Source organism: Mytilus californianus, unplaced genomic scaffold (assembly GCF_021869535.1).
Source record: "Mytilus californianus isolate M0D057914Y unplaced genomic scaffold, xbMytCali1.0.p SCAF_5, whole genome shotgun sequence".
NCBI lineage: Eukaryota > Metazoa > Mollusca > Bivalvia > Mytilida > Mytilidae > Mytilus > Mytilus californianus.
In genome coordinates this window covers 86,110,511-86,175,117 of record NW_026262701.1, presented here as the reverse complement: position 1 = coordinate 86,175,117, position 64,607 = coordinate 86,110,511, and the positions used below count along the sequence as shown (strand labels likewise).

Here is a 64,607-nt window from a genome sequence, read left to right as displayed (position 1 = left end):
AGTTCCTATACAGGCAACACTATCAGATTTATAAATAGAAAAACTTGTATATCAACGCCGAAACCTGAATATTATAAAAATTATTGTAGTCCCCTAGGTCATGAAGCAAGTTCTCGATTTGCACTTTGTACACAGGGTGAGGTTTAGGTTGTTTATCAAATTCTTGATTAGCTATTTTGTCCAAGGAACAATGTGTGACTTGCACATCAAAACTTGGTAAAACATTTAAGTCAGATGAAAGATTTTTCCCTGATTATGATAATAAAATTATTTAACTTGTGGTCTTTGTCTTGCGGCATGATCTATCAAGCGTAAGAAGCATTATTTTTTTTTCTCATTTTAATTGTACATGAAAATGATGTTAGGAAGAATGAGAGCAACACCAGAGTTCGATGTTTATATCCAAAGACGAACGAGGATAAATCTTTTGCAAAAAGAAATACCTAAAAGCAACAAAAACAAACTTACAACGAGCATTATCAACCAAATTGCTGCTAAAGGAGACAACCCAAAACATGAGAAAAATAGCTGTGAAATAAGTATTGGCAGTGTTAAAATCAATTTGAAAGTTTTTTTTTCAAGAAACCGTCTTGATGAGTAACACAATTATTGTATTGGAAGGTGACTTTAATAAAATGTTTTTGTATAATTGTCACTTGTTCTTTCGTTGTATTTTTTCATATGAAAAAACAAATTGTGTGAATTGATTGATCTTTTTTCAGTTCGTGACGTCATTCTATTGTTGTACCCGTTCTTTATTTCAGTGATAGGACTATCATTTACCTTTAAGAATCAATTATGCTACCCTGAACTGTCCAATATTTGTTAAGAAAGAGATGGGTTATTCTTAAAAATATTGGACAGTTAAAGGTAACATAATGGTTTCTTATAGCTAAATTATATATCACTGAAATAAAGAACGGGTACAACAATAGAATGACGTCACAACAATGTTTTGAATTTAATGTCTTCTATATGTTTACTTGCTTGATTCTTATAAAAGTCTTATAACAATTCATTAAAATTCCTAATTACAGTCAGCTAATGTTCTCATTCATGTATACACAACATCACTTTTTATTCATAAGGAGATAACATTTCTGACATCTAAAATCACTTTATTAGGTACTGAACATTTAAAATACAAAAATTCTATAATTCAAGCATTACTTGCATTCTGAGCAGATTTTTATACTTATGCCTAAACTTATCACTGTTCTCATCAGTTACTTACATCATTTTCTGTGACTATCTTTTTTTATCTTTTCCTGTTACTGAATTCTTCCTTTTTATTGAAAATAAAAGTAGAAATAATGTCATTACATTGTTCACATCAGATTGTCTAAAGACAACATGTCATTTATGAAATATACTGAGTAAGACTTAGTGTGGTTCAATCTTTAGTTTTTTGTGTAGTGTTTTGATGACTGTTGTAGTTTCCTGTGTAGTGTTTTGAGGACTGTTATAGTTTCATGTGTAGTGTTTTGAGGACTGTTGTAGTTTTCGGTGTTGTGTTTTGAGGACTGTTGTAGTTTCCTGTGTAGTGTTTTGAGGACTGTTGTAGTTTCATGTGTAGTGTTTTGAGGAGTGTTGTAGTTTCCTGTGTAGTGTTTTGAGGACTGTTGTAGTTTCATATGTAGTATTTTGAGGACTGTTGTAGTATTCTGTATAGTATTTTAAGGACTGTTGTGGTTTCATGTGTAGTGTTTTGAGGACTGTTGTAGTTTCTTGTGAAGTGTTTTGTGGACTGTTGTAGTTTTCTGTGTAATTTTTTGTAGACAGTTGTAGTTTTCTGTGTAGTTTTTTGTGGACTGTTGTAGTTTCCTGTGTAGTGTTTTGAGGACTGTTGTAGTTTTCTGTCTAGTGTTTTGAGGACTGTCGTAGTTTCCTGTGTGGTGTTTTGATGACTGTTTGAGTTTTCTGTGTAGTTTTTTGAGGACTGTTGTAGTTTTCTGTGAAGTGTTTTGATGACTGTTGTAGTTTTCTGTGTAGTGTTTTGAGGACTGTTGTAGTTTTCTGTGTAGTGTTTTGAGGACTGTTGTAGTTTTCTGTGAAGTGTTTTGATGACTGTTGTAGTTTTCTGGGTAGTGTTTTGAGGACTGTTGTAGTTTTCTGTGTAGTGTTTTGAGGACTGTTGTAGTTTTCTGTGTAGTATTTTAAGGACTGTTGTGGTTTCATGTGTAGTGTTTTGAGGACTGTTGTAGTTTCTTGTGAAGTGTTTTGTGGACTGTTGTAGTTTTCTGTGTAATTTTTTGTAGACAGTTGTAGTTTTCTGTGTAGTTTTTTGTGGACTGTTGTAGTTTCCTGTGTAGTGTTTTGAGGACTGTTGTAGTTTTCTGTCTAGTGTTTTGAGGACTGTCGTAGTTTCCTGTGTGGTGTTTTGATGACTGTTTGAGTTTTCTGTGTAGTTTTTTGAGGACTGTTGTAGTTTTCTGTGAAGTGTTTTGATGACTGTTGTAGTTTTCTGTGTAGTGTTTTGAGGACTGTTGTAGTTTTCTGTGTAGTGTTTTGAGGACTGTTGTAGTTTTCTGTGTAGTATTTTGAGGACTGTTGTAGTTTTCTGTGTAATTTTTTGAGGACTGTTGTAGTTTTCTGTGTAGTATTTTGAGGACTGATGTAGTTTCCTGTGTAGCATTTTGAGGACATTTGCAGTTTTCTGTGTAGTGTTTTGTGGACTGCTGTAGTTTTCGGTGTAGTGTTTTGATGACTGTTGTAGTTTTCTGTGTAGTATTATGAGGACTGTTGTAGTTTTCTGTGAAATGTTTTGTGGACTGTTGTAGTTTTCTGTGTAGTTTTTTGTGGACTGTTGTAGTTTTCTATGTAGTTTTTTGTGGACTGTTGCAGTTTCCTGTGTAGTGTTTTGAGGACTGTTGTAGTTTTCTGTGTAGTGTTTTAAGGATTGTTGTAGTTTTCTGTGTAGTGTTTTATGAACTGTTGTAGTTTTCTGTGAAGTGTTTTGTCAACGGTTGTAGTTTTCTGTGAAGTGTTTTGTGAACGGTTGTAGTTTTCTGTGTAGTGTTTTGTGGACTGCTGTAGTTTTCTATGTAGTGTGTTGATGACTGTTGTAGTTTTATGTGTAGTGTTTTAAGGATTGTTGTAGTTTTCTGTGTAGTGTTTTGTGAACTGTTGTAGTTTTCTGTGTAGTATTTTGAGGACTGTTGTAGTTTTCTGTGTAGTTTTTTGAGGACTGTTGTAGTTTTCTGTGTAGTATTTTGAGGATTGTTGTAGTTATCTGTGTAATGTTTTGTGAACGGTTGTAGTTTTCTGTGAAGTGTTTTGTGAACGGTTGTAGTTTTCTGTGTAGTGTTTTGAGGACTGTTGTAGTTTTCTGTGTAGTGTTTTGTGGACTGCTGTAGTTTTCTGTGTAGTGTTTTGTGAACTGTTTGAGTTTTCTGTGAAGTGTTTTGTGAACAGTTGTAGTTTTCTGTGTATTGTTGTGTGAACTGTTGTAGTTTTCTGTGAAGTGTTTTGTGAACGGTTGTAGTTTTCTGTGAAGTGTTTTGTGAACGGTTGTAGTTTTCTGTGTAGTATTTTGAAGACTTTTGTAGTTTCCTGTGTAGCGTTTTGAGGACTGTTGTAGTTTCTTGTGTAGTGTTTTGAGGACTGTTGTAGTTTTCTGTGTAGTGTTTTGTGGACTGCTGTAGTTTTCTGTGTAGTGTTTTGTGAACTGTTTGAGTTTTCTGTGAAGTGTTTTGTGAACAGTTGTAGTTTTCTGTGTATTGTTTTGTGAACTGTTGTAGTTTTCTGTGTAGTTTTTTGTGGACTGTTGCAGTTTCCAGTGTAGTGTTTTGAGGACTGTTGTAGTTTTCTGTGTAGTGTTTTGAGGACTGTTGTAGTTTCTTGTGTAATGTTTTGAGGACTGTTGTAGTTTTCTGTGTAGTGTTTTGAGAACTGTTGTAGTTTTCTGTTTAGTGTTATTAAGGATTGTTGTAGTTTTCTGTGTAGTGTTTTGTGAACTGTGAGTTTTCTGTGAAGTGTTTTGTGAACGGTTGTAGTTTTCTGTGTAGTGTTTTGTGGACTGCTGTAGTTTTCTATGTAGTGTGTTGATGACTGTTGTAGTTTTCTGTGTAGTGTTTTGTGTAGTATTTTGAGGACTGTTGTAGTTTTCTGTGTAGTTTTTTGAGGACTGTTGTAGTTTTCTGTGTAGTGTTTTGTGAACTGTTGTAGTTTTCTGTGTAGTTTTCTGTGTAGTATTTTGAGGACTGTTGTAGTTTTCTGTGTAGTTTTTTGAGGACTGTTGTAGTTTTCTGTGTAGTATTTTGAGGATTGTTGTAGTTTTCTGTGTAGTGTTTTGTGAACGGTTGTAGTTTTCTGTGAAGTGTTTTGTGAACGGTTGTAGTTTTCTGTGTAGTATTTTGTGAACTGTTGTTGTTTTCTGTGAAGTGTTTTGTGAACGGTTGTAGTTTTCTGTGTAGTGTTTTGTGAACGGTTGTAGTTTTCTGTGAAGTGTTTTGTGAACGGTTGTAGTTTTCTGTGTAGTGTTTTGTGAAGTGTTGTGGTTTTCTGTGAAGTGTTTTGTGAACGGTTGTAGTTTTCTGTGTAGTGTTTTGTTTATGATAGATATTATTTTGTTCACTCACTGTAGCATACAAATCATACCAAAAAAAACTTTGTATTTTTTGAAAATTGTAGGCAAATTTTATACAAATTATGTATATGAAATTATAAATTAAGGCTGAATAGATGCCATGTCTTTCAGCTACATGATGACAATGTCAATGTATAAACATGAGGCATCATAGTTAGTCCAAACTCTCCATGGATGGCTGCAAGACCAGATCGTTAGGTGTATCATCCATCTAGGGTATCATAGTTTTGGCCTGTTGGAAATCAAATGCCCAGTGAAACCATTATTTGTTATAGGTATCAACACTGTGCATAAGTATTTTGATTACTAGTTGAGGCAATCTAGACTTGAAAAATGTAATGGACCACATATGATCAGTGAGGCATAAAAATATACTGGGCTCTCCGCTAACATGCTGAGGAAATAAGGGTAAAACTCTAGGCAATTAATTATTTTTGACTGGTTTATACATGGGAAATAGTGATTCTTTAAAATGTGCTTGTTTACAAATAACAAAAAAAATGGTTGGAAGTTTTAGCATATAGAAAAGTATTTTTTTAACAGGCCAGATTTTAATTTTTAATTTTGATTTTGATTTTTATCAACGCCATCCTTTACCTAATGGACCTCTAAATAAAGTAAGCATATTAGCAACAGTCCACAGTTGATTGATTGTGCCCATCATACTAAGGGGAATTATTTTGTCGAAGAGGTAGTACTCCTTTACCCTACGGATATGTCTTTTAATATGTATTCTTAGCTTCGCTATGGTTTATGTCTCTTCCACTTCTTGTTTAGTGAATTGAACATGGCTCATAAGAAAAGGAGGAGTTTTTCTGTGATGAACTTAAATTGTAAAAGTTAGCCACAAATGAATGTAGGAATTTGATTTTTCTGAACTTTTACCGAAATTAGATGTGTATACATTAGATTTTTGATTAAAAAAATCTAGGCCATCAAACTTGTTTACCAGATATATGAGATTAAAATAGTTTAAAATAATATACTGTATATAAAGGGGGGTTTGCTGAAATATATATTAAAAACGTGTGTATAATGTAATAAACTTAAACACTTTTTTTATATTATATATCGGTAAAAATGATACATTTTCTTAAATCGTATTTATTTCACTAAAAACATCAATCAATATCTGACTGAATTTTGATGTGCACATCTGTCTTCAATTGCAACACATCCGAATTTCAAATATGAAAGTCGGAATTCGAAATCATTTAGAATTGACGATAGACGTATAATGTGGCAATTATAAGTCCTTGTTCTCGTACTTCTTCGAGAGATATTTTTCATTTATTTAATGACTTAAAATAAACCGACAAACAACAAAAAAACAAAACAAAAAAACAAAAAAACAGACATCCATATTTTCTTGTTTCAGCATTGTATGTTCGAAGCTGATTCAGAACAAAATATGTCGTTTGGTATAACACTACTTATCTCGTTGTATGAATTGGAATATTCTTGCATGTTCTCCAAGTTGAAACAAGCACTCTATTTGTTAGCTAAATAATTTGAATGTAATTCAGCATTATTTCATTGATAAAAATAGTAAAAAGTTGAATAACTAAAATACCGAACTCTAAGGATATTATTGGATAGTTATATTATTAGTGTTATGTTCTCTTATATCATTCTTTTCTCAAATTGTGTATATATCATGTATTGTCCTAGCATATCTTGTATGCTCTTGCAAAACAAATATTAATTTATTCAATTACATGTTTACACACGATCTCCAACAATGGGCAAAAACCATTAATTGTTTTATTTCTTATGTCTGCAAATTAATAATACTATGTTTTGATGATTTAACTGATCTTGTAAATGGATTTTAGCTTTTATAGATTTCTCAACACTTAAATGCGATTTAATGCTCTGTTCTTCTACATCCCGTCATTGTGTTACTGTATTGTGTTATGGTTTTTTTTTGTATTCTTGTCTTTCATGTTTACTAATGTGCCTTGTCTATTTGCCTTTTTGTGTTTCTTTGTAACATATGACGTGGCTCTGTACTTATACATCAGTCATTGTTTTTTTGTGCTATGGTAATTTTTGTATTCTTGTCTTTCATTTCTGCTAGTTTGCTTTGTCCACATGCTTGTTTGTGTTTCTTAGTAACATATTTGATTGTTTTTATAGTGACAATTTTGACTGCTGTATCCCTATTTTTTACATTGTTACCTATTTCGTTGTTTGTTTTGTTCCCACATCCTTGTCAATATAACGGAATTTTATGCGACTTTCATGCAAGTGAGAGGTTTGGATAGCTATAAAACTGGGATTCATACACCAATTTCTACATAATAAAATGCCTGTACCAATTCAGGAATATGACAGTTGTTATCCATTTGTTTGATGTGTTTGAACTTTTGAGTTTGCCATTTGATTACGGACTTTCCACTTTGAATATTCCTCGGAGTTAAGTATTTTTGTTAGTTTACTTTTTATGTGCGTTACATGTTATCAGAATTCAGATCTGAGATTTGCGTATGATCAATTGACAATACTCCATTTAGCTTTTCTTCGATAATTATAATTATCAAGTGAACGAAGACGTTTCTATTTCTAGTTTTAAATCTGTTTAATATAACAATAAAATCTTCAAAAATTCCTCGTAACAGAAAGCAAATCAGAGCATTTGTCCTTGTGAGTTGATTGAGACGTACTTTTAGAAATTTAAAGAAATTGATCTGTATTAACAATTATTGGCAACGAGAAGGGTAAATTATGAGTTCCAGTTTTAAGTTGTGCGCATTTATATATAACTTAAATTATGTTTATCAAACTAAATAAATAATATAATGCAAATATCGTTTTGTATAAGAATAAACCAAGCCATTTTGTATAGAAAAATACTAATCCTTGTAAAAAGCTTTCATTTAATTTCACAAAATGAAACTGACGAGTTACATGTATAGATACAAAATCATAGAATAAAAAAGAGACTACAGTAGACCCGTAAAATCTACGATCTTGAAAATAATAAGTCCCACAAAACTTAGATTAACACCGGTTTCTTAGTAAGTACAAAACAAAAAACGAAAGACAAGCATGATATACAGCAACAAACGGCAACCACTTAATTAAAGGCTTCTCACTTGGTACAGGCACATACAGTTGCGGGGTTAAATATGTTTGGTGGCGCCGAACTCTTTCCCTAAGTTGGGACAGTGGTTTAAAAGGGTAAGGTGCATCATTTCGATATTTAGCATTGCTAGAGCAAAAGCCAGTAACAATTGAATCTAATGTATTCAAGACTACAATATCAATCTTTTTATACCATACAATTTGTAAGTATTTCTCTATTTAACATTTCAGACATCCAATTTTTCATTGTTTCGTATGACAGACGTCCGGTAATAATTGTATGTTTTTCGAAAAAAAAGTTTTAGATAAACTGTTTTGAGTAATGAAACTGCAAGAAAGAATTCGAATAGATAAAATTACTACATGTACTTACAGCACTTCCAGCAGTAAGTGTGAAACTAAATATAATCGGGGATAAAAATGCTGCTCCAATTATACTACACACCATAAAACCGATTTTCTGAATTAAAAAAAACATGCTATAAGAAATGAATATCACGTATTCACTCTATATTCTTTACTCCAGTTTTAATGGGATTCATCGTTTTCCGTTGGCCATGATTCCGACAGTTATTCGAATAAAAGTTTTTGATTGTTTCTTTGAGTTTATTTTTCGAACAAATGTGTTCTCCTTCATAGAAATATCACTTTTTTGAAATACAATTAACGATTAAAATGTGCGACAAGCATCAAAATATACACAAAACGAATAACCGCATTTATCTTTTTCAACAATCACGATGACACGCCGTACACTGTACATCATGATTAGTGAAAATGTGACAAATATTCATAACTTGATGCGATCTCAACAAGTCTTAAAATCTTCTGGCTAACTAAAATGTACTTTTTATCTTCATTTTCTGTGACTAGGACTGCCTTGTTTGGAGTTTTTTAATGAAATAAATTTCTTACGTTTAAACATAATTCTATTATCTTTACCTTGCATTTAAAACTCGATTCTGTATTCTTTGGCATGCACAGAGGTAGGCATCCAGTCATGACAAACTATAATAATTAGTAATTTAAAAAAAAACATCAATTATGACATATATCACCGTGTTATAAATCAAATATTACATGTTTATCATTCACTGCTTTTGAACGATGATGTGATCTTGTTCTATAATTCAGTAACAACGACACGTCATTTTGTATGTTATTGCATACCATAGTTTTAATATAGTTAGTCAAATATCATTACTCTGAAACAAGTAATCTTGTCTTTTGAATCGACACGTCCTTGGATTTAGTATAAACTATTTAGTCAGTTCTAACGGATTTCTTTCTTTAACGGTCTAGACTCGGGTCGATTTTTGATCTAATTATAGTCACTCATTTTCCTATTGATATAAGTCATACACGTACAAATATCTGCATTCGGTTTGATTTAGAGTTTCACCTATTGTATGGATACCAACCTTTTAAAATTTTGTCGTTTCTCTTTTTTATTTAAAGGGATGTACATATTTTGTTTTATTCATTTTGAAAATATCTTATTTATAAATATCAAACAGAAAAGGAAAAAGTATTATGTTTAATTTTTTTATGACTATAGTTTATCTTTTTGTCTGCTCTTCTTTTCTGCTTTCCATAGAAAAAAATATGTATGAAAGTTTGCCATATATCACCATATTCTAAGTTTTTATTGAGGACTTTTCTGGAAGTGCAATTTCTCATCTGAAAGAATTATTCCAATTGGAACTAAACATGAAGCATCAACAACTTTATGGTCCATATACTTTTTTTTACTTGAAATATGTTCAATAGGTTATTGAACAACGGATACACAACTGAAAAAGCAAAAAAAAGGACAAGAAAAACAATCCATGAACCCCCTGTAGATCGGGAATGTATTCAGAAATTTAAGATTTTCAACATGTGTTTGCCAGATTTTCTCCAGGATCATCATACAAGTACAAGAACAATTGCAGTCTTCCAGCAGAATCATCGAACCAATGGTAGAATACAAATCAAATTATAGTGCATTCGGGTAAATACACCAAATGCGTATTTTACTAAAGAGAAAATTCACAAAGGGGGATTCACTAAACTTGATAAAATCAAAAAATTGACTTTACCAATCAACGGAACTAATGGAAAACAGATGTCATAATTCTGATTTAGAAAAGAGTTGTTTTCGAAGAAAAAAGTGGTTTAAACCTGGTTGTATATATATTAAAACCTCCTCTTTGTGTGACAGTTGTACATAATTCCGATATATTGACAAAATTAGGTGATCAACCCATTCAGACAAACATACCAAAAAGTATAAAGATATAAACAAAGATGCCATCTTAAAAATTGTTGTAGTTGATAGTTTATTTGACAAAGACGACAACAATACCAAAATTGTAGTTCATACAGTTGATAGCATACATAAACTTTCTCTATAAAGCACAAATTTAGTGGAGTATAAATGCAAGGTACAAAAAAATGAAAACAATACTATTTATACTGTTTTCACCATGTCCATTCTCTTACAAAATATAACATACTTACCCATCCAGAGCATATAAGTATTGGTAAGGTTACTACGATATGGAAAGCCCTCCCTATCAATTCAACTAGGCTCAGGATTACTAATATTGCGTCGAGCCCCATCTGTATACCACCCAATATTCTAAATGTCTTCACACGAAATATTTGTTCAGGTCCTGGATTTCCTCTTGTTTGCATACTGACAGCGGTTTGCTCAGTGTTGTTAGTTGTGGTTTGCATTTTTCTAAATATATGAATAAAATAGCATTTTACTATTTAAAGTTATAAGACAACATGTCTTAATCAGGTGTATTCAGATTTTAATCGCATTAAACATAGAAATGACTATAAAGACTAGGCTACTTTTTTTACACTTGAATATAGATTTATTGCACTGTAGTTGTAAACAATGACCTTACCGCTACAGCTTTTACTGTAAGGAAACTTATCACACAGGAAGTTTCAAATAATCTATTAGTTGAAAGCATTTCTTTTAAAAAAAATCAGGGTTAATAATCATTTAAATTGTACTTTTATTTTTGTTAGATTAATTGATTTTATTTTATTTCATTTTGTTGTCGGGGAGGGGGATGGGGAGTGTTAATTTTTTTAGTTGTTTATTTGTTTATTTCTTGCATACAATTATATTTCGCACCCGGGTCTTTTTGTTGATTTTTAATACGCAGATAATCATTCGTAATTGTACACTTTGGCGAGAATGGTTTAAATAGGTTTGCTTCTATGTCATTACGTCTCATATCGAAAGTTGTTAAATAGAAAATTGTACCACATCTTCTTATTCTTATTTTTACATACATTGTAAGTGAATGTTTGTGCACACACTACTTTTTCAGAAAAGGCAGATGATGGCTGTTGGTTGTTTGTATGTTATGATATTTTTTTGGAAATTTCTGCTATCCCGTTTATGTTTACATCTTGAAAATACATTACTTAATATGCACATCTTTGATATTAGATTTGATTAACTTTCCACTTTTCTATTTTATATGCGCATTCAACTGTCTAGTTCTTCACAACAATTGGTTTTTTTTAATATATCATATATCAGTATCTGGTTGGAGTTTCTTGATTTCTTTAATTTTGGGGATGGCATTGTTCTCTTTCCTTAAAAAATAACGCGTTTCCGTCAAATTCTTATACACATATTTTCACTATATTTATCGGTTATGATACGGTTCAGCGGTATACTACTGTTGCCTTTATTCATCCATTCTGTACCTCATTCATTTCTTTAATCAGCATAGTATTATCTTATTCTTTCTTTTCCCACAGTTATTCTTTCTACTTTTTCACCCCGTTATTCTCTACTCTTTATTTTCTTTGCTATTTTGTCTTTACGCGCTAAATATTTGGACAATTATTATCTATTCCATACACCCCATCCAGACTCTCATATATAAAAAGTTAACATGAACTGTCAATGCTTTAACACAGTGTCTCTTTTTCCTTATAAGATTATTGATTCTTCACAAATATGTAGATAATATATTTATTTCGGTATGGAGGACAGCAATGTGTACTTACAGTATTAGGCATTCTATATCACTAACAGTGACGATCTACAAACGTTGTTATCAACGGAATGACCTAAAAAATATTAACAGTAAAGCAATGTTATAATTCCCCAATAAACAAAAATATATATGACCTGAATTTATAACACATTGACAAATATAACATTAAGACAAAGCAAATAACGTAACCTTATCAAATGCAAACCAATACGATTTGTTGTCTATTGAATGTTTTAAAATTTATTGTCTATTGATTTTTTTTTATATCAATTTATTGAACTACGTTTAAACGTTAACTTATTGTTACAGTTTTACCTGCATATTTATTTTCTTTTATTTAAGTTTATTTAAGTGAAGTACGAAAGCTGGTTAATGTAGACTAGTTGCTTTATTGATTTAACCTTCTCTGTGTCCTATTCCCAATTGTGACATTTTGACCAAGTGTGGATATGCATGACTGGAGATGAATATATAGAAAGGGCGACTTACGCTGTCGACAAACTTAGTTTTGCTCCCATTTTAATTTATATGATTTCCCCAGGTTATGTTTGTTACATTGATTGTCTGCATTATCTATTCATAAGAATTTAACATCATTAAAATAGCAACATTTGTTTTTAACTCCAAAAAATCGGATTTTATCCTTGTCATTTGATATTAACAGCAAACTTCATAATAGCTGACTTAAAATATAAATTTCTGCTGAAGTGAGCTTAAGTAATGACCTTTTTAACATTTACACAACCAAACTGTCAGACTTCCCCGTTTTGATTTACGCTTGGCTTGTTTTTGGAAATCAATGATGTTACACTAATATCTCTTAGCAGGATAAATAACTAGACTTTACACTAACAGCACAACACTAACTTGATAGGAATACTGGATGGGAACGAAAACAAAATGAAAAAACCAACACAGGCAACATGTAAAGAATTGGGTCGTGACGAACAATTTTGTTACACCGTCAGTTAGAAATGAGCCTCCTTTCACAAATGTGTTGGGATTTTCTCCATGCAAGGAAAGCATAAATCTTAATGTATCCGGTGATATCTTATTACGTAAAAGATGACATTTGTAAATATTTTTGTTTATTCCTATATATCTTTGACTATGTTGTTACGAGTCCAAGCTTCCAAGAGCTATTTGTTATGATATCTGTTACATTATTTCCAAAAAACAATATTTTCCACCTTTTGAAATCAATCGAAAGATCGTATTTTGTCTGTTTACTATCAATACAAGTGCGGATTTCCGTTGATTTGATATTCAATAACTGTAATCGTAAAATTAAACATAAATCGCTATCAATTTTTTATTTAACACGATTTAAACCATTGAAAGCCAACGGGGTCAACATTCAGAAATATCACTGCGTTTTTATTGGAAACCATATTGCCCAAAAGATTCATGAATACTATTGATTTTTGCAGAAAGATTTGTATGTTTATTACTTGTTCTGATTCGATACCGGCTATTACGATACGGTCGCATTTTTTTATTTGACCCTTGTTGTCACACTTAAAACAAGTCATCCTTCTACTACTTTGATGCTATTTGTCTAACATTTTCTCTTTTCGTTCTTTCATTTTAGCCAAGCAAATACGTTGCTACATGACGTCTTGCAATATCGAAAGTTAAGAGACTAATGTTTGCATTGTTTTGCATTGATTAACCACTTTTCGTCAACAGTGAAAACCTTATATATTTAAGACCAAGTCGTGGACAATCATTGATTGTTTTAGTTCCCTTAGGAATATTGATCATTTAATTTTATAATCTTTTATTCATGGTATTGCAAGAACAACAAATAGTCTTACTTTGACCTATAATGGTTTACTTTTATAAATTGTGACTTGGATGGAGAATGGTCTCATTGGCACTCATCCCACATCTTCTTATATCTATTGAGCTAATTTTTCTATGACTTTGATATGTGCTATTGTATAAAATAGTCTAGTATTCAAACACGTTTCTTGGGGCAATTTCAGACAAGGTTTTATCAGTTTGTTTCTGTAGAGTGAATTCATTTGTACCTTGAATATTTACTTAGCTTGGTTAACTGATCCAAAAACGATAGGTTAGATTATAGCAAAATATCACTCTTACTTGCCCTACTCTAAGTTAATATTATCCTATTTGTTCACGACCAATATTATTTCAAATTCAACCACAATGCTTTGTAAACTACCTGTTTCTTTAAATGGAGTTGATTTTTTCTGTTTGGGGTGGATAGAATGACTAAATAGTGCAGGTACACATTTACTGACTCGGATATCATTATTTATATGAACGTTCGATGAGAGTTTTCAGCATATTTAACCCTATTCACTAATGCACAAGTAGTCCTTTTGAAAGGAGAATTCTACACACTCTTTTCCTTCCACTACAACAGTCCTGCATATCTCTTGACGCATGTTTTGAGGTGCTTGTCATGGAGAGTTGTTGATATTTGACCCTTACCACTGGTCACATTAACCACGGATCACGAAGAACTGCCTGTTGTCGCCTCCGGTTAATTAAAGATACCAGACAAACAAAAATAACGAAACTAAATCCAATCAACAAGATTCCTTGTGTTGACCACAATCGTCGCCAAAAGGACTCTCCAATAAACCCATTATCGTGGTTTCTTTTACTAGTACAGCATTAGATTCCAGCCTTTTTTGGACATCTGTACTTTCAGACGCATTTTGAATGACGTTTTATGATGCTAACTCTTATTTTGAGCTTATTGTTATAATATATCTACATGTATGTTTCGACTGACAGACCTGCATCTGAACCTCCCCGGATCGTTTTAATTCAGTAAGACTCTTGTTGTTATCTGAGTCTCAGTTTGCAGACGTTGTGAGGAGTCTTAATACAACTCGTGAACGAAACTCGGTTGTCTGTTAGATTTGAATAGTTACTGTAGACATACCTAATGTCGGTAAAGACTTAGTTCTAGACCTTTTGAACTCTGAAGTGTAACTTATCTATCAAACAACAACACAGTACAACCCGTCAGGAAAAAAACCTACAATCATCATTATGGACTGGATAATATTTTAACTGCTCCTATAAATCAACTCCGTGCGAAGCTAATAATTAAATGTAGTATTTACAGTTATAATTTACTTCTAGTTTACAATGTCAGGGCAGTCTTTTTTACATATGAGTTCAAAAATACATATAATTTAGGAATATCAATGTAATGCAAGAGGTAACTTTAGTCAAGTCATTTATTCACATGTATTCATATATATGAAAAATCAAAACCACAAAACTTAGCTATGGAATCAATTTAAGTAACAAATAGACTTGTATTTCATCCTCGTCAACTTTTCAAAATGTTCAAGCTCTGGCGTATGTCGTAATTAATCGATCTCTTGTATATCAAACTTTTGAACTTAGTTTGAAATCAAAAATACCAGCTGCTGTAATTTGTGTGTTCTCAGTTAAGGATATGTAATGCACTTTTATCCAATCTTTTACCAACTAAATAAAGACAACATTAGTATACCGCTATTCCTGACTTGGTACAGGACATTTTAAAAAAAAATGTTGGGTTGAACCTGGTTTTATAGCTATCCAAACCTCCCTCTGATATGGCAATATTAAATATACCGCTAAAGTAACATCATTACGTGATAGGAATACAGTAAAAATAAACGCAAACACTTACAGTGCATTGAAATATATAAATAAATGACATAATAGTACATAACAACATGTAAACCAAAGAATAACAACGGACACTTCCAATGAAATTACGACAGTACACCAGGACACCACAAACGAATTATAAATTGTGCGTCACACAAATGTATCAAGGCCAAAAACAGTGACGTTTTTTTTTGTTACGTTTATATTATAACAGGTAAGTTTCTAAAAATTGAATATATTTGTTTTATTTTAGATGCGTACAAGAATTTCAAATTGGGATAGATTTTGTAATGATTTTATTTTAGTAACATGAGCAACACGACGGGTGCCACATGTGAAGCAGTATCTGCTCACCCTTTCGGAGCACCTGAGATCATCCCAGTTTTTAGGGGTTCGTGTTGCTAAGTTTTTAGTTTTCTATGTTGGGTCTTGTGTACTATTATTTGTCTGTTTGTCTTTTTCTTTTTTAGTCATGGCGTTGTCTTTTTATTTTTGATCTATGAGATTGAATGTCCCTCTGGTATCTTTTGCCCCTCTTTTATGTATTATTTATAACCATGACAAGAATATCAAAATGGAATTATATTTGTAATGGTATAATTATTTGTATTTTCTTACTATGTTGGTTTTTCTTTTAAATTAACACTGTGCGTGAACAAAACACTGTACATATAGTTGTTTTAAACTAAAATATAATGTAACTGAAATAGCTGATTAACTATATTAACTTTTTCATACATATAAAACATGTAAAACATAATGGTGAAATAACTGTAATATAAGACAAGATCATGTAAAACCAAACAGTAAACACACTTGAAAACAAACGCCATAAACCAAACAAAAACACCGTTGACGAACAACGAGTAATTCGAGTTTACTGACAAATAAGAAATATGTGAAAGACAGGCGAAAGATAAAAAAGGGACAATCGAACTCATAATTCGAAAATAAATTGACAACGCCGTGGCTAAAAAAGAAAAAGACAAACAGACAAACAATAGTACACAAAACGCAACTAAATACTAGGTAACACGAACCGTGCCGAAATGTACCAAAAATGCAGAGGTTAAACCACAAACGATACGACAAAACACGATATCCAACCATACTCACAAAAACAATATCATAACTACACTCGACAAAACAGTCATATTAAGGAATAGGTCCCGTTCGGTACTTAGGAGACCAGACGACGTTGAATAAGATGGTAAACCACAATCTTAGATGGGAGGAAAATGTCGTTATTTAGTATATAATGGAACAGACCATCGCATAGATCAACCATTTCGTGAAAAATTTGCTGCAGTGACAGAAAGGAAATTTTATCTTTATACTTTCTGGTTAGTTAGCAACATTATGCCAAGGTTGTTCTATCAAGACCAATGCTTTGAATGCACAACTGGTATTGATACAACAAGGTAAACATGGCGGACATGACACGGACAAAAATATAGTCTCTTAGAATTTATTTACCTGACCCACTGTAAATAATTATACAAACCAGGAGTGTAATCCAAATCGTAGAAACCTATTTAGAGTGTTCATGATTATTAAAAAAAGACAACATTTCATTTACATACCAAAGTACTGGATAGTGGATATGTCAAATTAGTCGACAGACGGTGTACGGACTGTTAGAGTACTGACCTAGTGGTTGCGATATGAACGAATAATGCAGGTTTCATTTTTGTATATTGTATCGTCTTTCATATGATATGTCTGATTATATTTATATGCAAATAACCATCATGATTGTTTAACTATAAAATATCTTTATTTTTGATAATACATCTACTTTCTAATTTAAAACAAAAATATGAATTACATTGCTGTTCCTCATAAACTAAGATTTTAACTTTGTGGAATTCAATTAATCTACAGAAATAGTTGATTTTATAAAGATGTATAATGCATTCATACCAATCTCCTTATTTTTAATGCTGGCAAAATATCACAATTGTCATAACATAATCATACCGGTACCACATGGCTTACTTATTGATACGTAAATTAGTTTCGTATTGAAATTGAAAATAAGGATACCACTGCTACAGCTAGAGCCAAGAAGTTAATTATGAGGTCAAAACAAAAGGGATTACGAATTAGTTGTATTTGCTATCTTTCTTTTTTATGCAGCAACATTCTTGCAGAAGCAGCAAATGCACAATATGTTCCAGTTGATAAGATTTTCCGAATATTGGTCCCAAATATGCGTGTAGAGTAATTTAGGTCCTATTTAATCTTTGCTTCATATAGAGATTACTGCAAATACGCAAAATACTGAACCGAAAGTTCATTACGATAAATTTTTCTCGTATAGAAAAATGTTTAACGCATGTAACAAAATGGGTTTAAAAATAAAATGTCATAAAAGAGTCTTTCTTGTTTCTCCTTTCCTCTGATATAACGTAACTAGGAATGAAGTCACCGATTTTCTCTTGTATGTTTTTGTTAATATTCAATGTAATGCTATGAGATTAAATATAAACACATACTGTCTGAAAATACTGTTGTATATTATGTCAATGATATTCATTGTACGGCGGTGAAACAATATTAAAAGATTTTGTGTTAGATGAATTTCAGCTTCATGATTAGTTCCACTTAATTCTTGTTGACTTTAAGGGTACAATAATGTTTTATCAGTTAATTCCCCGGCTGTGGTCGTCACTGATTGCTACTTTGTTACGGCAATATGAATATCTGTTGTATTTAAAGTATTTTCAGGCTGTGATTCATTCACATAGGAAACCGTTTGCTGAAAAAAAGAAAGCATAAGCAATATGTGTGTAAAAGTTGTTGCCCTTATCTCTAATATTTAATCTTAGCTTTGGAATGAAAAAAGAAGCAGCAAAACTCAACAACATTAGTTTAAGTACCTTACAAGGGACCTAGTTGACAAGTGTGTACGAAAAAATGTATTTAAATAATTAACAACATGACAACAGCTTTGTTGTAAATGCCTGGTGAATTGTTATTTTATTTTGGTCACGTGGAGATGAACATTAATTTTGTAGTTTACTTTGTATACAGAAAACGCGTAAGGTATTTGATTACATATTTGATTAACCAACATTACTACTGATAACATAGAACAATATCATCAAAATGACTATCATATTTTTCAATCTGAATTAAAAGATGAGCTTATTCAGACTTAACATTGATAGCCGTGTGAATTTGCTTTATTTTATTTTTGTAATACAAAACAATTTGAAATATTTAGACACTGAGACTGCAATGTAGCATCACATTAAAAATTCAACATTTCAAATTCAAATGATATCATGATGGCAATATACAGTCTTCACTATATTAACAATATGCCAAGCTCTGAATTTCCGGGTTAAAAAGATGTGATTAAATGACCATGCTTTCAATTCTGGCTTCATAGGCGAGACAATAAACAGAAAATTTAACAAATGAAAATTTTTTGCAAAAAGTCTTACGAATCGTAATTACTTTCAAGTTTGGAACTGTGTGGCTGCATAGTTTGAGATGGAAAACTGAAAACTGACCAATATTGAAAAGTAATCTGTGGCGGCCATATATTTCGTTCTTTCTAATATCAGTTTTGTCTAATCCGTTTGAACATCTGTTTTCAATAAAATTATGAAATTAGTTACTTAAAGGGGAGAACCTATTAAAATGTCTGTCATGTAACATATCAGTATTGAGTCCAAATCATCTGGACGTATGAAAGCCCTGAGACTAATATTTCATTAGGATGGGTTTTGACCGAATTAAAAAATGTAAGCATCAAGCATAGTGAATGGTTAAGAGTACATTTGTACCTGCTTCATATTTTCATGTTTGAATTGACAGTGATTGTAAGATAAGAACTTAACTTTAAGAGGTGTGTTCAACCAACTGTGAACTTTCCATTTTATGTAGCAACATCCCAGCACCTGCAAATGCCGTATATTTCGAAATTGTAATGAAAAATTATATCATTGTTAGAGTTTGATTTCACGATTTCCTAAAAATAACAACGAAATGCGTTTAAGCTTGAAAACTTATTACCCATTTTTTTCACTTACAGAATTGGACAGAAATGTCCTCACCACGTACTTGGTCTACCAAGGGTACCATATAACCTATTTCTTATATATTAAATCATCTTTACCCTATTAACAATCAGATTGGTTTGTATACATTTACTCCAAATCTCTTTTATCTTGCAATTACATTAAAACAGTAGACTTTTTTCACTGTAAATAAATATTCCATATTCCAGAGTAAAACACAAATGAGAGGAACATGCCTTGCTTTGTTTCATTACAAAGAATGGCCAATGTAGACACGGTTATCTTTTCTTAGGAGGCGGTAAATCTTAATTAATTTATTAAACAAAAAACACTCTGATTCAAACAAAAATATCTTAAACTGACATTTTCAGTATCTTAATTGACAACATATCTGTTACGTTTGAAAACACGTTTTTCAACAAACAATCAGCAGTCTCATAGAAAACAAATATGCTCCTCTTCTGGCCGACTTGTTCCTTTATTCTCGTGAAGCTGACTTCACACTGGTGCTTCTAAGACGACTCGAAAGAATAATTTATTATCCTGTAACTCTACGTCTTACTATAGTTTCCTTTCACTAAATAATTCAAAGTTTGGTTAACAAGTTGAACGCGTATATTAAATTGAAGTTTAAATAAAAGATACCACAGGTACAGTTAAGTCGGTCTCATATCTTGACTTACATCTAGAAATCGGTTGATGCCAAAACTTAACGACAAACGAGATAATTTCACCATACAATTGTGATCCATTTCCATGTAGCAATAATATGGAGTTTTATACCTCAGTTGATACGATGTTTCATAGCTTGCATTTGATATCATGATTTTATTGAAAGAAGATTGTTGCTCACATGAAAACTATTAAACAAGAGTTACAAGAGGCAAAGTTGGACTCTTAACTTCATTTATCGAACGCCATTATGAGTTGAATGACCATTAAGGAACATGTTGAATATCTGTTTCACAGATGACGACGAATATTCTTCAATTCTCGTAACCGCTATCCAGTAACTTTAACACATAGTTGATAATTATATAAGCAACATAACGGGTGCTACATATGAACCAGGGTCTTATAACACCAGCGGTTGTCAATATATATCAAGTAACACTTAAGGCAACAACAGCGGCCATAAAAGAGGGACGAAAGATACCAGAGGGACAGTCAAACTCATAGATCGAAAACAAACTGATAACATGTACTTACCTGATTTTCTTGTATATCCCATGGTGAACAACAACAGTAGGATGCTGAAATGATCGTGAGTAGTAATACAACAACGGATAATATGACCATCAAAATTGATATTGTATAAAAGTATTCCTTGTTGATATAGCCACAACCGCCAACATCACACATCTGAATTAATACAACATAAGTTTGTGGACGCAGATAAACAGCAATCTGATTCATTTTAACACTTATGTATATCTAAAAAAGAAAATAATCTCAAAACTATTTATAAAATGTTCAACATCATCTGTTTATCGGAAGATGATATTCGGAGTTGTGCAAGTTACTTCATTTATTTCCGATGAATTATTTGGGTCAAATACAATTAAGAATACAACTTTACAGAAATTGAAATATGGAAACCAGAGGTTTTGGGCATACTTCGCTGAAACAACAAAAAAGGATTGATTAATTAATTGTTTTAGGTTAAACATGTTTAACGTTGACTAAGAATATTACATTAACTTTAGGACGAGAACAAATTAAACAAGACTTCATTCAGATATCACAGCGTATCCAAATTTCCCGACAGCGAAATTGACGGTACTTCAAAATGGACCATCTTGTAGAAAGGAATAAGTCCAGTATACTCAATTTAAAGCCTCTGTTAAACTTTGGGATGAAAAAGCAGATGAAAGATATATTGAGGTTATCTTTTGGTCTTCCACAACAGACCATTACCTCACTCTTTAGGACGGATAGGGGAATTCAAGTTTTCTTTTTCTTTTTCTAGTTGCTTTTAATCAACTTATACTAAAAATATTGTTATTCGACTAATTTATTTTCCATGATCCAACTTATTTTTCAAAAACCAGAGATGTAACCTACAAAAAAGTTCTCTGAATTTATATATGATGTTATATCTATTTTCAACTATGACCCAACATAAAATTTCTGTTAACTGTGCAATAACATCTTTCAATTTAGATTCTGAGCAACTATGCAATGATAGCATAGTTTCTTACACAGAATGAATGTTGAATACGTTCTTACATCATTTTAAATTTGGACATTTACCAATTATGTTCCGATATTAAAATTATGGATAAACGTTTAGATTCACCACATAATTCTTTTGATTTATAATGGTTACTTTGGACCTTTATAGGGTCCAGTTTGAAAAACAGTTCACAAATAAAAAAAATAAATAAAAACCGTGTTAGATTACACACATTAAAGAACACCAACAATTTAATGTTTGAAGAAACCAAACAAATTTTAATTTTTTGACCCAAATTTGGACTAACTTTATGAACTGAGCACAAAGTAAAAATATACACAAATAAGTGTCTCGAAACATGACATATGCTTGTGTTTTTACCTTTTTGTAGCCCTTGATTACTAAACAACAATAACACAAAAATAAATCCCAACCTTCATTTGTGGTTTGAAAGCTAACTTAAATTTAATAGTGATCTATACAGTTATACTCAAGTTATTGTCTGTGAACTTAACACATAATTGTTTTTGTGAAGCCCTTTTTGGCCCCCAATTCTTAAACAGCAATAACAATAACCCCAAAATTAATCCCAACCTTCGATTTGTGGTGGTGTGGAACCTTGTTCTAAATTTTTTTACACATCCATGCACTTAAGCTAAAGTAACCAATAAAACTGACCTTTATGACACCTAATTACAAAACCGCTAGGAGGAAATCCCCCAAAAATACTTCATATAATCCTTCTCATAGAGATCTATGAATTTAAACTCAAGTTATTGTCTGCGAACCAAAGTCCTACGAAGAAGACGTAGACAGCACCATAACATAATACGTACGCAAATAATTTTTTTCGGTCTTATAAAATTTAAAACAATATTATATTTCATAAAGAAAACTTATTTTAATATTCGTCTTGAATAAACGTTTAAATAAACATTGGTTCATTTAGGTGCTCCTTTAAAAAAAAAGTGTCTTTATGTCATTGAAATTATCACGCTGGCATTGGTGTTATTGTTTCCTACACCGTTTCCCGAAAAAAGATTTGTATAAAGTACTATAAACATGATAAAGATGCATCAACAAAATTTTTATAACTCACAAATCTCAATTTTGGAATCCACATAGATAATAGAAATGGAGAAAAATCTGCTGCCCCTAGTATACTGCACACCATAAAACTGATTTTCTGGAATTAATATAAAACATGTTGTTAACGATGAAACCTCTTACTTATTACACAGCACAAGACTTAAATTCATGACAACCGTTTGCAACTTTTGTTTATACGTGCATGGTTATATAGAAAAAAAAAAGAATACAAGGTTAAAAGGAAATTAAATAACAAGCAAATTAAATAAATTCACTCTTTGTTACAATCCGAGGTAATAGCTTCAGTAGACCAGGGTATACATTACACCTGATTTCGAAAGTATCCTCAGATAGCCATACGGATACGTCAAAGACCGCAATCAAAGCGTCTCAAGATAGTTCAAATTATGATGGTCTTAGGACAAATTGAATCATAGAAAAAAGTTAAATCACAAAAAAACTGAACTCCGAGGAAAATTCAAAACGGAAAGTCCCTAATCAAATGGCAAAATCAAAAGATCAAACACATCAAGCGAATGGATAACAACTGTCATATTCCTGATTTGGTACAGGCATTTTCTTATGTAGAAAATGGTGGATTAAACCTGGTTATATTTTCCTTCTATATAAGATTATTCTTTTGTCTTCTAATTTTAAAGAGGTGCTAAAATGTGGCGGAGTTAAACATTTTTTGTGAGACCTCTAGCCAATGTACAACAAAGAAACACATAGCAATACGCACAGTAAAACTCAGTTTAAAAGAAGCCCGAGTCCGATGTCAGAATAGGCAACAAAAGAAACTAAGCAAAATGACAATGCTACATAAATTAACAAAGGACTACTAGTAGTAACTGACATACCAGCTCCAGACCTAAATTGAACTGATTGAAAGATTATGTCTTCATCATATGAAAATCAAGTACAATCCCTCCCGTTAGGGGTTTAGCATCATATCATCATAAAATATATAAGAAGAACATAACCTGTATCATGCCAACAACTGGATTTAGAATAAATGTGTTTATTTCCGATGCAAAGACCCTATGAGTGAATCAATATTAATACCAAAATATGCAATCCTTAATGATCTGACAACAGTATCGTAACTATATTCCTTCCTAATAAGTCTGTTTAAAGGTTTGGTTAGCTTTTGAGGTGAATGTCGATAATTGTGTGCTTTGTAAAGAATTTAACCATAAAATATTGTATATAATGTGAAAATATTGTATATAATGTGAAAATATTGTATATAATGTGAAATACCCGAACGTATAAGATGTCTGCATGTTGATTTATATTTACGAATGATGTCCTTGTACTGATGATAAAACTTAGTAAATGGTTTGACTAGCTTGTGATATCGAAAACCCTGGTGTAATAATTGTTCAGTAATACAGAGATTTCTTTTGTTGAAATCCAATACGTTGTTACATACACGAGTGAATCGAACAAGTTGAGATATATAAACACGATAAGATGGTGACAAGGGAACGTCACCATCTACAAATGGATGATTAACAATAGGAAATGACAAATCATCTCTTTTATCATAAATTTTGGTATTAAGCTTCCCGTTAAAAATATAGATATCAAGATCCAGGAAAGGGCTGTGGTCATTGTTAGTATTAGTTTTATTAAAAGTCAGTTCGGCAGGATAAATCTCTTAAGTGTACATACTGAAGTCGTCATTATTGAGAGCCAACATATCATCTAAATATCTAAAAGTGTTATTTAATGTTTGAATCTCGTGTTGTTTCGATTGGTCTTTGCTGATTTTAGTCATAAATTGTAACTCATCACAATACAGAAACAGGTCCGCAATAAGTGGTGCACAGTAAGTCCCCATGGGAATTCCGATAACTTGACGATATACGGACTCTTTATAGCGAACAAAAATGTTATCTTGTAAAAATTCAAAGGCAGTTATAGTATCAAAACAGGTCCAATTGACATAGTTCTTTTGTTTGTTGTTACTAAAAATTGACCTAAAAGAGTTTGAACATATATATTCGCATTCCGACTTTTTAAATGCCAAATTAATCAGGTGTGTGAATTTTTTCTTAATAAGATTATGAGGCAAAGTGGTATATAGGTTAGAAAAATCGAAACTTTGAACAGATTCGAAATCACCAATATAAGAATGCAATTTATCAAGTATTTCCAACGAATTTTTGACACTCCAAAAGTAATTAATTACACTATTTTCAAAGGCCTTATTTGAACAATTTATTACCAGGTTTTTGATTGAACCAAGTGTACTAGTAAGTAGAATTGATATTCTAGTAGAGCATATTGATGTAAAGAAGATTTTCATAATGTTTCTTCAAAAATCCGGTTGTGTTTATTTGATGAAATAAAAAAGTTAGGTATGTCTATCCAAAGGATAGAAATGTCCACAAAACCCTTTTTATCTCTTAAAGTAGCACATGTAGGTATTTTTATTATTACATATTTGAATTTCTAAGGTACAAAATAGCTTGTATGCAAATTTTCATAAAAAAATCATCTTGGGATCGAAACTGTTTTGTATGCCCTTAAGAGCCTTTTGTGCTAAAGAATGAATAAATGAATTTACGATATTTGATAGTATAATTACATGAATAAGGGGAAGAATGATATTAATACTTTCTTACAAAAAATAAAAATACGATAAATAATTAAACTAGTGTTGATAATAAAACATAGCACGAACTAATTTAGAATCTAAAACTGAATATTTAGAGTATCTCTTGAAGGTTATTATTGTGATGCAGTAAATGTTTAATAGAAGACGATGAATATGATGTCGTAACAATAATCCCAGCCTCTGTCCCTCTAATGAGACGTACTGAACTAGACGTATCATAAGGTTTGCAATTCCAAAAGCAACACGATGGGTGTCTTGTGGAGCAAAATCTTATTACCCTTTTGGATAACCTGAGACCAATGCGTTTTTTTCCGTATCGTTTGTATTGTTCATTAGCCCATTTTCTTTATCGGTTTTGTGAACTGCTGCCTTCCATTTGGTCGTTTGTTTGTTTTTTTGCCAATTTATTGTCACTTTGTTTTTGATTTATGAGTTTGTATTTCCCTTTGGTATCTTTCACCTTTTTTTAAGGATGCAATATAACTCAAAGTTCCGAATTATAGTTTTGAGCGGAAATAAGTATTTGTTAAAGATTCTATCGTGAATTTTACGACTACAAAAAACTGTTAATGATCATATAAACAGATAATGCAAAATGGTTTTTATCCCTTTTTTTAATTTATATCTCATACCTTACATCTAAAGTTCGAATCTGGTTTGTTTGTAATAAACATTGGTAGGGATCCAGTGAAGATGAACTGCAAGTAAATATCTTTAATTTCCAACATAAAAAAAACTTTCGAAGAAGAAATATAAACACTGCAATTCAATTTTGCAAAGCGTCATATATATCAAGCAATCTCATACAAAAGGACATTAACGGAACTATTAGTAAACGAGTTTCTTTGTTTACATTACAATTATTTTTATTCGACATTTAAGAGATAGAAATAGATATACACGATCTTTAAATTGCACTTGAAGACTCAATATCTCGAAAAATTTATCTCAAACAAAACAAATAACGTCATAGTAAATATAAGTCTAAATGAGGTGTTAAAAATGTTATGTTTTGCAATAAACTATGTCTTCATTTTCCATCACTTCCTTCGGTTGAGAATTACTTTTTATGTTGCCTTCGTTTTTATTTTTCTATCTTGTGTTAGTTGTAGTGTGGTTTGTCTTTTGAACATTTTCTAATTGTTAATATAATGCCTATTGAACTCATATCGAGATTAACAGCGCAATGTCTTATCGTTGTCGATAGATGATGCTTTGATTATTATCGAAACAAATATGTTTTTCATCAAATATTTCTGCACTTGTAACAGAAATTTCAACACTGATCAAATTACTTGTTTATTTTCATTTTCAAATAAGATTTTAATATCGATCATGAACACTATTTTTAAGTACATGATAAGACGTGTTTGTTGTATAATAATAAATGATGAATAGAATAATACAATCATACGATTGTTGCTGGCTTTTTTGTGTATAATATATGTCGTGTCATTATTTAAAAAAAAATGTTAGAACGTCATCGATATTATGTAACTGTGAAAATTTTAGTATCTCCTGTTTTTAACCATAGTGGTAGTTAAATTCTCAAAATAATACTGTGATGTTTAAAACTTATAATAGAGAAATGATCTTAACCTAAATAACCCATTTAGATTGCAATTTGGCTGCCGTTATGTGGCGTTATTGTGAGAGTTCTTAGTTATAGACACAGTGATAAATTATGAGATTGTTTAATAATGTATACTTACATTATTGCATCCTTCTTGTCACGAAACAAAATATGCCTGTTTAAAAAGGAATCCAGGGTATCAAAATAGCATGTTAAAACACATTTTATATTAATAAGTTGTTTACCGATAAATAACTAAAATGTAATACTACATTTTTACCTGTGTTTTAAGTCTGACTAAATATCTACGTCCAAACGTATTTTGTTGGGATAATACACCACTGTTATCCGGTATATCGACACGGATTTATATCATATAATAATATATGAAAGAATATTCATTAACGTTGGTAGAAGATCTAGTATCGGATGGATCGTCGTGAATATAATATTTTCGATTGTCAATCTCTATTACTATTCAAATGGATCCAAAAAATGATTTTCATTACCTTACTCACAATTTATAATATATAATTTACATGTATATATTTGACATTTCGTATTGTAAAAGGTCATGTAAAGAGAGACAAAAGATATCAAAGGGACATTGAAACTCATAAGTTGAAAATAAACTGAACGAAATAGCATATCCCAAATTTTACGGTGATGTTGTTAACCGAGTCCGGCGATTTGGATACTATCCGTGTAAACTTATACGTCCTTAAGTAAGTTTATTCTAAAAGGTTACCTATTCAACACTGTAATTAAATCTTGTATTATAGTTTTAATTGGTGTAAATATTGATTCCTATATCAAACTATTAAAATTATACTAAATAGTACACATATGCACCTTCCCGGTACTACAATCTGTCGATACTTATAGTTTGACATTGCTCAAGCTCGTGTTTTTCGCTGACTGTGAATGAAGTCTTTAAACTAAATTTATTTGTTGGATGTGTACTGACTGATATTTTAGTCTTAGATACAAAATTTTTCATTACTTGTTCATTGTTGGCTTTAAACTAGCTGTCAGTAACTGCGATTACTCTCAAATCTGCACCTAGTGTCTTTATGTTTTGGGGGATGTATAAGTACCCAGCCATGTCTACTTCGTGTTTTTGTTAGATGTATTTCTTATATATCCTTCTGATGAGTTAAGCCATGTTCAACTTATTTTCTATAGTTTGTTCTTATGTTGTACTTTTACACCACTGTCCCAGGTTAGGGTGAGGGTTGAGCACCCACAAACATGTCTAACCCCGCCACATGTTTGATGCCCGCGTCACAAGTCAGGAGCCTGTAGCTCAGTAGTTGTCGTTGGTTCATGTTTGTCATATTTGTTTTTCGTAAACTGTTTGTTATAAAGTATGCCGTTAGAATTAACAAATGAATTGTGTCATATTTTCATGTCGGTGCCTTTTAAAGCCGACCTTGCGGTATGGTTTGTTCTTATTGGTGAAGTGCTTATGGTTGCCTATTATTGCTTATATTCACTCCTTTGAACTTTGGTGGATAGTTGTCTCATTGGCAACCATATCACATCTCCTTTTTTTTATATTGACAACTCCATGGTGAAAAAGAGTGACAAACAACAGTACACAAAACACAACATAGAACGCTAACCCCACCATAAACTTGCGCTGATCTTAGGTGTTTTGGGAGGATAAGCAGATCCTGTTGTATCGTCTGTATATATATGATAGATAAATGCTTGTGAAAGACATTTACAATCTACATGTACTAGCATTTGTTTTTTGGCAAAACCCATGAAAGCTCTTCAATAATTTTGTAGTGATTTATAACAGAGGCTGATGAAACACTAAAAATATTTACAAAAGCTTATAATCATACAAAGAAAATATCAATTTTAAATTAATCTTTTTGAAATCTGAGGTTATTATAGTTTGTTAAAACAGTTTATGTTTCTTTATTTCATTGCATTAGTGGTAGAGTTTAATGTAAAAAAGCGGAATTTTTACTTAAAAGTAGAATGGTACATTTGTATGTGACGTCTACATTTAAATATACTAAGAAATCATACAAAAGAGTTGTTTCCCCTAGTCCTCAGTAATTAATAATAATTAATTTATAAAAGTATAAATTGTATTCAAATCTGTGTAAGTGTCTAGCGCTACATGTAGATTCTGTCTGCATAGATTGTTCAAAAGATCAATAACAAATTGAATTCAAATATATAATACAATGTGAATCATTTGATGACTGTATAGTTGTGTTAATATATATACATATATATTCAATATGGTTTCGTTATAGTTAAAAGAAGACTTTTGGATAAACGAAAGACAAATGATCAGACATAAATTTTAACAGTTACGTTGATGTTTAAAAAATCTATTTGAATAATATTTGTTGTACACTGTTGTAAAATTGTATTATAATAATAACACTGAATAAATCTTGTTAAATTAATTATTCATTTTTGTCTTTTGTTGGCTGCAATGTAAAGGTGATTTCTGACCGTAACAGAAATTGGTGCTTTCAAATCGGGACCTTAAAGACCAGAACTTAAATCCCTGTCTCTGTGTCAGTGGTCTAGGGCACATTTGTCCATCATGTAAAAATTGCCAAGCACAGGTGAACTGACACAGACGCTCGATTATTTATCAAAACTATGAGATTTTTCCACTTGGTGGCATCTTGTGAATTTGTGTCAGTGCTGTTTTTTTGTAGAGAATACTGTAGACTCTAGAAACAACACAATTTTAGGCGGGGCACTGACATACCTCATATGCAGTCGGACAAAAGCCATGTTCACAAACCTCAAGCATCTGGTCCATCTAAGTTTGCAACTTAACAGCAGGATGATTTAAAGTGTACCTCTCACTCTTTAGAAGGTATTGAAATTTGGAGAAAGTTTAATAGTATGAAAGGTTGTAAATTATAAAGCTGTGGCATTATGTAGCTCAAGCACGACTGGCACAAACTATACTTAAAGCGATGAGATCTTGCATGATATCAATTGGTGGTACAACTTTTTTCTCCACCTTTAATAGAAAATTCCTAAAACAATGACCCTGTCACCTGCTGATATAACAGAGAGATCCAAAACTAGTAAAAGGAATGCTCTTCAACTTCGTACTTTATTTGGCCTTTTTAACATTTTTTATTCGAGCGTCACTGATGAGTATTTTGTAGACAAAACAGGCGTCTGGCGCAAATAAAAAAATTAATCCTGGTATCTATGATGAGTTTATTTACAACCACTGGAGTCGATGCCACTGCTGATGGAGTTTTTATTCCCTAAGGATATCACCAGACCAGTAGTCAGCACTTCAGTGTTGACATGAATTATCATTGATATGGTCATAATTAAAAATTAACTGTTTACAAAACTTTGAATATTTGAAATACTAAGGTTTTTCTACCTCAGGAATAGATTACCTTAGCTGTATTTGACAAACAAAAGTTTTAGGAATTTTTGCACCTCAATGCTCTTCAACTCCGTACTTTATTTGGCCTTTTTAACTTTGTTTTATTCGAGCGTCACTGATGAGTCTTTTGTAGACAAAACGCGCGTTTGCCGCAAATAAAAAAAAAAAATCCTGGTATCTATGATGAGTTTATTTACAACCACTTGGTTGATGCCACTGCTGGTGGAGTTTTTATTCCCCGAGGGTATCACCAGCCCAGTAGTCAGCACTTCTGTGTTGACATGAATTATCACTGATATAGTCATAAATAAAAATTAAGTGTTTACAAAACTTTGAATATTTGAAATACTAAGGTTTTTCTACCTCAGGAAAAGATTACCTTAGCTGAATTGGACAAAACTTTTAGGAATTTTTGGTCCTCAATGCTCTTCAACTTCGTACTTTATTTGGCCTTTTTTTTAAATTTTTTTATTTGAGCGTCACTGATGAGTCTTTTGTAGACGAAACGCGCGTCTGGCGCAAATATAAAATTTCAATCCTGGTATCTATGATGAGTTTATTTATTTGTTATATTTTGTTTACAAAAGATTTTTATTTCTCCATGTGATTTGTGAAATATTTTAAGTAATCTTCTTTTAATAAATATAACAATTATCTGTGAAGTAAGAAGGGTTTCACAGAAACACTAGTATAATAAATAAGTAAATAAAAACAAAAAACAAAAAACAAATTAAGCTACAAACAAACCAAAACTATACATATACCGGCAAACATTAATAATCATGCACAGCCCAGCATGTTTTAATCATATTTTTGTACAGTGATGAAACATTTGACTTAAATAAATCATGAAATGAATGTTTTACGATCTATTTTGTTTTTGTTTTTCAGCTGTTGTTCAATATCGTCAAACAAGTCAAATATAATTGCACTTCCATTATGTTGCTTGGCATAGACATTATCAATAAAAAACCAGACATGATTTCAAATTTGTTCATATTTTTTAATTTTGTCATAAGTTCTAGGTTACGTTGTGTGATATCATCATGGAATCTGATGTCATTTTTAGTTCCCCCCCCCCCCCCTTTGTCTCATAATTTTAATTTTCAGATCAGTATTGCGCACTTTAACGATGACAGGTATTGTGTGTCCCTCTTTCCCTGGAATTCTGTAGAGTTCCTGTATATCATCAGGTTTAATATCTACCTTCAAGTCTATTTTCCCCATATTCTCAAACTCATCTCTCAATACTTCATTAGGGCTTTCTGGGTAATTTAGCATTTTGATATTACGCTTTCTACTATACTGTTCATTATAATTTCCTAGTTTTATAGCTTCAATAGCTCTGTTGTTGGTATCACTTACTTGTTCCTCCAAGCACTCAGTTGTTTTATCTTTGGCCTTCATACGTTCTCTCTGGTTTTCATTGTCTATCATTAGAGAATCCACCTGATCTTTTAACTTTCCAGTTGTCTCCCTTACTTTTGCTTCAACTTTTTCTGACAAATTCTTTTCGAAAGTTGATAATAATTGTTTAACAATGTTGATAACAGTATCTTTCAAGTCTTTTTGTTGTACTAAACAACAAGTTGCACTACACTCTAAAAAAGAAGTTATTTTGAATTACATAAAACAAGTAAATAAAGAAGTGAAATTAAGTAGTTGAGTTTGTCGAAATGATTGATCATGGGTAGTAATTCTTAAGAAAAACTGGTTAATACTAATAATTCGTTACTTAGTCATATATAAAATGTAAGTAATCAACCTAAGTAATTTGAGTAATCAATATTATCTACATGTATTCCAAGTAATATTTTAAGTTATATCTTAGTAATATTTTTAGTAATTCCAAGTACTGTTTTTCCTTATTTAAAGTAGTGTTTTAGTATTTCTAAGAAATATTTCAAATAATTCTAAGTAATACTTTAAGTAATTCTAAGTAATAATTTTAGTAATTCTTAGTAATAATTTTAGTAATTCTAAGTAATAATTTTAGTAATTTCCAGTAAAGTTTTTGTTAATTCTAAGTTAAGAGTTTAGTAACTCCGAGAAATGTTTCTAGTAATTCTGATAATGTTCCAAGTAATTCCAAGTGATGTCTCTTAGAAATCTAAAAACTCCTGTTTTTGATAATAAATTCAAGTAATGTTCAAATATTAATCAATTTAAATTGTGACAAATAATGATTTAAGTATTGATAAATAATAGCCGGTTATATTACAAGTTAAGTACACAAGTGAAGTGGAGTAATTTTTGGTGCAGTTACCTTTTCATTTTGATCAATAAAGGTGTTGATCAACTGAAAATAGTATCAAGTTCCAAATGATGATGCAATAAGAAGGTATTATACTTTCATTGGTCTATAAAGATATGCTAAAGCCCGCCTCCGGGTGCGGGATTTTCTCGCTGTGTTGAAGACCCATTGGTGGCCCTGGGCTGTATTTTGCTTTTTGGTCGGGTTGTAGTTTCTTTGACACATTCACCATTTCCATTCTCAATTTTATTGATCGTTATATAAAGGCTACACTGTTTTGTTATAAATGCTTACAATAAAAAGATAAACCTACCTTTCAAAGAATGATCATATATTTTGTCCTGTATTATAATACATTTCTATTCTCGTTTGCTTTTATTTAATGTTAACATGGGTTACCTCCCTAGCGACTTCTTGGTGCTTCATTTTAATTTATTTAAAAAAGTACGCTTACAGTAGCCAGAAATATGAATACCCAGCAACAATGAGTTCCTGGCATGTTTTTTTTCTAACAAATTAGCTGACCAAATGAGAGCTAAATTTTGATTTGATGAAATTTTATATTAATCTCCAACCAAATACTACCTACTACTATTTAAAACTGGATTTATTAACATATTTCAGTTCATTAGATTGTCAATAGCTATAAAATTTAGTAAGACTAAATTTACAATATACACATTCAATTTGAATGACAAATGATGGCTTTTTGATATTTTTATATAACAATAATTAACGTAATTGCCACTTATTCATAATAATCATTTTAAGTATTTTTTTAGTAATACCAAGTAATCTGAAGCAAGTATTCAAAGTTTTTCAAAGTATCATCCAAAGAAAATTGTGCGTTTTCTAAAGCATGTGCCATTCCCTGACACATAAGACATTAAATCATTGTTTATTGTATATTGTCTAAAGGTATTTATTTTAATTCATTCATTAGCAAGACTTCTAATATATTACATTGTTATCTAATATTTTAAATTACTTATCACTAGCTTTGGAAATTGCTAGAAAGAAGTACAAGGGTGCACACGCTGAAATGTCTCGCCTGCTTTACTAACATTTATTTAATGCTGATATTCCTAAAAATAAAGTCTTACTACAAACATCACATAAATTTAACATTATCAAAGAAAATGAGGTCATGGTCACATAAACCAAGCCCAGAAATACTTGTACACCTTCAAATCATTCCAATGCCAATTATAGTTAACCTATTGCTTATAGTATACACAAGAAACACACCAAACCATGGAAACTCTATATGAAAGAACAATGAAAATGAGAACAAGGTCAAATGAAACCTGCCAGACAGACATATACACCTAACAATCATTCTATATTTCAAATATAGTTGACTTATTGCATATAGTATCTAAGAAACAAACTTAACCAGAAAAACTTAACATTGATAAATGAACCATTAAAATGAGATCAAGGTCAGATGAACCCTACCAGATAGACATATACACCTGAGAATCATTCCATACTACAAATACAGTTGACTATTTGCTCATTGTTTGAGTCCTTCTTCTTGGCGACTTGTTCTTTTCTTTGTATGAGACTGACTTCATACATGAAATAAGTAGTAAGAAAGGAAAGAAGTGAGCAGTATCCTTTAACTTTACTTTCCGCTATAAAGATGATGTTCTCTTCTTAAATAATTCAACATTTGGAGAACCAAATAACCTATAAAAATAACAATTTAGTTAATACTTAGAAACATAGATGACAGTGGGGTTTAATTGCTTGTAAGCGCTCAACTTTCCACCTAAATTGGGACAGTGGTGTTTCAACACAACATGAAAACAGACTGTAAAAATCACTTCAATGGGCTTGCCTCAAAAGATTGCTACCATGCACAAAATTAACAAACATTAAGAAAAGACACAGATCACCAAAAATAAGAGTGAGTATTCGCAGTTAATGAGTGCTAGTTACAACTATTAAATATTTATGTTCTCTCAGACTAAATTATCAACCATTTCACATACAACGGATTTAGTGTAAAGACGTTCAGAACACTTTAAGGATTAGTACTAAATCGCATAATTTAGGAGAAGAAATCCATTGCCTTGTCCATCTTGTCTTCCAACATTAGGAGGTATAACAGGTTGAACATCTTCCTACTGTTCACCGTCTACATCTGGTTCAGGTCAAAGAATTGCGATGGTATGTAAATACTGCACATGCAGTGATGATCTGCAGGCCTTTTCTGGTTTAATTCTGAACTGTAATAGACGCAAATACTTTAAAAAATAACTCTACAGAATAAACAATAGAAAAACAAGAAACATAAAATGGCAACTTATTGTTCCTTTTAAACATCCTATGCAATCTTACACATGACTTTATTAGGAAAATGTGATGTAAATTCCAGCAATATTCCAAGTTATAGCCCAAACATTTATTTGTTGCTTTTTATTTTGGACCCCGAACAATTGCCAGTGTACAATAGCTTATAAACTATTTGAATTAATACTCATCATGTGCCTTCATTCATTTATCAAGTGTCGTTTTCATTGCAGAAAACTTCCTCGTTTGTTTAAATGGACATGTTTTCTTTTTAGCTTAAAAAATTGAAAATAATTTCATGCGTCCGAAGCGCTTTACTGGATTTACCTTCACCAGGAACGCTCAAAGCCAAACATTTGAAATCCGAGGGATGTATAAGTACCGAAACAGTTGAGGAGCTATTTGACAAAAATACATAAAACAAATAGCCAAATTCATCTGAGGTCAACTTTGCCTGAGGGAGTTGAAACCTTAGTTTCTTTATAATTTCAAAATTTATAAACGGACAATTTCAAAAAGGTTTGTTATAAATCATGTCAGTACAGAAGTACTAACTACTGAGCTGATGATACCCTCGGTGACTGATAGTCCACCAGCAGAGGTATCGACCCAGTGATGTAAAAAATTGAAAACAACACGTTTAATAATTTCATGCGTCCGAAGCGCTTTTCTGGATTTACCTTCATCAGAAAGGCTCAAAGCCAAACATTTGAAATCCGAGGGATGTATAAGTACCGAAACAGTTGAAGAGCTATATAACAAGCATACATAAAACAAATAGCCAAATTCGTTTAAGGTCAACTTTGCCTGAGGGAGTTGGAACCTTAGTTTCTTTATAATTTCAAAATTTATAAACGGACAATTTCAAAAAAGGTTTGTTATAAATCATGTCAGTACCGAAGTACTAACTACTGAGCTGATGATACCCTCGGTGACTGATAGTCCACCAGCAGAGGTATCGACCCAGTTATGTAAAAAATTGAAAACAACACGTTTAATAATTTCACGCCCAAAGCTAAACATTTTTAAAGGAACTGTCCATTTCGGACTCGAAATTTCCTCTCTCAAACTGTGCGGTCTTCGTAAAAAAAAAAAAAAGGTCATTAATTTCTGTAATTTCAACAGAACGCGACTTTACAAGAAAAAAGGAAGGGTAAACTAGGACATGTTTTAAAAATATCAACTGTTTATACAAACGTACATACCATTCAACGGAATTATACATGTTCTGATTAAACCATGTCAAATAAATATTATGAGTCTAGTGATTCTATCATCACGTTCGGTAACAGAATGTCTTAGGTGTAGCACAGACACTGAGAAAGGGGCGAGTTGGAGAATGAAATGTGGTGACGATTTGGAATTGCTTTCTACTTGGTTGTCGTTCTTATGACTCATTCTCTGTACTTCGTCGAGCAAGGAATAAAGAAAAAAAAAAATAGCTGACGGAACCAGATTTTCTATTGTCTTGTAATATGAACGGAAAAAACACACGTACCTTGATGATCACAATTAATCTGGACATTGATACTGTGGAAGCCTTTTCTGTTCACATAAGCAGGTTCTTCTTTGGTAGACGCTTGATTATGAACATGTGTCCGATCTATACAGCCGATTGTATTTGGAAACCCAGCTTTGTTATAAAAAGCATGTTCGTTGACATTATTCTGTTTGTCTGTAGGCGTCACTAGCATCGCTTACTATGCTTGGCACAGTTGATTTATCAAAAAACCATAGTGTCTCCGACTACTTGGTCCGGGTACACAGTTATCTTCCCTCAATTTTCGTTGTCCACAAATATAGTTCCCTTTAATTTCAGTATATTTTTTCTTAATTTTTTTTTTTGCCTTTCCTTTGAATTTTTCCCCCTTTTTTTGCTTTTATGTGAATGTAAAGTCATCTAAGATAATTTCTGTAAAATTTCTTTTTGATATTTTGAGCAGAAATGAGTGATTTGGTTGGGTAAACATAGGTGTAATTTCCCCTTTTCGGAAGCTCTCTGGCTTAACCCATACTGGTGTTTTGTGTTGCCAAGAGAAAATGAGCCGATGAAGTTTTCTAATTTTTTGATATGTTTTGTGGTTAATGCCAAACTTTATGTACACCAAATCTTGTTTGAAAAGCGCGGGTAGGATTTTTTTTATTTATCATTATGTTATAATAGACAGATAGGGGAAAATAACTGTGTACTCGGACCTAAGAGGCAGAACCCACTTTATCTAAAAATCGACTTTGTGGCCCCCTGATTTGCTCAATTTGCCTCAAAATTGAAATTTAAAGATAATTTATTGTTTATTTATAGAAAATATGAACAAAAAATTTTAAATTGCAAAAAAAAAACAATTTTTGACCTTCTGGTTAAAATGTTTTTACTTGTTGACACTTTTGATTCAATTTTGCTAACAGGGGTTCATAATTTTTCTCTTTTTGGGGCAAATTACTACACATACAAATGTAAAAAAAGTTCTTTAAAGTTTAATGGAGGGAATAATACAAAAATATTCAAGAAAATTGTCAGAAAATTCAGCCCCTGGCCAAAATGGACATTGTCTGATTTGGACTGGGGCTTGTACACCAAATAGAAAATATGGGGTGATAAATTGCAAGCTTCCCAATGCCGGCGGGTGGAAACAAATGCATGTGCACAGACTTGCGTTCATGATAAGGCATCTTAATTTCCAACTACCTAATTTTGATGTCTCGCACCTGTGCCACAACACAAAATGTATAAATGCTGATCATCTTGTGTTAGAGCCACACGGCTTCAACAACAGTAGAAAAACCTGCATTTCGTGTGGTCATTGTCTTGGGCACCCAGACCCTTTGCCACCTTGCATGGTACACTTGAAGATGGCAAACAATAATATTGGTATTATTTATATTATTTATCTTTTAAGGTCTATTTATTTATTTATTTATTTTTCTATCTTTTAATTATTTTATTGATTTAGACAACAATTTCAAACTTCTTTTTGAAAGATATGGTTGGTCCTTAAAAGGACCTTTGATTAATATTATGTGCTGCTGGCTGGCTGGCTGGCTGTCATCTAAGGTGCAGGTGGAAGTGGCCTTTTACAGTTTTTACTATGGCTTAGCAATGCAGGAACCGGGTCTAACTGTCCTTTTCTGTAAACATCACACTTCTTTCGGCTTTGCTTAGCTTCTCTGTGTTCCAATATTTTTCACCACTCCGAGTTAGCCGTCTACGTTTAACTTCAGGTTTTTTTTCATATTCTTGTTTGTAAGTGTAGTCGCTGTCCATTTTGCTCAAAAACTGTATACTGCTCTCCGACAAATTAATCCCAAGGTGTTCACACTTCATTTTGGCTGATGTTCCTGGCTTGTTGTTGTTACGGTGTATTCCGGATGCCAATCTTGCTTGCATGCCTCTTGAATGAATAACATTCTTCGGTAAGTTGACACTGAGGGCTCTATGAACACCTTCATTCTTATTGGTGGTGTCATATAACTTCATGCTGTTTAATGCCTGCTCACTTAGCTTCATCTTCAATATTTCTTGTAGTAATAATTTGTCTTTTTCATCCATTTGCAGGACAGTGATATTGTAGCATCCTAGATACTTGGACCGAGTCCACCAGTTATAACCCTCATCGCCGGTACAAACTACAGAGTACTGTTTACACATGGAGCAGTCACCATCATAACATCTGAGTGTAGCCTCCAGGACTTTGGGTAAGTCTTTACACACATCTTCTGTTACTTTGTTGTGCTTCTCCATTAGCTGTCCAATGATCATTGAGCTCCTGCACTTCACATCTTGGCTGAACGCTTATCTCTTTCGTACGCCCATAGAACATGGATTCACTGAACTTAGCTCTCAGTGATGCCCGAAACTGTGACTGTCCAAGGTGTACATAGTCGGCTAGTCGTTCCACTTTCCACATAGGATGTAGGGCTCTAGTTGCATCGTCTATTCCTTTAGCTGCCCGTCCGTCTCCATCAGTTGTAGCGTTCTTCACCAGGATGTCTTGAAGAGCAAGCTGTGTACCAATTTCTTTTCCCATCTCATACTCTGACAATGGAGCTGCTCTGTGTAGGTTTGCGGTGCAGTCTTCGTGACCATTGGGACATTCCACTTTAAATCCTTTTCCTCTCAACCAGGCCCCTTTCCAGCACATCTGATTCTGGGCAAATGATGCCACAATATATTTCTTTTCTGTTGTTGTCTCCATTGCAAGTGCAAAACCTTGGGTAGCATTTAGTCCAGGTTTCTTTCGACTGGTTATTGTCTGACTGTTGTACCTTCCGTCGACTGTGACATTGATTTCATTCTCTGCAAGTCCCCTATCTTGATTTTTTGCCTTTACAATCTCCAGTTTTTCTGCCATATCTCTATTATTAAGTTGTACCAGTTCTTTTCCAACATTGTGGGTCATTCTGTGCATGCTGGTTCTTGAAGGAGGAGGACAGTCCATTCTGGCAAGTAACTCCTGGAGTTTAGTACTCCCCATTGGACAGTCTTGTATTGCTGCTGCTACTGCTACATTGGGTGCTCCAGGGTTGGTACCAGGTTTATTTGTAACAATCTCCTTATACAGCTTCATAACTGGACTCATGTAGGTACAGTTCTTGCATCTAAGTGTATATTTCCAGCAGACTCCCCATTTTTCCTGTCTGTGTGCTAGTATTTCAGGATTTTTACAGTGCCTAAACTTCTTTGTATGGACATTTATAACTGTGTTGAGCATCTTCATCATCTCTTCATGGTCGACGAACCTCATACCAGATATTGAACACCACTCTTTTTCTGTTTTCAGGTCAGCTGATGGAACCAGTAGGTGGGAACGAGTCCTTTTGCTGTCATTGTCTGCAGGTGAAGTAGAAGAAGTGCATGGGGATTCGTCAAGGATAGCATTCTGTTCAACATTCATTTCAACAGCAGGAGCATGGTTTTCTTCTGGATCTGGTGATGTGGACAGCTGTAAGACAGGGACTTTATTCCATGGCGTACTGTTATGCTTGAACTTGTAACCAGGTGCAACTCTCCCTCTCTGCAGTCCAATAAGGCCCTTGTTGAATGGAGGGGAACCCTTTGGAAACATTTTGATGATAAATAGAATATGCTGGTGCAGTGTAAAGCGTCGAATGAAAATTGGATGACAGACCTCAAAATTGTTAGTTTTTATACTTTTTTGCATTGTGTAACTTTGATGCTGATTTTTAATTGGATTAATGATGCTGTCAATCATTTTTGTTTATTGTTTTGATCTATTTTTAGCTGTGGGATTAAAGAAAGTGATTTTTAACTTCAAAGGGTTTGGTCTGCTTCAAAGAAAATGCCTTTGTTTGGCCTTTTTAATGGGAAATATTTTGTTTTCCTTGTTTAGATTTCAAAAAACATTAATTTAGGCAAATTTTAAAAGTTGTTTTGTTCAGAAAATGTGATTTTGAGAATTTTTGTTGAATTTTTTTGTTGATTTTTTTTCAAATTAAGAAAAAAAACAAATGAAAAAAAAAAACTGTACTATTTATTAAATTTTTCAATTGCAATTATTTCCTCACTTCTTAACCTTTCCAAAACACTTTATTTCATCTCAATATTCAAAGAAATAAGGATTTTATATCATTTTAAATTTTTTTATTACATTCATATTTAGCCTTGGGCAGATGATGTAAAGGGGGTGTTGAATATACAGGTAATTTAGCCTAAAGGTTATTCAAGACCCCCATAAAGTTTCATTTTGTTTATTCTAGAATGAATTTGGAATTTTTTAATGCAATTCTCACAATTTAGGGATGAGTTTTGAAATTTTAATTGAATTTTAAAAGTATTCTAAGTTGGGATTTCACTGATTTACAACAAAAAATGAAAAATTAACTTTAATTGCACCATGAACCATTCTGATTTTGGGAATTTTTATCTTAGATTAAATTTGTGTAATGATTTACCTTTCAGAATCACTTTAATTTTTTTAAAACTTGCACTAATAAAAAAGTTATGAATCTTTTGATAAAGTGGGTGTCTTTAGGAAAATGACAAATTCATGCTAGGAAAACTGTTGAAATTTGGGTATGAGGGTAGGTGTTTAAGAAATGTCATTGCTGGTGCAAGTATTGTTCGATTGGTCTGAAATTTGGTATGCAGTCTTGATATATATAAAAGTTAATAAATATAAAATTTTATTACATTTGGATAACTAAAAAGGGTCTATTAGGTCCGGGTACACAGTTATCTTCCCTCAGTTTTCGTTGTCCACAAATATAGTTCCCTTTAATTTCAGTATATTTTTTCTTAATTTTTTTTTTGCCTTTCCTTTGAATTTTTTCCCCTTTTTTTGCTTTTATGTGAATGTAAAGTCATCTAAGATAATTTCTGTAAAATTTCTTTTTGATATTTTGAGCAGAAATGAGTGATTTGGTTGGGTAAACATAGGTGTAATTTCCCCTTTTCGGAAGCTCTCTGGCTTAACCCATACTGGTGTCCTTGTGTTTTGTGTTGCCAAGAGAAAATGAGCCGATGAAGTTTTCTAATTTTTTGATATGTTTTGTGGTTAATGCCAAACTTTATGTACACCAAATCTTGTTTGAAAAGCGCAGGTGGGATTTTTTTTATTTATCATTATGTTATAATAGACAGATAGGGGAAAATAACTGTGTACTCTGACCACTTGCACCTGACTTCCACTTGCATAAAAACGAAGGGCAATCATAACTTGCTGTTCAACTGTCAAGGCTGTCTTTTTACTGCTACTTGTCTATATAGATATAAGAAGATGTGGTATGAGTGCCAATGAGACAACTCTCCATCCAAGTCAAAATTTATAAAGTAAACAATCATAGGTCAAAGTACGGTCTTCAACACGGAGCCTTGGCTCACACCGAACAGCAAGCTATAAAGAGCCCCTAAAATTACTAGTGTGAAACCATTTAAACGGGAAAACCAACGGTCTAATCTATATAAAAAACGAGAAACGAGAAACACTTATGAACCACATCAACAAACGACAGCTACTGAACATCAGATTCCTGACTTAGAACAGGTGCAAACAATTGCAGCAGGTTTAAACGTTTTAATGGTACCAAACCTTCACCCTTATCTGAAACAATAGTGTAACATCACAACATAGAAAAACACACTATAAAATATCAATTGAAATGGCTTAACTCAATCAAAAGACATATCAACACCTGTGAACATACACTCAACAAATAAATTTGATCTATGATACAATGCAAATACAAAATAAATAAACTAAGGGAAGAATAATTAAAGTAACATGTCATACCGCTGTGAAATGTTAAACAATTTAAGAAAAACAATATACTTGAACAAAAATATCAGCCATTTGCAATTACTTTAAACACAGGTTAATAAAAATAATTTTGTTGTTAGGTATACCTACATTGCCCCTCGCCCTGAACATTTTTTTAGCCTATATTACCCCTTGCCCTTAACATTATTAGCCTACATTGTCCCTTGCCTTTAACATTACTAGCCTACATTGTCCATTGCTCTGCTCTGTTTTTCTGTACAGAGTTGTTGCAAAGCAGTTTGAAAGAGTGCTGATATTGTCTATTATAGTAGTTTCGAATATTTGATAAATAGACTGCTGTTTAATCTGTATCGCTCAACTTTGATGCAGACCCTTTATCACACCCCTTTATCGCATGTCTATCCTTTATCACACCCCTTTATCACATGCCTACCCTTTATCACACCCCTACTCGGAAATATGAAAATAGCGCAAAAATTAGAGAAATGTTTTTCTTCAATGGGTCCAAAATGGAACGGTCATTACGGTATTTCTTTAATGACGTCATTGTTTGGCATGTGACGTCACGGGCTTTGAGCTTTCATATTTTCTGGCACACGAAATGAAATCATACAAATTACGGGCAGAAAGAGGGTAAACTTTAAATTTTGATATTTCAAAAGTGTACATTTTACTCACCAGTCTCAAAGTAGTCTTTTGTTTATTACAGTATATATATATATACTTTTTATTAAATTGTTGGTTTATTGTTGCTATTTTTTTTATCATTAGGTTTTATTCCGAATGTGTTTTATATAGTACAACATTACTTAAGTAGGACAAAAAGAACTCAAAGAAAACAAAACATAAATAAACAACATAAAAATACAATAAACAAAATATTTCTATGGACTACAGGACGCAAATTGTAAGTTAACCCAGGTGCTTCGGATGAATAATTAAGCAGTTTCTTTATAAGATAAAGCTGTTTGAACAAGGCAAAAATAAATCTGAAGGTACCCCAGGTGCTTTGGATCAGTGAGCAGTTCCTATATACTCTCCTATTCAAATATAAAGGACCTCAGGCTGATATTGGTACATGTATCTCGGGATGATACGGCATGTGATACGGATTTTACCATGTATTATTCTCTATATAATGTTCACAATCAGAATGTATGTTAGGCTATAAACTTGACACTGACTAATAATATAGTTTGTATACTGTAAATTTAGTATCTTTCAGTTTAAATTCAAATTTCAACTACACATGGAAAAATATGTGTTCGACAGAAAAACACATACTATAAACATCAGCGTTACTTACTATCAGATAATAAAATGCTTTTCGCAAAAATAATTCATTTACCTCTAGCCGAAAGAAAATATATTGATTATCAAAGAACATACATATATTTAGAAAACAACAGGGTGTCAGAGTGACCGCAAATAGGATTTCCCGCAGAGGTCGAGCCCGGAACAGTTGATTAAGTATGGACACTACATTTAAGCTTGAAACAGCTCTGAATTTGTGATTGAATATTTGACATGGCATAGGTTTGTGACACAAAATGAATGTGGTCAAAGAACTGAAAAATTTGAAATTGGACATTTACCTATCATGGTCCAAAATGTAAAATATAAGGACATAGTTAGAATCAGCATATCAAACAACCCCAAACTTTTAATTGTTGATGAAATCAAACAAAAATTCAATATAGGACCCTTCGGACCCAAGTGTAGACCAATCTGATAAAGGAGCCCAAAATCCAAAATCTTTATATACATGGTTAGATTCAGCATTTCAAGGAACCCTATTCATTAATTTTTTCTTGAAATCAAACAAAGTTTAATTTTGGACTACTATCATAACTATGTACAATCTTTATATATGTTGTGTACAAGTTATCATTTTGTACAAATTATAATTTGTATTTTGACTTTGTACAAATTGTAATTTGTACAAAAAGTGCTTGTACAAATTACAATTTGTATACAATTTGACTAAAATTCACTTCTTCAATCATATCTTTCCCAGATTGTGATATTATAAGAGAAACATTCATTTAAATTCAAAGAGGATGTAAATAGAAATGTTAGGCATTATAAATAGCCAACATATAGAGAATATCCTTTGGCTTTTTCAACATCACACCTTAACAATCCAAGACACCTATTTCATGTATGTAATCGGTATTTGAAATACGTTAAGGGTCAACTTTGAACCTTTGCAGTGGCCAGACCACAAATGTTCAAAGTTGCCTCTTAATATATTTCACATACCGATCACATATTCGGTACTCTTCGGCATATTCCTACGGCAAAATTCCGAACCGGACCAAGCTCATTTTAAAGGTATTGACCCAGGCTATTCCCTGCTTAAAAGTGTTTCTGGGATCCGGGCCAGTCTTGCCACCAAAGGGGTTCAAAGTTGTCCCTTAACGTACTTTTCATAACAACCACACATGCTTTCGATACTCCTCGGTAACTCCCTACGGCAAAGTTCCGAACCAGAGCTAGCTCATTTCAAAGGTGTTGACCGAGGCTATTCGCCACTTAAATATTTTTTTCGGGATTTGGACCCGTATGGCCACCACAAAGGTTCATAGTTGCCCCTTAACGTATTTCATATACCGATTAAACATTCGGTACTCTTCGGCATATCCATACGGCAGAGTTCCAAACTGGACCTAGCTCAATTCAAAGGTATTGACCCAGGCTATTCCCTGCTTATTAATTTTTTTGGGATCCGGGCCCGTCTGGCCACTATAGAGGTTCAAAGTTGCCCCTTAGCGAATTTTCCATATTAACCACACATTCGGTACTCCTCGGCATAATAATAGATTCTGTATTTTATAAAGCAAATCATATTCTGACCGGGGCGAGCCGAGTCGGCCCGGAGACAACTCGGACCGTCTATGAAGACAACTCGGACCGTCAATAAGTCAACTCGGACAGTACAGTAATTTAACTCGGACAGTACAGTAATTCAACTCGGACCGTATATAAAGTCAACTCAGTTCATCCATAAGTCAACTCAGACCATCTATAATGGTAAGTAAAACTAAGTATAAAATTAGAGTTTTAAGGAAATAAATTATTTAATGTGACTGAAGAGAAGTCTGTAATACAGTGTTAACGTCGATTTTGAGTATATAAATGACGAAAAAGACAAATCGGTCGTTAAATGACGCTCCTTAGATTTCAGTTTTTTGAAAGCTGTATATATAAGTAAATAACTTTTGTAATGTTTTGGTAGATTCTTTTTAGAATAATTACATTTACATTATCGTTTGTTGTTTTAAACTAATTATCAATACGAAATAACGAACATAATTTACAAATTTATTAAGTTTGGTTTAAGGAGTTAATGAAGATTTATTCAAAATATACAATCTCCATGATGAAGTAGAAATTAAAGGATACTTTTAAAATAGAGCATGTTATCATATTAATACCATAAACTCTATGTTTATACTTTGTTAGAGTTGACTTTAAAATAATGAATAAAGATTCAACAAATGAGTAAAACAAATTCAACCTAATAGTTTGCTTCTTTTTTTCTTTTTTTTTTTGTTTCAATTAATTTTTATAATAAATTGATAAAGATAAGTAAAAAAATTGAATTCACATTATACAAATTTTTCTTGTTTATTATATTTTGCAAATTCAGCAACATGCAAATGATATTGTCGTGTAAATTATAACAAATCCTCTTTTAATACTTTGTCTGAGCTTTCATTATCGAAGGCCCTAGTTGACTTTAAAGATGGTCTGAATTGACTTATTGATGGTTCGAGTAGTTTTCATAGACAGTCCGAGTTGACTTGTAACTCGGTCCGATTTGACTCCAGGCCGAGTTGTCCTGCATTAGTCTAGGGTGACACCGCCTAATTTGTTGAAAATAGTTTAATGAGAATCTGTATAAATAACTCCCTGTATTACGTAATTCGAATTCTGCATATATATACGTAATTAAACGTCTGCATAACCGATCTGTGTTTGTGTATTGTTCTTTTAAAAATAATAATAATTGATCGGCACTGATTTTCGATCGAACACGTCCAAGATATTGCTAATGTAAACTTATGATATAAGTTTTATAAAATCTGGCAAGAATTGTACAAATGAGATCGCTAACGATGCAATTTTTCATATCTCTAATGTTTTCAAGGGGCATAACTCTTTTAAAGATAATCGATCGGCAATGATTTTCAAACTCTTTCAAGACCTTGCTGATATAAACCTATGATATAAGTTTCATAAAAATCTCTCAAGAACTGTACATGTGACAGCGGACGGACGCCCGGTATTTCTTTTCCCACGCAATTTGTTGCGCGGGGGACAAAAATATGGTAACAAGCATTCTGAGAGTATTGCATGGCAATGCATAGTCCCCTGGTTTATTCCTCCTATTCCTACATTTGAAAAATCTGGTATGTCATTTGTAAGAAATCCATGTAGGAATAGGAGGAATACTTGAATAAACAAGGGATTAAACTAGAAAAGGTTGTAAAACCATAAATCTAATTAACTTCAGGTAAATATCAATAAATCTTCTTGAGTTTTCAGCATTGTCCAATTTTAAAATATCAATAGTAGAAAATGTTTTAAAAAAGTTCTACAACAAATGTCTGTTCTTGTCTCAATGAAATTGTCCTGTATCCTTATTCCGTTTTATCAAATTTTGCTATCTTTTTCAGAACTGTTGTGTTTATTTCCTCGTGTAATGAAAAGACTTATTCGATGAGTGAATACATTAAATGTAAATCAAAACAAATTGGTGCAATGACCCCAAAATAGAGTTAACTTCAACATTTATTTAAGCAGTCAATTTGAAAGCCATATTATTTTAGCATTACTGTGTAAGAAAATGTTATCCTATACACATAAGAGAAAAACATTTCAAAGTTATTAGACAGTATATTATGTTTAGATATGAGAACTTATCACAAATTAGTCCATGTAAAGCAAGAATTTAAGTTCTACACGATGCATGATACAGGAACCATTGGAAAATTAACAAAATGCTGAATATTTTTCAAGACATCAGAATTTATCACAAAATTAGTCTATATAAAGTCATTGTGATCTTGGACTAATACATTGGTCCTATATATGGGTCCGTGGTGAGACGCATACATCATCTGGGTACTGTGGACTATCTTAATTTAAGTGTTATGAAGTGTAGTTTAAAGTTGGCCTTGCATCAACGCTATCTATTAAGATTACGGTTCAAATTTTAAACTACTTGACTGAGTAATTCAAATTAAATCAAATTTGATTTTTTTTTCATTTCTGTATTAAGAGTTTTCTTCCTCATTACTTTTCATATTTAAAATATTCGGAATTTCTATGTATATAAATTCAAAGTACATTTCTCTTTTTAATATTCAATTTTATTCTTTGCAATGCATCCACTTTTATTTCCTTTGTAATCATAAGTATAAATGAATATGTAAAAATGGCGTATTTTTGCACTTATTTTCCTGTACATCAAATAAAACTAAGTTGTTAAAACAACAAATTACCTTATAACAACAGCTATTGTATTTGTTTGTAGGAATAGAAAGAATATATATTTTTGAAATGTAGGAATAGCAGGAAGACACCAGTCCCCTACCGGTTAAAAATTCATTTGTACTGGAACAAAATGTTAACTTCATCTTTAACTTGTCATGGTGCAAACTTTATTAACGAATATCACACTCAAGTTATTGTCTGGAAACCAAATGTCTTAGGACGACGACGACGACATTGACATCACCTATGTACTATTATTCGGCCGTACATTTTTGCGAATAAAAAGGCAATGAAATACAAATTTAAAGCAATTTATAGTTGTGAGACTTCTACGTCATTTGGTCTCTTGAAGAAATGTCTCATTAGCAATCATACCATTTATATATTAATGTAACTAAGACGTATATTAGACATATATATCTTTTATTTATATCAAGTTACATAAGGAGAAATTCCGTAAAGATTGTAAGACAATAGAATTAGCAGTTTGGTTATAATTGAAGTTGTACAGTTCCAGTCTTCACAGATTGATACATTTTATCGCTCTATTTTCCCATTCCCATTCCCATTCTCATAAGTCCAGCATATTCTGAAGAAGAAAAAAAAAAGTAATTTCATAATACACATAAAATATAATATTCATGTATACCTGCACATAACTGGAAAATAATAGCTTTGCGTTAAAGACATTTAATTATCACAGACTGTTACAAAAACCAGCAAATATCATACCATTGTATAATGTGTGAATTCATGCGTAATATCAAATATGATATTTAGTTCAATACAATCGTATGTTCTAAACCATCCATGAAACAACAAACCAAATCTATATTTTTTTACCTGAAAGCCACTTAAAAAATTGCAAGTCTCATCGAAAATGCATGATTACTGGTGACACGAGAAATAGTAGTTGTAGTTGTGGCAGTACAGTAATAGTAGTAGAAGTATTATTTCCTTGACAAAACATATCTAAACTCGTCAGTAGAAATGCATACATACCATTTAATTCAATAGTCCCATTTTCATTAAGGTCATATGTGGGATTCCCAAACACCATATTGAAGCCTCGTCTGGTCGTCTCATCAATGGTTAACCCGGTGGTTTTCTTTACAAATTGTATCAATTCATCCACTGTTATATGCCCATCGTGGTTTGTGTCTGTCATGCTAAATGCCATCTTCACCGAATCTTCCATGCTTGGTTTTATAGACCTTTTACTGCGATTCTGAGGCATCATCTAAAATAGATTATTATATGTATTTTTACCCCTCTGGAACATCTGAGATCACCCCCAGTTTTGGCGGGGTTCAAGTTGCTTAGTCTTTAGTTTTCTATGTTGTGTTTTGTGTACTATTATTTGTCTGTTGGTCGTTTTCTTTTTTAGTCATGGTGTTGTCAGTTTATTTTCTACTTACGAGCTTGAATGTCTCTTTGGTATCTTTCTCCTCTCGTTTATATTTGTATAAGATTATAAGAAATAAACCGTGTTTTTATATTCTCTACAGTAAAAAAGGCATTAGGTTCTCCGTTCATCGGACTATATTTAAAATATGTCCAACATTTTCTTGGAGTATGAGAGCAAGTTCCTATCATACTAGAAGCTTAAGAAAGCTTTTTAAACATCAAAAGAGAACAAACGCATCGATAAGCAAGGCGCCGCAGAACACATTTGCAATACAAAATACATAATCAATTACATTTTAGAAAGAAAAAATATATCCTCATGGAATGACAAACGTAGATGAAATTGATATTCGGTTTTTAAAATGCTAGCCATCAAAATAAAGAACATTTCAATATTTACACGATCAAGATCTTGTGCGTATTATTTTTCTTATGAGGTTTATGTTACATTTCCGTAAATTTACTGTCTTCAGAATCTGCGTTAAAAATGAAACAGATTTTTCTCAAATACGTCTTAATCGGAACTATTACATGACTGTACCTATCCTATCCGTTTAAAAAGAATAATATTTTTTATATACATCATAACAACAAATGACTTTAAGAATACTCAATAAAAAAGACAGATATTTGCCTACCTTTACTGACTGCACTATAAGGTTTGGTACTAAATCATCAGCCAAAATCATACCAATCAACACAACACAGACTGCCAGTGTAAGTTTCATTTTGATTGTCGCTTAAGAATTTTCCAACAAAGGTAATATATTTGACTGAAATTATATATTTATGTATGTTAATTGAGTATACATGTACAATGTGCTTGTAATCGCTTTCTACATTTTCTCAAATAACGCTGGTCACATGATTTTAAATAAGTATACATGTAGTATATCCCGAAAAACACATGTTGTTTAAATTGAACTAATTCATTCTACTAAGAAGCTGCTGTGAGTTAAAAAGTTAGTTGGTTATTACGGGACAACTTTAGAATGGAAAACAAATACAAGTTTGTTTTTTTTTTGCTTCAGGTTTTTTACTTGTGGTTTCAAAACTACAAAAATGTTATATTTTGCATGAATTATATTCGAATATCATTAACGGTGCCAATTTTCTGCACCAGGTGTTCATTTCAACAATGAATGTCTATTCAGTGATAATCGATGCCAAAATAATTGAAAATTCCAAGCTTATTGAACACAAATGACAAATCAAAATGGACAAAAATAATTGCGAAAATCGGTCTAGCATCAGAGCTTTGCATGGGGGAGATATATTCCTTAATTTCAAATAATTTCTAAAATTTTGTAACAGCACATTTGCCCAGTAGCAAGTGTTTCACCGTGTTAACATGATTTGAAAAAATGTAAAATGAATCTAAATTATTTATTGAACTAAAATATATGGTATAACAATTGCATGTCCATCCTTTCTCTTACGATCATATATTATTTGTTTAATGAGTCGGCTCCTCAGGTCGGCACTCGATCTGTTTTGGTAGAACTCCTTTTTGTTTTAATAAAAATAGTTTAAATGAACATTCAAGGATTCTTACATTGAATATTAGAACAGTTTTTACATTGGCAATATCCTTTCATTTAGATTAATGAATATGTTTTTTTATATATAATAGTATATACTTGTAATAGTTCCTACCTTGTTCGTCTCTGAATCTCGATTTACCAGTGTAAAAACTATCAAAATTTCCTTCAATTTATACCATTTCCTTTGTTTAAATTCCATAATCATTACAAATAAAGATTACAAGTCTAAACTTGAGTCTATCATCACTTTTGATTGGGGATTTCCACTCTCATTTCCTGCTACTTTAGGGTCATTGATTAGTTCTGCAGTAGTAGGATTATTTTTACACGTTACAGATTATATCTATAAATAGAATGATGTTGTGCAAGAACATATCAAAGGTAAATCTGTTGAACTGCATTCCCTTTGAAAGATTACTGTACGGTCACTTTTTCTTACAAATAAAAAACAAAAACCGTATGGATGTACAAGGTACCTCATTGCTCATTATGATATTTTAGTTGTATAAGTACAAATGGCCTTAAAAAGTAGAAAGCTATGTTCAACTTCTCCTATATTTGTTGCACACAGTAGTCAAACTCGTTAAACTGAATTTTCAACAGTTTTGCATCTATCCATATTTTTCTTAAATGTAAATAAGGTCGTATCATATCAGTGAAAGCTCTGCACGATTAAGTACAAAACTGCAAATTTTACAGATTTATATTTATATAGTACGTTGATAATAAAAATGAGAAGGACAACTGAACTCATCATTTATCTGAAAGACAATATGATGCTATTTTAGTGAAATCTGTAATTTTTTAGTTAACATTAAAGATGATGATTCATTTGGACATTAAACACGAATCCATCCATCAATCTTTTGGTTTGGATTTTGTTTCTTTTCTTTTTGCAACATAAAACTTTATAAAAATAATTTACTAAACAGTCCAACTGAGTCTATTGCGTCCTTACTAGAAAAAGTAGATAGAATAAGGAGATGTGGTATGATTGTCAATGCGACAAGTATCCAACAAATACCAAATGAGGAGGAATAAACCAAATATAGGTCAATGTACGACCTTACACAATGAGCAAAACTGATACCGTATTGTCATCTATATATTTTTTTTTCGATATATAAATCTAAAATATCTATTATCATTCGAAATGATATTCACGCCTCAGTGTTGCATACACATTTGAAGGTGGTCAACGGTTTTTGGATTTCCTTTCAAATAATATATATCTAGTTTAGATAAGGAGTTTATTATATGGGTCAATATGAAAGAAACGCATCAAATACGTTGGAGAGAAAAAAGTAAAATTCATAGATGTCATTCCTTGTACAATTATGATAACCAACTCCTTGATCTGTTCCGCCAGCAAAGTTGTACTGCTGAGCCCTAGGATGCAGTACTATTTTCCAGTCGTATTCTTCATTAACTGTTTTTGATTTCCTGATGCATTTTCACTCATTTCAGACTGTGAAGGACTCATACAACAACCATCTGTTGAATATTTAAATAAGGAGTATTATAAACCTGTGTATGTAAATGTACATACAAACGACATTGCTGAAGAAAAACATTCGAAATCCACGCAGCTTCCGGATAAGTCATTTATTTTACATTAATAGATGAATATATGAGCTCTTTCGAAATTTTCACACCAATATTTTTTTTTATCTCAAAGGAAATACAAACAAAAACTCTTAATACATTTCAAAGGCCTACTAGTAGCAAAAACTGTTTAGTTGTATGCTTATATGCTTTGTGGTACATGTAGTACTTTCGTGTAAAAGAGCAAACACGTATTATTTATCATAAGTCTGATAACAGCTATTTTAGAATTTAAGACTCCTTTTTTAATGGACTACATTTAACAATACTCTTACTCTTTATATATATGTACGGGTTTATAAAGGGCAGGGCTATGCAGAGATTATCACAATTTGTTTTTTATATGAATATGATCACCTGGAAAGCAACCATTCACCTACATACCCTATACTAAAGAGAGGTTTCCATATGGCTGTGCGGGAGGAATGAAAGCGCAGTCACTTTTGTTTGGAATGTGAACGTTATATCATGTTCTGTGTTTCTCTCATTCGAAAGCTGTTTGTATAGTCAATGACCTATCTTGTTATATGTAAATCTCGAAATACTGCCGTTCTTTCCAGCCAGTATGTTCCAATGTTCTTTAAATCTGTTCCTCTCAACTAAATGTCATTTGTCTTTTTCAAACAAATGTCCCTATTAACTATTATTTAGTGTGTATGTGTATGTTTTTTCCTCTCTATTAAACGCTGTTCTGTATAGTAAGTTCGTTCTCATGTCCGTTGTCCCTTTAACCATAAACTAATGGCACAGTCAATGAGATCAAATCTACATGTTGCCTCTTGCAAGTATGCTTTTGGCAACGGCAAGGGAGTATCTAGCGAGATATGACAATATAATGCAACAGACAGGCAGGAGTCTAGAAAACGTATTCCGAAAGATTTTACTTCATACTTCAGTGAATACGCGGAATTTTCACGCCTGCTTTACTGATTATGATTTAATGTTATTTTAAAAGTCTTTGAAGTTAAAATCCTACTACTAAATGTATCACACACACTTTAATCTGATCAAAGATTCACGGAAAGAATGTCATAATCATACAAGTTCAGTAAGACGAATATGTCCACCATGCCGTGAATCTATGCAATGATTAATACTGACAAATGATAACTCATGACCGATAATCTGATGAAACAGTGGAGATGTAAATGGGGTCAAAGTCAGGTGGACAAGTACAGCTTACATGAATTCTACCACTAAATACAATTTACCTATTACTTATGTTCTATATCAGAATGCTGAATGACATGGTTTCACACAGTAGCTTATGTGCTTTGAACTTCCTTTCAGTAACTAAGAGTGATGTAGTGTTATTATTTTTGTTTCGTTTTTAACTTGTGGTTTTGTTATCTATATACCCTAGGTCTAATTGATTCTTTAGACTAGCTTTGTTGTGTGTTTTACCTATCTTTTGTAAGCTTACTAATTGGTATTAAGAGGGGCTTGAGAGCTTAAAGAAAAATTATATTTTAACCCGTCATATTATCATGTCTGTCTTAAGTGGTCGGTCAGTGGTTGTGTATTGTCGAATATCGAAGTGGTTGATTATTATTGAATATTCGTTTCACAGATGACAACGAATATGTTCCAATTGTCGTAACTACAATCGCGTCCCCTTTTCCCCAAATGTGACCTACCGAATTAGACTTATCATGGGGTTTTTACTAACTTGAGCAACACGACGGGTGCCACATGTGGAGCAGGATCTGCTTACCCTTCCGGAGTACCTGAGATCAGCCCAAGTTTGTTATGGGATTCGTGTTGCTCAGTCTTTGGTTTTTTTTATGTTGTGTTTTGTGTACTGTAGTTTTTCTGTTTGTCTTTTTCTGTTTTTAGCGATGTCGTTGTCAGTTTATTTTCGACATATGAGTTTCAATGTGAGTTTCAATGTCCCTTAAGTATCCTTCGCCTCTCTTTTACTTTTTTTTAAATAACTGAAAATATAATAGTAGATGGCCTATTTTTTATTACTAGTATTTTAGTTTTGATTCATTCACAACGTTTTCTGACAAGGACCGAACTAAAGATAAATAAGAAGATGTGGTAAGAGTGTCACTGAGACAATTAACTCTCCATCCAAGTCACAATGTATAAAAAGTTAACAATTATAGGTCAAAGTACTGCCTTCAACATGGAGCCTCGTCTCACACCAAACAGCAAGCTATAAAAGGCCCAAGATTGACTAGTGTAAAACAATTCAAACAGGAAAACCAACGCTCTAATCTATATAAAAAACGAGAAACGAGAAACACCTATGAACCACACCAACAAACGACAACCACTGAACAACAGACTTAGGACAAGTGCAAACAAACGCAGCGTGTTTTAAGTCGTTTTACCTGCAATAATTCTTGACAAAAAAATAGTCGACTTATAATTAAAAAAATAAATGAAAAGCTGGCCTTACTTCGAATATCAAATGTAGATCAATGAACCATAAAGACGAGGTTAAGTTCCGTTGAAGATTTCAAGACAAAAAAATGTAATATTAACTATCATTCCTTGGTTCCGATACAAATAACATGTTACTAAGAAAATGATATAATCACACAAATTTGGATTTAGACTGGGCACACGCGGCGCCTTCCATCCTAAAGATGAAGAAAAAAATTGAATTAACCATTAACTAAAAAAAACTCCAAATAGAGTACATACAATCTAAGACTCTTTCAACTTGCAATTGTATTAAAACATTTGACTTTTCTACACTTTATACAAGTATTCTCCATTCCAAATTAAAAGAAAAATTGAAAGAGTTGGTGCTGCTTTGTTTCATAAAAAATAATGGCCAACGTAGATTTAAGTATCTTGTCTAGGGAAGCGAAGAATCGTACTTTGTAAAAGGCCACTCTGATTCATAAAAAAAATCTCTGAAGCTGACATCATCAAGATACTTGGTTTCTTGATTGACAATATGATTAATTTGTTACGTTTGGAGAAGGTATTTTTCAAACAACAATCGGCATGCCCATGGGAACCAACTGTGCTCCTCTTCTTGTCGACTTGTTCCTTTATTCATTTGAGACTGACTTCATACAGGAACCTCTTAGGAAGAAATATAAAAAAGTTAGCAGCATCTTTTAACTTCACTTTCCGCTATAATATAGATTGTGTTATCTCACTAATTAATTCAAAATTTAGTGACTATATATGTTGAACGCATCAATCCCATCGAACCTGAGATAAAGGATACAACAGATACAGTCAAGTCTACCTCATATCTTTACTTACATCTAAAAATTGACAGTGGGGTCGGTTAAAAAAAAACTTTACGACAAAAGAGATGAGTTCAGCTTCTTATTGTGAACTTTCCATTTCTTTGTAGCAATATTCCAGCAGCGCCTGCATATGAAGTATATATATCCAAGTTGATACGATATTTCAGTGCTTGTGTTTCCTATCATGATTTCCTTGATAGAGGGTGGCTGCTCACAAAGAAGCTAATAAACCAAGAGTCCCAAGTGGTAAAATTTAAATTATCCTTCCGTAAATTTTACGCACGCCATCCCGAGTTGGTTGACCGTTATGGAATATCTGTTTCATAGATGACGATGGATATGTTCCAACTACAATCCCGTCCCCTTTTCCATGAATGTGACCTACCGAATTAGATTTATCACCGGGTTTGTACTAACATGAGCAACACGACAGGTGCCACATGTTGAGCAAAATGTGCTTACTCTTCCGGAGCACATGAGATCACCTCCAGTTGTTGATGGGGTTCGTGTTTCTCACTCTTTAGTTTTTCTATGTTGTGTTTTGTGTACTGTTGTTTGTTTGCTTTTTTTCTTTTTTAGCCATGGCGTTGTCAGTTTATTTTCGACTTATGAATCTGATTGTTTGGAATCTTTCGCCTCTCTTTTAAAGTCAAAATATGGTCCTTTAACTTCTAAATCCCAAAAATGTACCCAATCTTCTTGTACGTCTGTAAATTATCACATGATAAAAAATCTGAAGTTTCTTTGCATTCATTTGACTATGAATTGATCTATCAATTGATAGTTTTTTAACCCCGCTTGTAGCACTCTTTTTTATTTCAAAACGACCAGTTTGCATTGAATAGAAAGGTCCGAAGAGAACCACTGACCTTTGACCTTTCGACCTTCGTCAGTTAAGAATCGAACGCACCTTGACATGAGCGGAATTCGAACTCAAAACCTCAGTGTTGACAGGCTAATAATCACTTTAAATGATTACTTAGACCACTTGGCCACCAAATAACTTACGCCAGACGACTACCAGGGGATTTGCATCCATATGTCTTTTATATTTGCGACATTAATTTCAGGCGAGAAGAAAACAAACTGGAACATACCTTATTTTCTGCGTCCAAAACCAGGACGGAAACATCAAAGCCAGAATTTTTAAAGACCAAAGGAATACAAATTTCTAAAAAATATACTCTTATTTGAATTACGTCGGTGACGAAGTGACGGCTATGAACTGGATGTACCACATTCACTGGTACACCAATAATGATCGAAACATAAATTATGGGTCAATTTCTTGGTGCAACACGTGCTTCCAGAATATACGTCAATAGGTACTATTGAAACTTCGAGTAGATAACAGTCTACAAAACACAACACAGAAAGAAAATAAAGATTGAATGACAAGACCCAGCAAACAACAGATTTGATATCAGGTATTCCAGAAGAGCATACAGATCATGTTCAACTAGTTGCACCCATTAAAAAAGTACATACTTCTGGTTCAGACGTTCTTCTTTTCTATTCAATTTCACGTGACCCTTGACCTTTTGACCAAAGTTAGAGGAAATTGGCAATAAAAAGTGGACTAGGTTGACAAAATGGTGTAAACAGTCATATACAAATCAATAATATATTTAATTGCATAAAACACAAGTTATATTATGCATAATCCAAGTGCAATACATAAAAACAACATAATATTATACTATAAATAATACATAACAAGCAACATGACCATATAATAGTTAATTAATGTTACTGTATTCAGCGTTTTAACAGTCGATATTGATCAGTTTTTTTGAAATATTGAAACAGACCTCACTTTATCTGGGTTAATTTGTTTTCATAGAAAAGAAAGGACATAAGGTGGATAGGCCTGTTATAAACAAAAAATTATGAAATGCAAGGAAATGGCAAATTTATCAAACGAACAGCACTGTTGTTGCTGTTTTTTATCATGACGGTTGCTGAAAGATCTTCATCGATGAATTATCATACTCACTCCTTATGATAAGCCTATGATGCCTATTTCGACTTCAGAAGCACCAAACGCTTACAGTTTGAATAAAAGAACTTTTCTTACAATTTTTGTTATCGACAAACGTCTATGATCATAACAATTACAACTATAAAGACAGTCACAGTGGTCTATCAAGACCTTTAAAAGAAACTTCATGAAAGAAATCTAAAGTGAAATAAAAACAAAAACAATTGAGACCTCGCGACATAAAATAATAATTCTGAAAATGTCTTGAGTTGCGTTGACTGATTGATTCACGAATTAATTAGCGTCTGCTTAACGTCCAGTGAAAATAATTAATATCAATGTTGTCAACGGTTTATGGACTTGACTATAAAGTATAACTGTTTAGATCCACTTCATTTGAACTTTATAGAATAGTTGTCTCATTGGCAACCATTCCACATATCCTTTTTTACATTAAACTTAAGTCCTTTTAAATAATATATCTATATTTTGGTTAATGAATCAAACCTTTGACCTTTCGACCTTCGTCAGTTAGGAATCGAACGCACCTTGACATGAGCGGCATTTGAACTCAAAACCTCAGTGTTGACAAGCTTATAATTACTGTAAATGATTACTTAGACCACTTGGCCCACAGGCACTTGGGTATATGATACAGATATTTTTTTGGGATTTTTTTGTTGTTGATTAAAATATTCAATTTTCTATATGTTTACTACATATCTATCACTACTGCGCATGTCTCACCTAGTTTCGAGTGATTTCACAAACTCTGAAACATCCCCTATTTTACTAACCACACTAAGAAATAAAAAGGCAACTAACTCGACGCCATCTTGCGTGCTATAAATAAATAATAAAAATGACCTACCTGGATTCCCCATCGATTTTTATGGAAAACGTGCCTTTCTCGCAGTCCGATCGCAGAAGTCGTTTTTATCTATCAAATTGGTATTGTTCGTAACATTTTTAGTCCATCTGAATCATATAATAAAAAGATTTTGACTATTTTCACTACTTTCACATTTACGAGCCCGGAAGTTTACTGTTAATATTCAGGGGAAGTTACTTTTTACCGAACTTTTGTTAAAGGGAAGTCATTTTTTCCCTGACTTTTTCGGAACATATGAATTTGTAAATTCGTCGATATAAAAGAAACGCATCAAATACTTTGGAGAAAAGGTGAGTTCAGATATGCAATTTCATGTACTGTGGTGGATAAGTGAGGGAAACATTTGGATTCTATAGATAACAAACCCCTCCGTCAATATCGCCAAAAAAAGTGTACTTTAGATCTCTAGCGTGCAGTATTCATTTTTTGGTCGTATTGATCCAAGGCCGGATATTTGTATCCTGAATTTGAATTCCATGTGCATTTGAATTCATTCCCTGCTGTGAAGGACTCATAAAAACAACCATCTGTTGAAAATGAATATGACGATTATTGTAAACTTATGTAAGTAAATGTACAGACAAAAGACACAACTGAAGAGAAAGATTTGAAATCCTGATAGCTCGCAAAGTTTAGATGAGCCATTAATTTCATAATACATGTGTTGGTCATGCATACTTTGCAATAAGATTTGTTTTAAATAAATCGGAATTTGTTAATGAATAGAATATATGAAACTGATACAGTAACACTGTTAACTAGTTTATACCATATTTAGGAATGAGAAAGTTGCACAGAATATATGATGTTCAAATTGAATAATTTGTTCAGAAAAGTATCAGCTAAAGGTATCAAAATATAGCTGTGTAAGAATCTGCAGACTTGTATTTTTATGTCAAAGGGGAAACATGTATCTCAATACAATTTTAAGGCCAACATGGATACAGATAGTATTTAGGAGTATGTTTAATTGTTTACTGTAAGTACTTTTGTGTTAACCTACCAGACACGAAATTGAAATTTTCATATGATACCTAATGCTATGTCTCTTACGCTAAACTTTTCTTTTTTTTTTCACTTCCTATCGCTATTGACAATAGCTTAATATGCATTTCGCATTTGAAATTCGCAATATAAAATCATACATATCTATATATTTGCCGATTGGATTTAAACAATACAATAAAGTAATCTTGTAACATGATATCTACATAGATACCTACTGACTTGATGTTTCCCAAGGCGAAGAGCAGCAACAGTACGAAGCTAAAATGATTGCTTCAATAACGGATAATCCGGTTATGGAAAAGTTTAAAATATACCACTCGTTTCCATACTCATCTAAATCCTGAAATATATTTGATAAAAGAAGACCGTTTTGACTCTAAACCATGAAGCTTGCATTCGTTTAAAAATGAAACGGAAGAGATACATGTCTAGATATCCTAGAAAAGACGCATACTACCAGGGTCACTTAACACTTTCGATTTGAGCAATAAAAAGTGTCGTCAAAACTTAGATTGACAACTATGAGTACAAATTTGCGTGAAAAATTACCTGGTTTTAGGGGCCTCATATTATAAAAAATATCTAACGAAAATTTTATTTGGTTATTAGCTGTGAGCTCTTTCTATGAACACATAGGCACATAGGGTACTGTTTTTGTTTAATATTAGATAAGTCGAATGACAAAACATGTGTTTAACTTGAAAAGTAACTAAAACTGAAGCTACAATATTTGGTTGTCATTTTTACAGAAAATCAAATTATTTGATGACAAATTAAGCACCAGCTAGAAAAAGATTTTGTTGGGATTTAAGAATTAAATATAAAAAATAAGAAGATGTGGTATGCTTGCCAATCAGACAACAAAGAAACCAAAAGACACAGAAATTAACAACTATACGTCACCGTACGTACGGCCTTCAACAATGAGCAAAACCTATACCAGTTTGTTTATAAATTTGTCAATTATTAATACTAGATTTGGACATTTCAATCTCTAAAGGAAAACTCCATACGAAAATTTACGACAAAAGAGACGACTTTTCATTCCCTATTGTTAATTTTCCTTTTTTAGACGGCGATGTTCCTTTGGCTCCATCATACGGTGTTTATATATCCCAACTCGTTCGTTATGCCCGTGTGTGTAGTGATGTCATAGATTTTAACGAACGTAATCAATGCATCATTGGTAAATTATTAAGTCAGGGATTTCGTTACCATAAATTACGTAAAACTTTTACTAAATTTTTTCATAGATACAAAGATTTGATTAGGAAATTTGGCTGTACCTGTAGAAAACTGATTTAAAACGGTATTTCACACCCTAAATTTTACGGTAATATTGTACTTAAAGCGCGGAAATCACTATTTGATCCGTGTAAACTCATCGAACCTTTAAACAAACTTATTAGTAAAGGTTATCTTACCAATGTTGTAATTAGATCTTTGAATATAGTTTACATTGGCACTAATATCGATTTTGCCATTAGCAAATTAAAACATAACTAAATTTGTATTCTTTTCAAACGGGATGTAAAAAGACACACCCACGCGTTCATTTTGATCTATAAAGAAGTTAAACTCCTAACTATCCTACTGCCTGTCGATACATTTATTTTTGGCATTGCACAAGTCATGTCTTCTTTGACTGTCCATGACGTTAAAATACTAAATCTCTGATGTATGATTTTTTATTATTAATTGTTTTTGGCTTTTAACTAGCTGTCAGTAACTGCGAGTACTCTCAAATCGTACTTTCTTGTTTATTTGACCTGTTGATACTAATTGTAATGCTTTTATTTAATGTTATTCAGGGTTATATCTGGTCTATATACCAGCTTTGATAAGTGTTTGGTATTACTATAAATTTTCACTTCGTACTATGAACATTAAAATTATTTATTTTGTAAAAATATTTCCTTTTTCTATTTGAACTGTACACGTATACCTAACAACACAATTATTTTCATTTACCTGTGTTTAAAGTAATTGCAAATGGCTGATATTTTTGTTCGAGCATATTGTTTTTCTTAAATTGTTTAACATTTCATAGCGGTTTAACATGTTACTTTTATCATTCTTCCCTTAGTTTATTTATTTTGTATTTACATTTTATCATAGGTCAAATTTATTTGTTCAGTGTATGTTCACTGGTGTTAATATGTCCTTTGATTGAGTTAAGCCATATCAGTTGATATTTTATAGTGTGTCTTTCTATGTTGTGATGTTACACTATTGTTTCAGAAAAGGGAGAAGGTTTGGTACCATTAAAACGTTTAATCCCGCTGCAAATGTTTGCACCTGTCCTAAGTCAGGAATCTGGTTACAGTAGCTGTCGTCTGTTTTTCGTAGTTCATACGTGTTTCTCGTTTCTCGTTTTTATATATATTAGTTGGTTTTTCCGTTTGAATGGTTTTACACTAGTAAATTTTTGGGGCCCTTTATAGCTTGCTGTTTGGTGTGAGCCAATGCTCCGTGTTCAAGGCCGTACCTTGACCTATAATGGTTTACTTTTATAAATTGTAACTTGGATGGAGAGTTGTCTCATTGGCACTCATACCACATCTTCCTATATCTAGATACCGTATGATTGCCAATGATACAACTCCCCACCAGAGACCAAATGAATTAGAAGTTATCAATAAAGCTCATCTGATAGCCTTCATCAATGAGATAAACTAATATCGCATAGTATGCTATAAAAGGTCCCAACATGTCTTTCGTAGTTTGAATGAACTGATAGTAGATATGTTGTAGTCTATTTCATCAATTACATTTAAGATGTGTTCATTTCCTCAAAATGCATTTTTCCCCTTCATGTCTTGTTTCATGGACTGCTTTGTGAACAGTTTAAGGATGATTTGGCATATATTTTTTTTTCTTTTTTTTAAGATTCATTCAGTGATCTATACCTGGCATATGAAGCTTGATTCTGTATTCTTTGACATGCATATTCGTAGGCATCCAGTCATGACAAACTATAATTGTATCAAAAAAGATTTTTGATTAAATGTACATAAATTCATCATAAATTTTGGGATTAAAATTTTTATACGCTAGAAGGGCGTTTCGTCTTCAAAAGTTTCAACAGTGACGCTCAAATCAAATAAATTAAAAAGGCCAAATAAAGTACGTAGTTGAAGAGCATAGAGGACCCACACTTCTAAAAGGATTTGCCAATCTAATGTTATCTATTCCTGGGGTAGAAAATGCAATATGCGGTACGGCATAATAACCTAAAAGAGAACAAATGTGGCATACGTACCTTGGTTTAAATCGATTATATAATCTTGTTCTAGAATTCAATCACAGCGACATGTCTTTTTGCGTTATTACATACCATGAGTTTAATAACAGTTTTGAAGGAGTACGTGTTGTTCTATTCTTAGTTTTTAATGTTTCATGGCCTATTGTTTCATATAAAATAACAGATGTCTTGGTTGCCGATAGAACAACACAAGCACAAAACAATAAACGAAAAACGAAAATGATATATAATAAGAATTACAACCACCGAATTACAGGCTCATACAGAATGTTCTTGCGTTAATCATGTATTCGGACGCCAAACGATTCTCTAATCTTGGATAGTGGTGTAATATCACAGCATATCAACGAACTATAAAAAGGTGAAAAGGGCTTTACTAGAGAAGAAAAGTAGTTGAAGCTACTAAAAGCAAGTTCAAAACCAATAGCAACTAATAAAAAACATGTGTCTAAAACTAAAAGATCAATTAGAACACATATTTAGCGATTGACGTCAGAAACAGTCATGGAAAAACATTAACTTGTACAGTGCCAAAATAAAAAAAAAATGAATTTTCATAGCTGCATAGCAATAATATTCAATTGTCCTATGATTTTTAACAATAATATTTAATTGTGCTATGATTTTTTAACCATAATATTTAATTATGATATGATGTTTTAACAATAATATTTAATTGTGCTATGATTTTTTAACAAAAAAATGAATATTTATACCGATTTTTTATATTTATTTAACTTTTCAGACTCGATAAAAGGTAAAGCCAAACTTATAAAACCAAAACTTTGAAAGAAGTTTGTAAAGGTTTGAAGTTATTTGTGGTAACGAAATCCTTGACTTATGATTTATCAGTAAAACACAGATTACGTTCATTTATATCCCATTTCTACTACAGACACGGGCATATCAAACGAGTCGGGAGATAAAACACAGTAAGATGAGGCTAAAGAAACATCACCTTCCAAAAAATAAAAATTTGCATAGGAAAAAAAACGTCCTTTTTGTGTGAAACTGAAATATCATAATTTAGAAAGGGACATTTGCTGCTGATTTTATTGATTGAATAAATTAGAAAATTTCGGCAGTATATTTAGAAAATTCTGTTTTTTTAACATAATATGAATATAACGGTAAGTGTTGTTAAATTTATCAAGTAAATGGAATTCAGACAGAGTTTGGCTATAACTGTGATTTGCTACAACACGGGAATAAATCTGCTATTGAAAGGGCACAATGGGTTCCCATAGCAATACCGACAACCTGTCGATAAACTTTATTGCCGAAACGCATATAGATGTTGTTCTGAAGAATAAATTAAAACTTCATTCGTCTCATCATACTTTCAGTACGAAAATCTATCATTATTATCTCAGTCATGATATAAGATAGCTTTATAAAGTTGCAGAGCTTCATTCGTCTCATCACATTTCTAGTAGGAAAATCTATCATAATTATCTCATTCATTACATTAGATAGCTTTATAAAGTTGCAAGAAGTTAATTTGCAAACTTGTTTTTTTTTTTAATTCACTATTCAATCAAATAGGAAAAAGGTGTTTGATAAGATTTTGTGGAAGTGTAGCGTAGAGATTCGAAAAATCAAAACGTTTCCTTTACATACATGGACATTGAAGATTGACGTCATCAAAACATTGTAAAATAGCATTACAAACATCGGTAACGTTAACTCTTCGGAGTTTCGGATGACGTTTCAACAGAAATTGTCCGATTAATTCTTATTATTTATGTAAACCGGGTTATATATTTAACAGGTTCATTCTTAAATTAAAAACAAAGATGGTAATTGGAAAAATGAATAATCAACTTTAAAACCTAAACAAAAAACAGCAAGACTCGGTATGATATTAATTTAACTAGAATTAAACTACATTTATTTGCCTTAATTTCTCCAGGATCATTAAACAGGTAATATCCTGCATGTATAAAGGCATTTGCTACTGGGATGAGGATACTCACAGTTAACGGCAGTCTTCCAGCAAAGTCATCGACCCATTGCTGGAAATATAAACCACATTATACCGTATTAGGGTAAATGAACCAAATGCGCATTTTGAAAACTTATTTCTCATCGGGTGAATCTGAAACCAACCATAGGAAATCCGAAAGTATAAAAGTTGAAGGGCAATTTACAATTAATTACGCCAATAAAAGAT

The 64,607-nt window shown here is 32.3% G+C and overlaps 2 protein-coding genes across 3 annotated transcripts; both read right to left on the bottom strand.

The window, feature by feature from the left end:
• Positions 1-17,090: 17,090 nt before the first annotated feature.
• On the bottom strand, positions 17,091-25,951 carry LOC127701703 (uncharacterized). 2 transcript variants are annotated; one of them, XM_052205705.1, is made up of 4 exons: positions 25,891-25,951; positions 22,643-22,729; positions 20,577-20,729; positions 17,091-18,097 (listed from the first exon to the last, which is right to left on the bottom strand). In XM_052205705.1, the coding sequence occupies exons 1-4, from the start codon at positions 25,930-25,932 to the stop codon at positions 18,017-18,019; spliced, it is 363 nt and encodes a 120-aa protein (XP_052061665.1). In that variant the 5' UTR covers positions 25,933-25,951; the 3' UTR covers positions 17,091-18,016. The 2 variants fall into 2 exon arrangements, 1 of the variants encoding a protein (XP_052061665.1); XR_007982129.1 differs by lacking the exon at positions 25,891-25,951 and having other exon boundaries at positions 17,091-19,247; positions 22,643-24,924.
• Positions 25,952-47,920: 21,969 nt separating this feature from the next.
• On the bottom strand, positions 47,921-50,719 carry LOC127701702 (uncharacterized). Its single transcript, XM_052205704.1, has 4 exons — positions 50,578-50,719; positions 49,560-49,694; positions 48,517-48,754; positions 47,921-48,103 (listed from the first exon to the last, which is right to left on the bottom strand). The coding sequence occupies exons 2-4, from the start codon at positions 49,647-49,649 to the stop codon at positions 48,060-48,062; spliced, it is 372 nt and encodes a 123-aa protein (XP_052061664.1). The 5' UTR covers positions 49,650-49,694; positions 50,578-50,719; the 3' UTR covers positions 47,921-48,059.
• Between the last annotated feature and the right edge of the window lie 13,888 nt (positions 50,720-64,607).

Bases quoted from the DNA above. Each gene is read 5' to 3' on its own strand.
- LOC127701702 (XM_052205704.1), bottom strand. From the start codon at position 49,649: ATGAAACTTACACTGGCAGTCTGTGTTGTGTTGATTGGTATGATTTTG. The intron at 48,755-49,559 runs GTAGGCAAATAT...AATCTATTTTAG, and splicing joins TTATAGTGCAGTCAGTAAAG to ATGATGCCTCAGAATCGCAG. The intron at 48,104-48,516 runs GTATGTATGCAT...TTTCTTCTTCAG, and splicing joins TGGGACTATTGAATTAAATG to AATATGCTGGACTTATGAGA.
- LOC127701703 (XM_052205705.1), bottom strand. From the start codon at position 25,932: ATGTTTATTACAAACAAACCAGATTCGAACTTTAGATGTAAG. The intron at 22,730-25,890 runs GTATGAGATATA...TATTAATTCCAG, and splicing joins ATTCGAACTTTAGATGTAAG to AAAATCAGTTTTATGGTGTG. The intron at 18,098-20,576 runs GTAAGTACATGT...TCTTTTTTTCAG, and splicing joins GGGATATACAAGAAAATCAG to CAAACGGTTTCCTATGTGAA.